At 40.7% G+C, this 72,089-nt stretch overlaps 1 protein-coding gene and 9 non-coding genes across 10 annotated transcripts; 6 read left to right on the top strand and 4 right to left on the bottom strand.

Annotated features, from left to right (window-relative positions):
• Window positions 1-17,486: 17,486 nt before the first annotated feature.
• On the bottom strand, window positions 17,487-17,558 carry TRNAW-CCA (transfer RNA tryptophan (anticodon CCA)). The gene has a single exon. It is a non-coding gene; the product is annotated as a tRNA-Trp (tRNA).
• A 101-nt stretch (window positions 17,559-17,659) lies between these two features.
• TRNAI-AAU (transfer RNA isoleucine (anticodon AAU)) lies at window positions 17,660-17,733 on the top strand. Its single transcript has one exon. It is a non-coding gene; the product is annotated as a tRNA-Ile (tRNA).
• A 1,284-nt stretch (window positions 17,734-19,017) lies between these two features.
• On the bottom strand, window positions 19,018-19,091 carry TRNAI-AAU (transfer RNA isoleucine (anticodon AAU)). The gene has a single exon. It is a non-coding gene; the product is annotated as a tRNA-Ile (tRNA).
• A 99-nt stretch (window positions 19,092-19,190) lies between these two features.
• Window positions 19,191-19,262, top strand: TRNAW-CCA (transfer RNA tryptophan (anticodon CCA)). Its single transcript has one exon. It is a non-coding gene; the product is annotated as a tRNA-Trp (tRNA).
• A 2,522-nt stretch (window positions 19,263-21,784) lies between these two features.
• On the top strand, window positions 21,785-22,081 carry LOC135699172 (histone H2B-like). Its single transcript, XM_065219398.1, has one exon. The coding sequence runs from the start codon at window positions 21,785-21,787 to the stop codon at window positions 22,079-22,081; it is 297 nt and encodes a 98-aa protein (XP_065075470.1).
• A 23,912-nt stretch (window positions 22,082-45,993) lies between these two features.
• TRNAI-AAU (transfer RNA isoleucine (anticodon AAU)) lies at window positions 45,994-46,067 on the bottom strand. Its single transcript has one exon. It is a non-coding gene; the product is annotated as a tRNA-Ile (tRNA).
• A 99-nt stretch (window positions 46,068-46,166) lies between these two features.
• On the top strand, window positions 46,167-46,238 carry TRNAW-CCA (transfer RNA tryptophan (anticodon CCA)). The gene has a single exon. It is a non-coding gene; the product is annotated as a tRNA-Trp (tRNA).
• A 13,840-nt stretch (window positions 46,239-60,078) lies between these two features.
• Window positions 60,079-60,152, bottom strand: TRNAI-AAU (transfer RNA isoleucine (anticodon AAU)). The gene has a single exon. It is a non-coding gene; the product is annotated as a tRNA-Ile (tRNA).
• A 220-nt stretch (window positions 60,153-60,372) lies between these two features.
• On the top strand, window positions 60,373-60,444 carry TRNAW-CCA (transfer RNA tryptophan (anticodon CCA)). Its single transcript has one exon. It is a non-coding gene; the product is annotated as a tRNA-Trp (tRNA).
• An 8,238-nt stretch (window positions 60,445-68,682) lies between these two features.
• TRNAY-GUA (transfer RNA tyrosine (anticodon GUA)) lies at window positions 68,683-68,778 on the top strand. Its single transcript has 2 exons — window positions 68,683-68,719; window positions 68,743-68,778. It is a non-coding gene; the product is annotated as a tRNA-Tyr (tRNA).
• Window positions 68,779-72,089: the final 3,311 nt, after the last annotated feature.

The raw sequence follows: 72,089 nt of genomic DNA, 5'->3' as shown, positions 1-72,089 counted from the left end.
GATTGGTGATAAAATTATTGAAATTAGACCAGGGGCAGCTGAGTTATTGACGTTCAAAATCTTTCTTAATTTGTTACATGTTCCATTTTCGGTTTTCACAAAGTGTACCCCCATATAGAAATCAAAGACGTAGTCCTACGTCAAAAAAAAAACTCAGCTAAACCCTTCAAATGATTCGAATTATGGTTATCACGCCAATTGATATTAAAATCACCAGCCAATATATTTAATCTACTAGAATCAAGGAATCTCTCGAGCCAGTTCTCTAAAACTTCGTCAAAACGCTAGTCACTAGAACTGGGAGAATGATACAAAACACCATTATTACCCATTCTCCGACGTTTTGTGTTGTTGGCTGCACCTAGAGCATCTCTCACAATTTTTGCAATCCATACTCTTGTGCCTACATTCTCCAAATTTGAAGCATCTCAACACATTAATCGCGGGAACTATCGAGCACCGATCAAACCCTACATTTACTTGTTTCGCACATAAAAAAAAAACATTTATACGTATCGACATCGACTTCAACAATAAACTTGTTATAAGTGAAGTGTGGATTTTCAAACATGTTAACTACTTTTACATCATTTATAGCGATGGTTTCATTTTGACTTTTTAAGTAGTCAATGAAGACATCGGAGTAATACTGATCACTCATGCCCACTAATTTCAATCTTGGCACCGAAGTGGGAACAACAGCACTATATTTTGACGTAGGACTACGTCTGTGATTTCTATAAGGGGGTACACTTTGTGAAAACCTAAAATGGAACATGTAACACAATTATGAAAGATTTTGAGCGTTAATAACTCAGCTTCCCCTGGACCAATTTCAATAATTTTATCACCAATCGATCAGAAATATTCCTACAGATGCGTTAAAGTAAAGATTTCAGCAAATGTCACTATTAAAAATTGCACGAATGAACAGCTGTTCTTATGATAATTAAAATTATCAACGATTGACTGCGAAAAGCAATTTCCCTAACACAGATTTCAAACATCCGGCCTCATCAAACGATGTTTATTCAATCGCCGTGTAATGAGTGGTGGTGTTCTCCAGCGCACAAATACAACAAATACCATATCCGAATGATAACCCAAATTATTTAACCATTCCACAAATGGTGTGGATGATCCCAAACACGTCGGTAAGCAAAGTAACCATACAAATTTTATTAGGGATGGTTCCCCAAGCAGCTAGCTATCAAGGCTGGCCTCAACCGTTGATCGGATTCAGTTCCAATCACCGTGTGTGGTGGTCAAGGTCATGATCAGGTAGAATAAGGCTTCCCCTAACCGGCGGTAATGTTGGTTTGCGTGGGCGTGCCTTGAATTCCTAAAAAATATCGAGAGAAGTCATTGTTTACAAAAGCTTTTACGCTTAATTCCAGCTCTATCTAGATATGTTTAAATCTAACATACCATGTATGTACTTTAAGGCAACATTGGGGGTGCAATTTAAAAAAAAAACCAAAGTCGGTCGCAGCATGAAAGTGGTCCGATTTTGGTCCAGAGATGATGGATTTTAATTCTTAATACGCAAATCGATATGTTTGCTACGAATCTGTTAAAATTGAGAATTTATCATTTTTCAAAATGTCACTATTGGACGAATGTGCAACTGTTGCTATGATAATTGCAATATTCACCGATTGCCTACGAAAAGCGATTTCCCTAACACAGATTTCAAAGTTGAATTCCTTCCGGTCTCACCAAACGATGTTTATTAAATCATCGCGTAGTGAGTGGTGGTGTTCTCCAATACACAACTTGGCTGCTTACAAGCAGCGAGCTGCAGCTCACATGACCATCCATAGAAGGAGGAAGAAGCCGCACAGCAGCAATGAGCAGGAATGTGGTCTCGCATGCCAGTGATCAAGTCCGAGAGTTGAAATACATTCTTCATCTCTTCCTCTCTCCTTCTGAAGCGCGAGATCAGATCATTCTGCTCGTCGCAACTCTGATCTGATAGACAATTATCACACTTGAACAGAACATTTGCATTGTCCGTGATAAGCTTTGCTTGAGTCTGCGTAAGTGTAGTGCATTTGCAGTGAATTACACGAGCACACTTACCCACACAGATAACCGGCAAATCACTTACCAAAATCCCCAAATTACATATTGCACAGTCTGCCATATCTATCTTCCTATACACATAAATTTACATGCAACACTACAGAGACACAAGTAAAAACGAACGAAAGCAGAAATTTACAATGCCGCAGCTTACCAAAGGGTGTCAATAGCATGCTGGGCGAAGGAAAAACTACAAGATTGTACGCAATGATGACGTTGGACTACGTCTTATTGGTTAACTGCAGCAAGAGCTTGTTTTTTGTGTAGGAATAGGAATTTGAGCGGGGTTCTCTCTGTTTATACTCTTTAGTATGACGCGCTTGACATAGATGGCCCAGAGCGACTCACGAAGAGCTACTGATTCCGATCAATAGCGGTGCGGATTTTCCCTCCTTCTATGGATGCTCATATTGGCTGCAGCTCGCTGCTTGCAGGCAGCCTTTCGTTGTGTACTGGAGAACACCACAATTCACCACACGGTGATTGAATAAACACCGTTTGGTGAGACCGGTTGCAATTCAACTTTGAAATCTGTGTTAGGGAAATCGCTTTTTGCAGGCAATCGGTGATAATTTTAACTATTATAGCAACAGTTGCACATTCGTGCAATTTTCAATAGCGACATTTTGAAAAACGATAAATTATTAAATATATCAGATGCGTAGAGATATTTCTGATCGAATGGTGATAAAATTATTGAAATTGGTTCAGGGGCAGCTTAGTTATTAACGTTCAAAATCTTTCATAATTTTGTTACATGTTCCATTTTCGGTTTTCACAAAGTGTACCCCCATATAGAAATCACAGACGTAGTCCTACGTCAAAAAACACAAATTGAACAAGAACCAGCTGCAGCAGCAACCGTTCTCCCACTTATCCACAAAATGAACACTACGGGGCACGCGTAGGATCAATTCTACCACGGCACAAGCACAATTTCACACTTAATCAATCGAATATTTATCACAGCACTGCGAAATAAACTATAACGTTCGCCATTATGAATACCTATTATGAAAGCTTTTCTAATATTTATACAGATAGGTAGTTAGGTAGTATCTAAGGACGATTGTCGGAGCACAGTTCAACAGATGAAGGTGGACAGTTGCTAGTGAACGGAACGTGGACTGCGATGAATCGGCCAGACGTCAAAGGTATATGATGCCAAGCTAAGGATGTCGGTGGAAGCGTCGACTCAGCTAGACATTGGAAGCTTCGGATACCATGCAGACAGAGAGTTGATGATGAATCAAACCGAATGGCAGATGATGACCGCTGGGAGCTAGCATTATTGACGTAGGACTACGAATTTTTTGTTCGATTTTCTAGTTTGTTGTTTTGGATATTGTTTTGGAACAAAGTAAATTTCATAACTCAACTCTTTACAGGAGTGTTCGTTGCTTTGTACACTGAAAATGAATCTTACTCAGAGAGTGAGTCACTTATACTCATTCGTTTGAAGCAAATTTTAAGAGCGTAGGTTACTCATGCGCTGAGTAACCTACGCTTTAAGAAAATGTTCAATACGAATGAGTAAAAGCTAATTACTGAGTTAGTTTCGTTTCCAGTGTACAATGCAACGAACATCCCAGGTTATCACTCGGCAGTCAAACGATGACTGCAGTGATACTTAGTAGTAGTAGTAGTAGTAAAATTACGTTTATTTTCCATTGTTTATGATTTTACATTGTTCATACATTCCAATTGGCCTGCCGGGCTCTTCATCTTTGTTTAATTTATTATTCAAATTTACGTGTTTACGTTTTTCAACTAGTTTACAATATATCCTTTTGGGGTACCTATCTGATAACCTACCTAGCTACTAATAACTCAACCTAATTAGCAAGATTGCGTATGATCTCGTGATTTGATATCAGACAGGCGTCTCTGAACCTTTCGAGGATGAGCGTACTCCGCTCCTCCAGTGTCTGAATCCAATCATCCTACGGATCTTGTTCTGGATCTTTTGGAGTTTGAGGTGATGGCACTTAGCACAGCTCTCCCATATTGGCGTTCCGTACTCAATGGCGGGGCGGATGATTTGCTTGTGGACGGCAAACTTGTTTTTAATGGAAAGCGTTGACTTTCTGTTGATAAGTGGATAGAGCGACCTAATCAAGATGTTGCACTTGGTGGATGATTTGTCCATATGGGAACGGAACAGCAACTTGCTTTCAAGGGTGAGACCAAGGTAGGTGACTTCATTTGACCACTCTATGGGAGTATTATCAAGGTGGGCTTTGAAGTTACCAGGCGGGACAAGCGGAGGTGAATTGGAGTGCGGAAATAGTATGGTCTGTGTTTTAGCTGCGTTGATACAAATCTTCCAGCTTTTGAAATAGTCGGACAGAACATCCAGGCCTGATTGGAGTTTTCTCGTCAGAGCACGGATCACTCGACCCTTATAGCAGTGTCACCCGCAAACATTGACAAAATACCAACACCCGGGGAAGGGGAGGAACATCTGACGTGAAGGAGGATAGAACCAAGGAGGCTACCCTGGGGAACTCCAGCATCAACGTTGAACGTATCAGAAGGTGAATTGTTTAAGAAAACCAGGAATGATCTACCCGACAAGTAGTTTTTAATGATCTTGACAAGAAGGACCGGGAAGTTGTATCGATGCAACTTGTATACTAAGCCATCATGCCAGACATTATCGAATGCCTTCTCGACGTCCAACAATGCCATGGTAGATGTATTGGAAACGGACTTGTTCCGCTTGATGATGCTAGTAACCCGTGCGATAGCTTTTGGCACTGGTAGGGTCTTTGGCAGGCTTGCGGATTGGAATGACTCTGGCTAACTTCCAGCATGTAGGGAAGTAGCCAAGCATCAAACACTTATTGAAGACCGCTGCAAGGTGCTCGAAGAAGTCAACACTCAAGTTTTTCAACTCGAGGTTGACCACTCCATCGACACCAGCGGCCTTCATGTTCATGGTTGATTTAATCGCTGCTATCACCTCATCAACCGATATTCTACTTTCGTCAGGGACAACTACAGGCTCATCTACAAAGTGCTGACCAAGAGTATTGGCCTTTTCAACTGGGGTTATGAGTAATGATGGATCCGAATTCTGATGAGGAGAGGGAAGGATGGGCCTGGGCTTATTTTTTAAAATCTTTGCATTTTTTCAGAATGGCTTAGCACAATTTGGGAGAGAGCGAATCTTGTTTGCAAAATCGGTATTTCTGATATCCACCATTCCACAGTGGGCAGAAATTGACAAAACCGCGACTAAATTTAATATCTCGGCTGCCAAACGGTTTCAGTCAACATGTTATACATATTCTCAAAGGAAAAATTCTGCTGAATCGATCGTCTACCGCGCAAGTTGGGAAAAATTCTTTATTAAATTCGATGCGATTTTTTCTATGTTGTTAAGAATCATGAGATCATGATTCTTAACAACATAGAAAAAATCGCATGGTTCTAGGACAATTTTTATAAAGTGGCCAATTTATCGGTCGTTCCGGATCCTCCTTTAGGCCAGTAGAGTTTCTCTAAGGGCGTATATGGTGTCTTTACACCATATATACTTAGTACTATCAATTTCCAGTAATATACGTTAAGTAAAGTGTAAAATTATGTCAATAGATAGTGGAATTTCCTACTTTACCGGGAACTCGAGTTGATCCCGGCCCTCTATCTCGGTACGCAAAAGTCTCCGGCCAATGAGACAACCACCAATCGATTCAGCGAATATGTATAAGTAAAACCGTTTGACAGCCGAGATATTTAATTTAGTCGCGGTTTTGTTAATTTTTGCCCACTGTGCATTCTCTGGCTTGGATGATTTTGTTCAAACGGTTGCAATTGGTATTCAGGTTAGGCAGCCCAGTACGCTGGTACTGCCTACGAATCGTATTGCGGAGTCTAATGAGGTCTTTAGTGGGTCTGTCAAGGTTCAGAGTATTACTCACCTGCCTGGATACTGGAACATGTTGCTCCCTGGCCCGGGAAATCGCTTTATCGATGGAGCGCATAGTCGATACTGGTGTGAACGCAGTGTTGAAACTGCGACCAATCTACCCGATGGTAGTTTCGTCGCGATGCTTGGAACTTGTTGACTGAGGAACTCACTTCAGCCACCATCGGATAGTGGTCCGAGCTGAGTTCCTCATACACGACACGTTGCGAGATGTTGCCCATGTTGCTGATGTAGATATCGATGGAAGCGTGAGCACCGGACCTCCTCAACCGGGTGGGAGTGTCCAGGCTCAATATGGTGTACTGCGCTTCCTGTAGATCGTTGTTCAGGATGGTGCCGTTTTGATTGCGCCGACTGTTGCCCCAGGCTTGATGTTTGGCGTTCAGGTTGCCAGCAATGATATATTTTTTTCGCTTGATGATATCTCGTCGAAGGTATGCTGCCGACCCATCCCTGTTGTTGACTTGTCTGGGGCAGTAAGCCGTAATGATGGTGATGGGACCCAGCGATGTGCCGACTTCAACTCCGATGCCTTCGATAATTTTGAGTTCGAAGCTCGGCAGCAGGTGGCAGTTGATGTTACACCTCACAGCAACGGCTACTCCCCCTTGTCTTGCACTGGTTCTGTCGAGTTTCAAGAGCCGAAAGTCCGATAGGTAGATGTTGGCTTCCGGCTTTAGATGGGTTTCGGTGATGGCGTTAAGGAAGTCAAACAAAGTTGTTCCTCAGCAATCAAGCGTTCCAATTTGCAATGTTTAGAACTTCACGGTTCATACTTAGTAACAAGGGACAAGGCAGCATGAAGCTGTTCAGATCGGGTCTTGCAGGTGCGCAGGATGATGATGACTTCTGCCACGAGTGTCACAAGTTCCTCCGAGGTAAATGGGGAATCGTCGATGGACTCACCTGACACAGCACTGGCATACTGGATAAACCAGAGGCAGTGGAGGGACCTTGGTTCGGCTGGGCGACCTTGGCGATGCTGGGCTGATTCGCGGCTGGGGGGGGGGGGGGTGCTAATGGGTGCTAAGGGTTCGTTGATTGTTGAGGGGAAGCGGTGCTAGGTTCGGGACCAGCCGACGGGGCTGCATTGCAGGGTACTGAGCATCAGTGTTGGCCGGGGGGCGCACGATTATTGCGGTGGCGACCGATCTGGTTGCCTGTGGCCGCCTTTTGGCGAATATTAATGAATTAAGTTGGCACACTTTGGCTAATTGTCATCAGCTTGACCACACTTGTCACAGTGTGGCTTCATATGGCAATTTTTTGTGCCATGGCCGTAAGAAAGGCAGTTCATGCACTGCGTTACATCCCGGTGTTGAGGTCTATACGACTGCCAAGAGACAGATCCCGGATGTTGTCCTTCAGCCCGGCAAGTGTGGTGGAGCCCTTCATAAAGTGGACCAGGAATAACTGGTCCCGGTAGCTGGTGTTCGGTAAGCGTCGACGATTCATCGGATTCACTGCCTCAGGTTGTAGACCAAGCCGCTCCAGTTTTCACAATGACTGCCTTGAATGACGGCAAACCTCGCAAAACTACTTTCAGTGGCTGCAGTGATGGCAAATCATGGGTGTAAAAATCCACAGTCCTAAGCTGGTCGACATTCTTCATTGAAGTGAAGAGTGGGGGAATCCTCTCCTTTTTTGTGATGGCAACAGCGTCACCACCACCTCCATTGTCTTCCTCGAGCACTGAGAACTGGTAGTTTTGTAGCACACGGTTTTCAGCGTCGTTCTTTGACGCCCCAGTCTGCGTTCGGGCCTTCTTCGTAGGCCCCCTACTGTTGATGCGCTAGTACGTTGACGTACCATCTCACGGTTTTTGGACAGTTGGACCAAACTTGCCAGAGCGTGTGACATAGTAATTTTTTTTCGAACCTCCCTAGCTCGAAACCTGACTACGTCCTTGAAACAGTTCACAAAAAAAAAAAATATCCCAAATATCCCCAAAAACATTCCCCCGAAGAACCGTTGGGTGTGATGACATGGTAACTTGCAGCGATGTGAGCTGTAAAACTGAGCATTCACACAAGACCGGACGTGCGCTTACACGAATACAAATTTAATTCCGGCCGGAGCACGTTCTGGTAGGTGTAAATTCTGTCGTGTATCGGTATCTTCCGTGCACGAAGCTTATTCCTTGCTTGCCGAACACATCAAAACGATACAAGCTAGTCGCGCACTATTAAATTTTTATTATTTACAATAAACTAGATCTCTTATGTGAAGATTTATTGCTGACCTTGTAAAAGGCCGTTTGTTTTCACTACATTTGTATGGGTGACTGATAAATTGAACAATTCCTACTGATTACAATGTTCACATTCTTTTGATTTCAAGGGATCACAGTTACTCCGACGGAATTTCAGGTACGTAGTTGGCAAAGATAACCCACGGACCATGTGCACCGTTGAATGATTGTGCGGCTTCGGCTTGTGTCGTTAGGGATCAACTTTCTGATGGCTGTGTTAGGGGTCAGCACCTTGCGGTCGAATAAAAAGTATAAGAAATTTGAATGTTTCCATATTTCTTAATTGTTGACCCTTTAAATATTTAATATTTATAATGTGTGACATACCGCACAAATCTTATAAAACTGCCGAATCGATCGACACAAAAATCATCAAAATCCATTGATTATTGGCCAAATTATTAGCATTTAAAGTCTGACCAATTTTCGTTGCATTTCCCTGGATTGGCAACCCTTCCCGAAAGACGTAGTCCTACGTCAAAAAACATTTCCTTTTTCCTACTTTTTCCTACGCTTTCACCAGTCTGGTTGCCGGAGTAGGTCGACGTCGGATTGTCGTACGCTGCGTTTATCCGCTAGGGTACCGACTTTGATGACCATGCGGTTTGCACGGAAGGCGAATGAGGTGCTCGCTAGCGAAAAACGATACTTACGCACTCATTTAATCAATCCATCATACTGAAGGCACTGTTCTATCGAGACCTGAGTGGTGGTCTACTGTGTAACACTAGTCCGTAGGTCACTCTTAGTCAATGGCTTTCTTTCTTCAAGAAGCGGTGGTTAGCCGACTAACGTCGGGACTCGCGTTGAAGTCAATGGTCTAGCCGAAAAATGTTTTGGGAAAATGCTCAATAAAACGCTGAGAAAAATTCCAAGAGTATTCGAAGGGGAATTCAAAGAGCTGCAAGACAATTCCTAGAGTGTATGCAGAAAATAATAAGAAAAAAAAAATACGAAAAAGTACCAAGATGGACTTTGAGGAAATACTAAGACAATTCTATGAAAATGGTTCAAACAAATGCCTTCCCATTTTTCATTTCGCTGTCCTCGGTAGGGCCTTTTGAGAACAGCGATGGCGGTTGCTTTTCTGCTGGTTCACTGTGCCAAGCGATTTCTCCTACTTCATTGCCTATTTAGCAGCGGTCTTTAGCTTTTAGCGGGGGTATAAGCCGAGCTCATCTATCAGAACCCCGCAGACATGTCTTCAAATCTGGCATCCCTGCTCTGTATATACATTTTGCAGGGGGACCACATAAAGATCCACCGTAGCTCACGTGATTTTGACATTTTTGGACAATCTGACAGAACAAAACAGCTCACTCTTTCACACTTGCATCGAAGTGCTGAATGCTAGAAAGAGTCAGTCAGACTTTTGCAGTCAACCTAACTCCTATACTCCTCACATTGATGTGAGATACGACGAAATTCTCGTGGCATTTTGGAATTGACACTAAGGTAGATCGCGAAATATTCGCACTTTTCTAAGATTGAACCAAAAGGAGCTTGAAAAATCATTGCAGTGAGACCCTAATTGTATGGAAACTGGGAACATGGCAGCCACGTGGTGCTTTCCCCATCAAGGACATCGTTTTTAAGTACCAATGTTGACAATCATATATTCGGTTTTTATCGGGGTTAGAAGCAGTTGCAACCCAGTGCGAAACTAAACTTTTGTCAGTGAGGTAGGTTTTATAAACATTCGATCAAACTGACGTTTGTCAGAAAACAAGCTGACCCAGTCTTGGTACCTGATCCAGGATGGAACTGAATAATAAACTAACTCGCTTTAGGCACGTCACTTATGAATGCAGAGGTCAGTCGTGAGAACAAATTTCACAAACACAGACATTGAAAGTCAATGTTAGATGTACAATCACACAAGTTGTTCGGCAAGGGTGAATTCTCGCGTAACATTTGAAAAGGGCCTATGTCCAAAATGTAAACAAACCAGAAAATGAGTTTTAAATTATTCCGGCACAATTCAATTCATATATAAGGAAATTGAAGTATTTTAGGCATTTATATTGTTCTCAATAACGATAGTAGCTGTATCTCAGTATACAACATCCAAAATATGCGAAAAGTTTTCAAAAATATGTAAAAATCGATAACAATTTAATTTCATAAATTAATAAGCTTTTTTGTGAATCTTTCAATGGATAGGCCCTTTTTGTTAAACCGTAGTGCTTGTCATCAGAAATGGTACGCCCTTTGCTAAGCCTTTTCGCAACGTCAAACAAATTCCTACTTCAAGCATTACGGCCTAGCTTTGATTTGAAAATTTTCAATCATCGGCCCTTCTACGTCACTGAAATGAAATGAAAAAAAATATGATTGGTTGGCCGTTGTAGCGTGCAGACCTATTAATGAATCGAAAAATTTCTTGGATCGGTTGTTTCGAAAATCGAGTTATTTTTAATAATTTTTATCAATTATGCGAACTTTCCTACACGATTAGTAGCGGTGCTCTAGTATGGTAACAAAACCCGATTTATTTACGTTTTGGACATAGGTCCATTTCAAATGTTACTATAGAATTTAATCTTTTTCGCTGCGATATCACACAATATTTTTACTGTGTATTTATTACGTCCCGAATAAAGTGGACCCTACACGATTACTTTTATTGACAATATTCGTACTGTCAATACATTCTATATTGACATCAATACATCGATATTGACAATATTTCTGTAATACACCATCAATATCATAGCTAATAATTCGCCTTCGCGTCAATATATTGATACGTGTGGGGTTCGCTTAAGAGCACACTTTCAATCAATTAAATTTCACCACCCGCTGGTAACCCTACACCATATCACAGCCTCTGCCGAAGTGAAAGCTTTGTGCAAACAAAAACAACCATCACACCATGGCTCGGCTACACAAAAAGCAAAGCAAAAGGAGCAAAAACCAGCTTCCACTTGTCCTCTCCACTCGACGGTTCCGCACTTGGCTGGCTCGCTCATGCGAAAGGGATGAAAAGTGAATCTTCAAAGGTGGAAAATCATTCACCAACACAAACGACACGTGTAGAGCTGGCTCACACACAACCGCAACCGATCCTGGTCCGTCTGACATTGTAGCAGGTAGATTCTGCTTGTGTGTCAGCTTTATTCGATAATCTGACTGCTCCCCACACTGCGATCAATTATTGACGAGGTTGTCCCAATAAATCATATTAGAAAAAGGGGACAAACTTTCGTTAATAATGCACAGCGAATGCTCAAACAAAGCTAATCGCATTTCCTTTAACCACATTATAGATAGGAAAAAAGCCAAAAAATAACTGGGACTCACCAATACACGCACACCACTCCGTCAGCAGTGAGGTTCCTTCCGAGAATTGCACTGGAAAGAGGCTTTTCGCGAAACTGCTGGCAGTATTCCGCTGATTGATTCCCGTTTCTCCAAGAAACCTCCAAGACCCGAACGCACACGCACACACCACACGAGGAACGGATAAAAGGACTGGCTGTTGCGCGTCTTTTCTTCTTGTTGCTTTCGTTCCAACTCACACTTGTCCACCCCGGGGGAAACAAAAGCGAAAACGCGTGAAGATTCTCGATTGATGGCGAAAGAATTTTTCCTCCACCGAACAACCGCACTTTGATTGATGATTTGTCACTCGTTAACTGTCAAGCTGACAGACGACAGCTTAAACACTTCGCACAAAGGCTTCTTTGATTCACGGATTGGAAACGAGAACAGGACACTTCGATTGGTGCTTCTTCTGCGATTATTCGACTATGTATGAGCGGAAAGGAGGGGTGGGAGGGGGTGGAAAATGTCGTCGCCGCTTGTTGCTTGTGTCAAAATCCGCTTTTCCACGGCTTATGCTCCAACTGCGGGCTCTCACCAACACATTTGCACAGTTCGCGCAGGAAGTTTTCCCTGTTAGTTGCTGTTGCTGCTGTTGTTGGTCCTTGCAGAAATACAGGCGAACACACTTCGGGGGACAGGTGAGTGATAGAATGTCAATGTTTTTCGATTGGAAAACCCTTCACAGTGTGTGGAATGAGGGAATGGCGAAGAACAGCCGTATGCTACGGCACAAGAGGAAACACAACAAGTGGCCGATTGCAATACTTCGTTTGCGATTGTTTTCAACGCTGCTTACACTACACTGACGTGATTTCACTTGGTTTACTGTTTGTTTTTGTTTACAACCAGCTGTCAACACACAATATGGCGTTTGTGGGAACACGCAAAAGCTTGCTAGGGTCGAGAAAAACCTCCTGTCCTCTGGCACGGTTTTCTCCTGTTGATTGACAGCGCGCTACGGTTCACACCAATACACCGACACGGACACGCTTTTGTTCCGCGAGCAACCCCCGACTGCGCTCACCAATACCAACGTAAACGACTAGGGGGTGGTTGATTTTCCACCCTCTCTCTCTCACTCACTTGCTCGCTCGTGCAATCCGTTTCCGTGCTGTACGCTAATAAACCAAAACCTTTGCTTTTACACTTTTGATAATATCATGTGATTTGAGCGACTTTATCTCGCTGTTCTATTTTTAAAACAGCTGTCGCTAGCTGGAACACGCCGCAATGGGCTTTCCGGAGTCCAACAAGTAGGCCTTTGGAGCAAATATCACCCTCAAAACGGCTCGCCAACTGTTTCACTAATTAACCTCCGTCCTACCTACAACAACACCGATCAAAGCCTACTGTCAGCGACAACCTGTCACAGCTGTCAAGCGTAATCCGATGGCACTAAACAACCTCGTTACTAGCGACAAAAACGCGCTCAATTAACACGGGCAAACTTTAGAACTTTAGGCCTATCTAGTAGCAAGGGCTGCAGCTGCTGATGGGATCCTACACAAGGGTTTCTTTTTGACAGTTACCCTCCTGCGTCTCTGTCGTCGTCGTCGTTGTTGTCAGCTTCCTTGCAACTTCCTCCCCCACGTTTTCCCGTAACTTACTGTTGGCGAAAGTTTAGTGCGAAAAATTCACCCACTCACACAGCCACACAACGCTCGAAGAGCATGTCGTCCAAAGACGCCTACTACGACGATGAGGGAAACCCAGTCCAGTGTAGGTACTTGTGCAGAGTGTTGTTGTTTTGATCACGTTCTGCTGGAATTATGCGTCTCGCTGTGTGAGTGTTTTCGGTGCGACAGAGTTTCCCTGCGTCGTTTGTCAAGTCAAAATTCACCCGGTGAAATGCGGTAAGTGATTATTTACATCGATTTTGTTTGGGAAATGCTGCACACTTATAAGGAATTCGTTTATTATTCAGTTCGAACCTGGATCGGGTGTCAAGATTGGGTCTGCTTTTTTTTTACTGATAAACGTCAGTTTGATCGTTTGTTTTTAAAACCTACCTCAGGTTGAGGTTTGCACTGATAAAAAGTTCGCTTTCGGACATCATGTGCTCTGAGACTGACATATACGAGCGTCAATTTTGACATAACATTGAGTCACAACAGACGCGAAATTCAGCTCAATCAAACGTACTTCAAGTCGAGTAACAAAATTTTTCAGTCTCGGAGCATTGAATTTTACATGACATGTTTGTTTGTGTCTCATCCTTTATGTCAACAAGGATTCTGTCACGTGTAAAATTGATAATTTCTAAGTGTGTGGTCATAGGCTCTGTAAAGGTATTTCAACAGTGACATAAGTTTAAACAACCGCCTGCCGTGTAATACAATTTTGATCAGTTACTTTGTTTCCCCCCTCATTGCTTTCTACTTTCATGGAATGGAAATTATTACATCGGAAAATCCGCACGTTCGAGTCGAGCAGCTGCTTCTGGCGAACCAGTCGCCTCCTGCAACAGCAGCACCTGGTCGTGCATTCCGGATGGAGAATCATGCAGTTTGGGAGCGGGAGAGTGAGAGAGTCAAGTGAGAGCCGGGCGCACTCTCTTCTTTGGTGCTTTTGCATTTCCCTTTGTAGACCAACAGCAGCGCGCCTAGTGGTGGATAGATGAGCTGTTCGTACGCTCGATGCTGGTATGAGCACGAGGGTGAGAACGTTTCGATGAAGGCATGCATGGAGGCGCGTGGTTCACAATTGTTCAACGGTTCATGTGACGAAACAAATTTCGTGTTTTTATGCAACTGATTGTCTAATTTAACTTGTTTTTAGTAGGGTTAGTGCTCCAGCAATGGAATGTCACAATCAGGCCTGTCATGGAGAAACCTTGAGTTATTATTATTCACAATATTTGCCTAGTAAACGTTAAATGAGCGCAGGAATATCGATCTACATTCACTACTTTTATGAAAGATGAATACCAAAATGCATAATGGGCTTTTTGGACGCGTATTTAGCTTAATATGCGCTCATATATTCAAAATTGCTCTGCAAGCATGAGACATGATCATTATTCGGCCAGGTTCCACCTACACTTTTAAATGCCCTTGATGGCGACAAAATATTGCATCGGGATTAAAAATCGTTTGAATACAAATTCGTCTAAAAATGAAGGATAAAATGCTCATGCGATCCTATAAAGACAAGTACCTACTAGACCTATGCGCCGGTCCATTCATCAGCGGCGTCGGCGGCGTGGAAACCTTTTTTGTCTTGGCGGTGGCAGCGTAGTGGCGTGACGCCGTTGACTTTGATCGGCGGTGGCGTGCATCGCATAAATGGACTAGGTTGGCTTGCTTTGGAACGTTTCGATTTTGTTTGCAAACCTGGTTATTTATTTATTTGTTGTTTCATCTTCGATAAAAAAAATAAAAATCGTACAGACTACTTTACCTAATATTCTTAATCCTATTTTTAAAATTACTTTTGCTAATCACAAAATCGAAATCATCCACGTCACGTCTCGTGTCGTTAAAAGCTCGCAGACAAGCGTCGAATGGATTGTTGAAGCCGTAACCAGTCCGGTGAGCCGGCACAGCGACAAGTTGTGAGCTCCTCAACTGTCGGGGTGGAACGTATAGAGGGACATCCTGTAGTAGTTGAGGACAATCAATGTTGCCACGCAGTAAGTCGAAAATAACTAGTTGCTGAATGTTTGTGCGCCTAGCACGTAAGGTTTCCAAAGCAATCAGCATACAGCGGGCAATGTAGTCAGACAGATTTAGCGGGTCGTTCCATGGAAGGTTGCGCAGAGCGAATCGAATGAAAACCTTCTGAATTCTTTCGACTCTGATGATCAGCGATGCTACGTACCAAAGTACATAACAATGTTTTTTTGTGCAAAAATGTTTGTAAACTGCCTCGTATAGCGTCGAATGAATCCAAGAACCGTAGAAGCTTTAGCCGTGACAAGTGCAACATGTTCGTTGAATCTTAATTTCGAGTCAATAGTAACACCAAGATCACAAATTAAGGTAACACGCTCTAGTGATTCGGATCCAATTGTGTATTGGTGGTTGACAGTGGTGCTCCGACGGGAAAACGATATCACCTTGAATTTTCCTATGTTGACACTCATACCATTTTCTTGGCACCTTAAGAGTAGCCCATTTATGTCATTTTGCAGGGCGAGGCAGTCGAGTACGGTCGCGGAACATTTGCTTAAATGAAGAAATCTGAAGGCACAGATCGTTGACGAAAAGGACATACAGCATTGGACCGAGCACGCTTCCTTGCGGTACTCCCGAAGTAATTGCAAAGGCCTTCGAGCGTGCAGAATTGATCGAAACGAAGGAATGGCGGTCGGTCAAGTAAGAGAGAATCCACTCAACTAACCAAGTAGGGAATCCAATAGCTCTTAATTTTTCGGTAGCGTACACGTGTGGCACTGTGTCAAATGCTTTTGAAAAGTCGATGTAAATGGAGTCCACCTGTCGCCGATCTTCAACCTCTCGAAACAGAGTATTAGTATAGCACAGCAAATTTGTAGTAGTAGAGCGGTGCTGGACAAACCCATGCTGGAACTCCGATATTATAGGATGAACCACATTGTACAGAGCATTGTGCACTAAGGTTTCAAAGACCTTGCGAATGCAACAGAGAATTGATTTTCCACGGTAGTTTTCAGCTCGGTTTCGATTACCCGCTTTATGGATTGGCTGTCTTCCAAACATTGGGAAATGATCTTTCGCTCAGCGAACGGTTGAATATGCAGGAGATCGGAGAAGCGAGTGAGCGTGCGCAATATTTGAGCAGAGATGGGGGAATACCATCTACACCAGGGCCTTTAGAAACATCGAGGTCATTCAAGGCTCTCATAACGTCGTCCGGTGAGAAGCGCAACGTTGGGATATTGAGGTTGTACTCGGTCTAAAACCCTTTTGACGGTCCACCGGGACACTCCCACGGTGATTGAAATGTCTGTTTGCGACATTTGCGCGTGGGACAAATCACGAATACGCTGCCACTTCGTCATGGTGCAACTGTCAAACTAAGTAAATCATTTTCTTTTATACACAGTCTACTACGGTATGAACTATCCAGCATTTTACGAGCGCTTATGGCCGCCACAATCTGACTGGGTTTTTGGTAGGGAACATATGATTTGACGTTTCGGTTGTGTCGTTTGACGTGTAAACGTTAAAATTTAAACGTTTACACGTCTAACGACACAAGCCAAACTTCAAATCTTATGTTCCCTACCAGAAACTCAACCAGATTGTGGCGGCCATAAGCGATCGTAAAATACTGGATAGGTTACGTGCATGCAAAGAAAACCAAGGCATTGTATGCACAGGTGAAACGGGAACCTTATTTGTACGATGGTGCAAACATTATCTCGCATACGGTACTGTGGAATCAGAGGAAACGAGCAAGTGGACAGACTGGCAGCTTTAGGCAGAGAGTATATCCTCACAATAAGAGAAATCCCTGCAGCTGATAAGTTTCATGCAAATAGAAAGAGGTCGTATCTGATCGATTAGTCATATGGAACGACCTAAATTTGAGATTAGTTTACCTATGAATCGCAAAAAGTGCAGGAACTCGCGATGAGTAAATTTTCCTCAGACTGTCATACCCGATATCGCTCTGTAAATATGTTTGTAATTGTTTATCCGACACCGGAGGTCGCCATCTTCTGCATTCTTCTTTTGCTTTATTAAAGAGACTTTCAGCCCTCAGCTGGTCACCATCTTGAATTCGAATATGGCATGAAATATCGATTTTCGACCTCTACCCCTCGTTTCCAGTCTAATAGTATCCATATTCCAGGGTATCTGACACTTGTTCCGAAACCGAAAGTCACTACCTTGGATTCCCGAGGGCCTCTACATATTCTTGCCATACTGAGATTAGGAGTTTACTAAAAAAATGCCACTTCTTTGACCCCGACGTGATTTGAACACGCAACCTTCTGATCTGGAGTCAGACGCGCTACCGTTGCGCCACGGAGTCCTCTGTGTGAATCTACCGAGTAAACTGTTACTTTTCCCATATCCGAATGCTGCCATTTTACATGTGTCGAAATTTTTCACTCTGCTTCTAAATTTTCGTGTGGCCCCATAGCTCAGTTGGTTAGAGCGTCGTGCTAATAACGCGAAGGTCGTGAGTTCGATCCTCTCTGGAGCCAAGATGACTTTTTTACATTCCTCCAATGCACAACTAACAAACAATTTTAGCTGCAGTCTAGCTTATGCAGGCAGAAATTAGCTATGTTGCCTACATAAGCTTATCTGCAGCTAAAATTGTTAGGTATCTACACACTAAGTGATGACCGATCTAATAAAAAAAACATCCAGCGTAAATCCAATATCAACTCAATTCGGATGGTAATTATTGTTTCGTTGAAATTCAAAGTATCCAATAATTACATGCATAGTGAAATGCGAAGCCTCCAGTCCCGCACATTGCACCGACCCAACAAGCGAAGCCGATTAAATATTGGAAATGAAACAAAATTAAAAACATTGTTACAGGAAAGCGCTTCTCATTTTTCCGAGCTTCGATCAAACCAACAAAAAATCATGGGAAAAAAAGAGTGGGTCGCTTGTGCCAAATATTTGCCAGCCTTTCCCGTGTTGTTATGCTACCGTACGAGTCGGTAATAATAACTTTGTCATTTAAATAATTAAACGCTTAACATTTTTTTTTGCTTTACACTTTCGTCACCCCAGCAGTGGCTTCCATTCTGGGTGGGGGTCACTCTTTTTCCGAGTTCTACCTGTCAATGAAGCGCACGTCATCATCATCATCAACATCATCCCCATCGACAGACAGAAAGACCAATAGCGTTTCCATTTGACCATTCCGGGGCCAATGGTAAGCTGATTAAAAATAATTACCGGGTAATTTTTTTTTTCGCTTCGCCGTCTCCCGTTTTATTTTTAAATTCCACTTCCCAGTCCCCTCCTTACCGTTTTATTTGCGGTGTCGAGTACCATCGCCGACCACCGTCCGCAAATTTGTATATATTTTCATAATGGTTACTATAATAATGACAACAATGAATGGCGACAATATCCGGAAATCGGTACACAAACAATGAAATCGGGGATCCTCCTTCCCCTCTTCTCACCATCACACGCCATTGGGCTGGTGCCGCCTGCCCTTTTGATCATCCTTTCACATCAGGTCACATGAGACCCTGATGACAATTTCCTCCCGATAGAGACAGAGAAGGTGACGATTGGAAACCGATTGTGACGTGTTGAATAATTTAAAAGTCAGGTGGAAAAACCTCAAAAGCTCACACACGTTGCATAATTTCACACCACCAATCATCACAGAACAACAACAACAACAACGACAAAGCGATTCCGATCATGACACTATCATGTGTATGAGAGGAGAATCACAATAAGTTTTCAGTCAAATGACATGAGTCAAGAATGCAACAAGGTATAATTTAAAAATTTGGCTCCAGAGAGGATCGAACTCACGACCTTCGCGTTATTAGCACGACGCTCTAACCAACTGAGCTATGGGGCCACTTGTAAGACCCAGATAGATTTTAAAACATTAAACTTGCAAAACTGCTCTACATTCACAATCGGCAAAAGTGGCACTTTACCGACCATCGGCATAGAGGACTCCGTGGCGCAACGGTAGCGCGTCTGACTCCAGATCAGAAGGTTGCGTGTTCAAATCACGTCGGGGTCATGAAAATGTTTCCTTTTTATATTTATTATTCGAATTAGGATGTTGTTCCTTTGATCTTCTGATATGATATATGATATCAGGATTCAACGTATTCTCGTCAATCTAAAGCTACGATTAGTCGAACAGTGGTTCCCAAACTTTTGTCGATTTTGAGACATGCCAAGACCCACCAATACTGAACACAAATGTTGTATAGCCAAAATGTAAACTCAAAACTGCCTTGAAAGTGCCAAAGCAACTGCATGATTGCCGGAAATCCAAAATCAGAGTGGCATTGAAACGGCTTGAATGCCCAATTAGTCCAAAAAAAAGTTATAATAAGCAGTTCCAACCCTAATAAACAAATACCATAAACGAACTAAATCCCGGATGGTTAAACTATCCCAAAAATGGTTTGGACGATCCCCCGAACACGTCGATAAGCTCTCTTTTATAATTATCTTTATTAGGGAAGCAAATTAGCGAAAAAAAATGAAATTTTGACTGGACCTTCTCCGATTTCCATGAAACTTTGCATAATTTTTTGTTATGATTATTTTTTAAATGAAAGCTCATAAAAAATGTAATCTTAAGAAAAGTTTAAACAGGGTAACGACACAATGATGAAATCCAAATTCCTTGATATTACCTGATTTTCCAGCAATGTATGAACAAATTAAAGATACAGTGCCCAGGCATCAAAATTATCCCTTTCCATTATCCCTTTCCAATCTATCATTGGATATTATCCCCCCCCCCCCTATCCATATCCCTGTCCGGATAATTTTAAAGTGGATAAAATCCGAGTTAAAATAATCCGGATAGAAAAAAAAAGTGGATTGGGACGATATCCATTATTTTTCTATCCGGTTAGTATCCGGAGTACTCCAAACAGTTTGTGTTTAGAATAGGGATGTTCAATATCAAGTATGTACCCATCAATATAGGTATTTTTTTTCAATCTGGGGTGTCGTCTAGAGTGCGGAATTATATTCGACGCCATTCTGAAATCCAAGATGGGGGCTTCCGATTTCATAAAAGTCAGAAATACTATCAAATACCCATGAATATGGGTATTTTTGGAATCGGAGTGATGTCTAAAGGCTGTAAATTAGAATCCAATAAGGCATTTTTTGACGTAGGACTACGTCTGTGATTTCTATATGGGGTACACTTTATGAAAACCGAAAATGGAACATGTAACAAAATTATGAAATATTTTGAACGTTAATAACTCAGTTGCCCCTGGACCAATTTCAATAATTTTATCACCATTCAATCAGAAATATTTCTACGCCTTTATGACTTTATCATTTTTCAAAATGTCTCTAATGAAAATTGCACGAATGTGCAAATGTTGCGAAAAACGATTTCAAAGTTGAATTTTATCCGGTCTCACCAAACGGCTTTTATTCAATCACCACGTGGTGAGTGGTGGTGTTCTCCAGTACACAACGAAAGACTGCCTGCAAGCAGCGAGCTGTAGCCCACATGAGCATCCATAGAAGGAGGGAGAAGCCGCAACGCTATTGATCGGAATCAGTAGCTCTTCGTGAGTCGCTGTGGGCCATCTATGTCAAGCGCGTCATACCAAAGAGTATAAACAGAGAGAACCCCGCTTAAATTCCTATTCCTATTTACACAAAAAACAAGCTCCTGCTGCAGTTAACAAATAAGATTTATTATATAAGACCACGTATTTAGTCCTACGTCACCATTGCGTACAACCCCATAGGGCTGTCCGTTGTAGTTTTTCAACTCTCAATTTGTTCCAAATTCAAAATAAGTTACATTTCATTTTAACCTAGGTGCTCCAATTACTACAGTAACTTACCAGTCGTAATTGTTAAGTGTTGTAACAGTGTTCCTGACTTGGCAATTCATTATTTTAAACAGGTTTTCTAAGCCTGCATGTCAGTATAACAATTTACATCTTAAAACTAAAAACTAACATTACATCTTATCTATGTAAGTTTAAAGGGAATTAATCATGGCAATTGAGGATTGCAACGAATTTACCTGAAATTATTAATTATTTTGTTCAACATTCGAAATTCTATTTACCTTGGTTTACTGTACCAGGGAGGCAACTTCAAAATCATTTTCAGAACTTTGTTCTGAATCCTTTGAAGTGATTTTTCTTGGTATTGACGTAGGACTACGTCTTTGCTTTCTATATGGAGGTACACTTTGTGAAAACTGAAAATGGAACATGTAACAAATTATGAAAGATTTTGAACGTTAATAACTCAGCTGCCCCTGAGCCAATTTCAACACTTTTATCACCAATCGATCAGGGCTACAGTTACGCATCGATATCAACTACGCATCGATATTGACTATTTATGTTCAACAAGAAACTATTGAAAAAGTAGTAAATGTCAAGCATTGTCCAAAAGCGTCGAAATAATTAACAAATCCACCAATTACGTACATGCATATGCTGCTTCCCCAGCACAGTCGTCAGAGAGTAGTAAGTAGATGTTTCGTCGATATAGCATTACGGCGAGGTTTCTGCTTACTGAGCAGTGAACAATTTCATCATGGCACCGAAAACCAGTGGAAAGGCCGCTAAGAAGTCTGGAAAGGCGCAGAAAGTCATCGTCAAGGGCGAGAAGAAGAAGAGGAGACAGCGCAGGAAGGAAAGCTATGCCATCTACATCTACAAGGTGTTGAAGCAGGTTCACCCGGACACCGGAGTCTCGTCGAAGGCCATGAGCATCATGAACAACTTCGTCAATGACATCTTCGAACGTATTGCTGCTGGCTCAATACAACAAACACTCGACGATCACCTCCCGCGAAATCCAAACTGCTGTCCGTCTGCTGCTGCCGGGTGAGTTGGCCAAGCACGCTGTCTCTGAAGGAACCAAGGCCGTCACCAAGTACACCAGCTCAAAGAAGATTTGTACCATCCAAACAATCAATCGGCCCTTTTCAGGGCCACAAATCGATTTCCAACGTGAAAGAGGTTTTGATGATTTATTGAACTTTCAAATGTTCGAAAGTTCGCGATAAGAAATCAGTTGATTTGCCTTATGAAAATAATGTTGACAAAAAGAATAAGAAGTTGTATCCATGACACGATCGTACGGTTTTGACGTCTGTGATTTCTATATGGGATTACACTTTGTGAAAACCGAAAATGGAACATGAAATAATTGTGACACGCTTGGCGTGGATGGCGAACAGACCGACCAGATACGCCTCACTGGTGGATTCCTGTAGCACCATTAACGGCCGAGCTCTGGAAGCGCAGATCGGTCTTGAAGTCCTGGGCGATTTCACGGACCAGACACTTGAAAGGCAACTTGCAGTCAGCAGCTCGGTCGATTCCTGGTAACGACGGATCTCACGCAGAGCGACAGTTCCTGGCCGGTAGCGATGAGACTTCTTCACTCCTCCGGTGGCCATCTGTTTGAGAGGAGCCTTTCCTCCGGTGAACTTACGAGCGATCTGCTTGATGCGGCCATTATATGATGTGGATACGTTGCTCGCAATCTGTTGTATCAATATTTTAATTACCCAGCACAATCATGGGCATTGGCTCCAAGCAATATTTCATCAGATTCCAGACGAATCTGTACGATAGTAAATAGAACAGAAAATGAAAATATAAAAATGAGGTAAGGAAAATAATTAAAATATGGTTCAGATTAATACCTGGCTGAATAAAGATACACATTATCATTTATTATATAAGACCACGTAGTCCTACGTCACCATTGCGTACAACCCCATAGGGCTGTCCCTTGTAGTTTTTTAAGACGGATCAAGAGCTGAAGAACGTCTTCTATTATAATTGAATCGAATTAAACCTCGCACTTTGGTACTGAGGCAGCTCTTGATGCAACTATAGCAGTAGTCAGAGATTCAAGAGCATAATTAACATCATTTTTGGATTGCAAAGAAATGTTTGGATCGAAGCTATATTCCATAAATGGTCTCAATCAGTTATATGGGCCTGTTCATAAACTACGTAGACAGTTTTTTTTTTGATTATTGACCCCCCCTCTCCCTGCGTAGACAATTGTCCATACAAAAAAATTAAAATTAAATTCTCAACCCCCCCTAAACTGTCTACGTAGTTTATGGACTGCCCCTATGGTAATTGAAAGTAGAGCTGTTGGGATTAGAAACTATTTCTTGGTAACCAACTGGCTACATGGCTAGTTGACATGAATCAGTTAAGACCAAATCAATAGTTGAGGGATTTCTTGCTGAAGAAAAGCATGTTGGGCCGTTTGGATATTGAATAGTGTAATAACCAGCAAAACAATCATCAAACAGAATATTACCAGCCAAAATTTTCAAAATTTCCGTTAGAATTACGTTGGTTAGTATTTTGATTTCTACCCGTTGCAATAGCAGCATAGGTAGCTCCATTAACTCGCTGAACATTGTTAGCAGCGAGGGGAGTAGGTACAGATGAAACATTTGAAGCAGGGGTGATATTTGTACCTACGGGTACGAATGTAGAATTTGTTCCTCGCTGACCGTACAGCAGAGGAATTTGTACCTGGCTTAGAACGAGATTGTAGGATTGCTTTGCGAGTCTTACATTCCTAAAAATTGGATTTGTGGTTTTCACCACAATTTGAACATTTAAATTTCTTAGCATCTTCCTTCACAGGTCAGTCGTCCTTTGCGTGAGAGGAATCACCACAATTCATGCATTTAGCTGGCATGTAGCAATTTTTAGTTCCCTGGCACTTACGGCACTGGAAATTTCCTCCAGCCTTTCTGACGTGTTCCCACTTAACTCGGACATGGAGCATAAGGCTACACACTTAGAAATTATTACCGTATTCGGTAATTTTTTACCGAACTTTCAACAGCTGAACGTTCGGTGAACGAAATAACTACGGAACGATCGGTAAACAGATTTTTGGATTATTTGTCAAAAATACCGAACAATTCGGTGATTTTCTACAGAACAATTCGGTAGCTAATACCGAACTTCCGTAAAACGAGAACGAAATATTTATTTTTAAATTATACTACTTTTTTCGATTCATTTGTATTAAATTATCATTCTACAATAATAGTTATTTGATAGTTTTTATTGAGAAAATTTTGTCAGGAGTGTTTGGTGCGATATTTGAAACGGATACTGGCTGGATGAAAATAGCGAGCAGGAGATACCCAGCATATGGGGCGATCGTTTTTGCCCTCCAAGAATGGTCTTCTAACAAATAGAACGGGTGACATTGTATTTTGGATGGTAAAAATTTCTTCGGTCTATAAAATAGTAATTGTTAAATGAATTGTTTGTTGCAAAATACTTCTGTTTATAATACTGTACCTGGTTCCATTCATCAGCACTTTAAGTTGGTTTATCCTCGAAGCACGGTTCACTTATAAATAAAGTTTCTTCACGGTTTGACAGTTTGTACAAACCGAAGTTCGGTAATTTGATTTATGTTTGACGGTTTGTTCGTTTTTTTTTACCGAACTCGGCGATTATCTCATTTTACAGTTCATACTGTAATTTTTTTACAGAGTACGTCATTTAAAAATTCAGACCACCATTATTTCGGTAAAACTTTACCGAATATTGGTATTTTTTTTATGATTTACCGAAAAATCTGTAATATTTTTCGTTTACCGATTATTTTCGGTAAAAAAATACCAAACAAGCAAAACGTAGCTGAGTGTGTAGCTTTTTCTAAGGCCTTAAGGTTGTTTAGTTCACTAGACTTGGAGTGAACTAAATAAAAATCATTAGAAATCCCGTTGCGCGAATCGCCAGGACGGGATTTCATTTTCATTTTGATTGCTTGGAGTGGCACAACTCCAAGTAATTTTGCCAGTTCATCTTTGATCTGATCCAGGGATTCACCACTGGGCAGTCCTTTCATGACAACCTTGAACACACGTTCAGTTTTGGTGTCGTAAGTAAAAAAAATTGTGCAGCTTCTGAGTAAGATACTTGAGAAGACATTTAACGTCCAAGGTTTCAGCCAATACACGGCATTCACCCCGACGTCCAAATTGTAGTGAAAACTTAACTTTCACGAAGTTCAAAAGGTCCATGCGAAGAGCATGGAAATCTGAAGTGGTTATCACAATAGGGGAAATCTTTTCCTTCTTGGCATTAAGCCGGGAACGTTTACTAGAATTTTTTCCTGGATGATGGATCATTCTCATCATCCGTGAGCAAATCAAATGATTACTCAAATAAATTTCATCAGAAGAGGGATCAAGAGTTTGCCCCTTTCTTTTGCGTTTAGGCGCCATGGCGGCAGTAAATTATTATGCAAATCGACTTCCAAGCAGATTAATATAAGAATCTGAAGGATCGAAGAGGAATTTTCCAAATCGATAGGGTAGGGTCCAAGAGTTGAACAAGGTAGAAATGTTACAGGTTGAGCACTGAAAAGTGCTGTTTAAATTTGTTGTAGCTTTAGGTAGTAGTAACACTTCCTTCAGCAAAAAGCAAATAGATCCGCACGGCAAGAGAGCACGATGCGGACTGAAAATATTATTAATTTTACGGTATACATATTCATCACTTACGTTAAACGTAGAATCCAACCACTTGGTTTCGTTTTCGAAAAAAAACGCGAAGAACTGCTGAATTTCTTCCGATGATAATTAAAAACTCATGATCCATTTTCGAACATAGCTCAAAATGTCTGCTTTCTTTGCACCAATTCTATTACAAAGAATCTTCAGCAAGGAATCTTTGATGTTTCCACATTTAATGTACACCGTAGATAGATATCGATTCATTAACATCATAACTGGTTGATGATTTCACAGTATGTGTGTGTGTGTGTGTGTGTGTGTGTGTGTGTGTGTGTGTGTGTGTGTGTGTGTGTGTGTGTGTGTGTGTGTGTGTGTGTGTGTGTGTGTGTGTGTGTGTGTGTGTGTGTGTGTGTGTGTGTGTGTGTGTGTGTGTGTGTGTGTGTGTGTGTGTGTGTGTGTGTGTGTGTGTGTGTACAATCTAACCCCTACTGTCCGGCAGTGTTATTATGGAAGAAAACTGCTTTTTATTACTCTTAAATTAAAGCAGGTTTAGTCCGGGAGTTAGAAGGTGTTAGCTCTATTGCAGCTCCAGTGACCCATTTCAGAATGCCTGGTAATTCACGACCACTCCGAGGTCACTTTTACTTACAATAAGCCCGCATGTTCACTCTACCTTTATCAAATGGATAATGGTATCATAAACACACTTCCAGATTCAAAAATATTATTTCCAAATCTGACACGTATATAGTTTTGAAATTTGTTCAACTGTATTAAATCGATTTGAATGGACATTTCTTACCAATTTTGTTTCGAATACCTCTTGATTCATCTGCTGGCAGCACTTACTGGCCCTTACCGGCGACCAACCCTTACTCAAATGCTTCAACTTCCCGGATGGCGGCCCGCTTGATTCACTCCATTTTGATGACCTTCTGTTTGCCTATCAGCCTCTTCCACTTTTCGTCCTTCATATACAAATCCGGAATAAGATCTTTTTTTTTACACCATCAATTTTAGAGTTTTTTTAATCGTTCAAATTGATAAAAACCATAAAAACACAGATACTTTTTTTTTAGCAAAATCAAAACACGTCATTTCAATCGCGCGGCCTACTTCCATTTTCAACTGGTTGATGATTTCACAGTATAGTACGAAAATGATTCCTTTCCTCTGATATAACAAAACTGTAACTATGCAATTGAATATTGTTGACGTTTAATTGATACGCACTACTGCAGTGCACGTACGCACGAGAATTACGCGTGAACTATATTTCATGGCCAACTATCTAGTACATAAGGGTCTACTGATTTGTTCTCGAAAGAAAAAAAATGTTACGAAGAACAAACTAAATTGTTTAGTTTGAGTCATCACCAATCATGGGGAAATTTGGGTAAGACGGGCACGTCTACATACGGTACCTCATAGTACCTATCAAAATTCTCTAACCAATGAGATTCCGTTTACATTCGGACTATCACGCTTCACGCTCACTCGATTCTACTCATTTATTCAACACTATCTCTATCTACCCAAAACAGTGTTTGTTTCGCACGACGTGTGCACCCTTGGATTCCTGTGTGTTCTGCATGTATCTCTTTGAGCATTTTACTTCTCAGACTTTTCGGTATTATAATTTGATGTGCTCGAAAAACAAATCCCTCGTGTCTGTCATTGTTACTTAGGACCTTATGCACTGTTCGGCTTGAAATGTATAACACTTTATGTTTTCCTAGAGCTGACTGTTTCAATAACCTAGAGGGTGGTCAAAAAAGCAACAACACATTGTACGTTTAGCTCTCCAAACTAGGTACTAAGTAAAGTGAAACGAGACTACAGGTTTATCATTTTTACACAAATGAAACAAATGAAGGTAGTTTAGAGAGCAGCAAAAAAAAAGTACACCAGAGCATATCTCAACTTATAGTTGGTTGTCTTGTTGTTTGAAACAACACAAAACTCTTCCGGGAAAAAAATAGCAACCCTTCTCCTTTGGGTGAAAGGCAAAAAGTCCCAGAACCTGTAACAGAGTCGAGGACGAAACTTGAGCGAACCGGGTCCTATGCTTTGTGTGTGTGTGTTGTGGACGACGATGTACCTACTTTCTGTATACTGACGAAAAAATAAACTTCAGGTGAAACATCCCTCCCGCGTCCCCATCCCAAAAAACTTTCGGACTCCGGATGATGAAAGGTTGATAATGTAAAAAAAAAAAGAGCTAAGAACACCGAAAATAACGGAACATCAACAACAATAATGACAGCAAGGATAAAACCCTCAGTCAGAAACCGGAACATGTCGAGCGTTGTTGGTTTTCCAAGTTGGGAAAAAGTGAATCCGCTTTTTCCGTTTATTGTTCATTATTCTTATGAAGAGTGGAAGTTTAATCCATATTCCGGCGTCACCCTTTCGGCCGAGCGGTGGTTGACAAGTAGAGGTGGAGCGTAGGGAGGGAGGTCGGTTCGATTAATTGCAAATAATTACCAACATTTGGTTCGCTGATCCTTTCCTCCGACCCCAGGAAGTCCGAACTCGACGAGCGGGTTAATTTTTAACCTTCGATGCCCAAATCCGCAGGTGAGTTCTGAAAAGTAGCGGCCACGTGAATTTACGTTAATGTAAAATTAATCACAGCCGGCTCAATTATTCCGGACAGCCGCAGGGATGGTGAAATTAAAAAAAAAAACGTTGATTCGAAGGGATCTGCAACAGTAAAAAAATCGGTTCAAGTTATTGGAAGTCCACCCAGACTTATTTGAAAGAGAGGATTTGAATGACCGCTAGCATCTATGAATTTCATCTGGAGAATGTCTCTCGCTCTGGTATTCCTTTCATTTGCTTCATAATACTGTACTGCCTATAATTTCATATCAGTCTCATATGGAAAAAGTAGTTAATTATGATGAACTTCTCTTGAGTTCTCAGATCTTTAAACTTCCCTGATAGTCTGGACTTTCCTGATGTTCTTGGAGCTTCCCTGAAGCAATTGGAACAGCTTTTCAGCAAAAGTTTCACAATTTTCCTTAAGTTCGATGATGTTTTTTTGGATTTCGCTGAAGTTCTCTGCATATCCCTGAAATTCTCAGAATTTTTTGAAAGTTTCCTGTAGCTATCAGAACTTACCATTCAATATAAAGTTCTTGAAGTTCTCAGAGTCACTCTACAATTAAAGGAAATTCCTTGAAGTATTTTGAATCTCCATTAAGTTCTCAGAACCATGCTTGGCATGCACAGTTGTACCAACAATCAATACGAAACTAACGATTTTAAATTGGCTCACCACTTTAGTAGCCTATTGGTCCCAAGCAAACGATTAACGTACCCTATTCTAGTTGAAATTCTATTACTACACTATGTTTGTTTTGATTCGCTATGAAAGTTTGACAGATAACATCAGGGGTGTGTGGATTCATGCAGAACATGCAGGGGTGAGTGAAATAGCTTGGGACTGCTTGGGACTGTTGTTCTGGTACTGAGTGAGCCAAAAATAATAATGATTTTCTTCGGGACCCAGTGGTCTTAGAGTTACCTCTATGGTTGTACACACCAACTGCTCATTTTTTAATAACTTTTCACTCAGTTGTTGAAATTTAGTTTTCTTTAAAGTAACTGATAGATAAGGATCATAGTTTACTGTAGACATGCAAAGAGTAGGTAAATCTTATCATTTAAATCAACACCAATGATTTTTTATACTTAATGTCCGAGATGTGCTGCAAGCATTTCTCACTTCATTTTTGCAACGCAAAATCAAATACAGTTTATTACTTAAATTAAAATCTCTTTTTACGTATCTATAAGAAGCTTAAACTCTATTCTATCGACTGCTTCAAACAGAACTATGTTTCGTCAACTCTGTGCAAAGTTATTGGCAAATGCGCAGTTCACGAGCAAAACTGTGTATGCCAAGCATGTTCAGAACTTCTTGAAGGCTACCGGCAATTTCCTAAAATTAATGGAACTACCACAGTTCTTAAAATTTTCTTGAAGCTCTCGAAATTTTATTAAGATCTTGGTTTTTCTCTTATTAAAGCGGAACAGTGCCAAATTTCACGTAAATTCTATAATGTTTTTTTTTGTAGGATTACGTCTTTCGACAACATATTGGGGGTACAATTAAAAAAAAATAAGAACCAACATCGATCGCGTTACGAAAAGGGGTCAGGTTTTGACTACTTATAACTCTATTAATAGCGGATGGATTTTAATTAAAAACAAGCCAATCGATTGGAAATTTTTCTACAAATCTGCCAAAATGAACACTTCATAAATTTTCAATAGGTCACTATTGCGCTTTCCCTAACACTGATTTCAAAATTGAACTCCATCCGATCTTACCGAACGGTGTTTATTCAAACACCGTGTGTGGTGAGTGGTGGTGCCCGCTCGTCATCATCAGCAACAGCAGCAGCAGCAGTGCTTTCAGCGCGTGGCGTTGTACATTTTTCTCCAGTACAGAACGAAAGGCTCCCCGCAAGCAGCTAGATATCAAGGCTGCCTTCAAGAGCCCTCGATTCACCAAAGAAGGAGGACGAAGCCACACCGCTACTGATCGGATTCAGTTGCTCGTCGTGAGCCGCTGAGGGTCACCTATTCCAACCGCGTCACCCTCGTTCTAAACAACATACAGCTCGCCAGCCTCATCAGCATTACCCAACAATCACGACAAAACAGTTCTTTTCAGGACCACCATATTATCAACAATCAATTCGAAACTAACGATTTTAAATTGGCTCACTACTTGACTAGCCTATTGGTCCCAAGCAAATCGATTAACGTACCCCATTCTAGTCAAAATTCTAGTACTACACTATGTTTGTTTTGATTCGCTATGAAAGTTTGACAGACAAAATGAGGGGTTCGTAGATTTTCCTATGTTTCGAGGGGTGCATCGATAAGCTTGGGACCGAAGATAGTACCAGAGCTGAGCCAAAAAGTTGAGTTCGTTTCTTCGGGACCTACTAGTCTTAGAGTTACCTCTATGATATTCGTTCGCTCGCCTTGCTGCCAGTCACATCACCCCCAAAGCTCTTTGATAATGTACCCAGCAACCAAATTTTTGTGGTCAATTGCGTAACATAATTGAAGTGGTGCATACAAATTCTGGCAATGACCAAACCACCTGTCACTTCACTTCGAATTAAGGTAAAGACACTAGAAAAAAGCAAAAAATCTTGAATTTATATCGGAGATCGGAATTCTCAATCAGCTGCAAGATAAGCAACGCATCACTCAAGATAGGGGAAATGACGGCTTCGGCATGACAGACTATTTTCGGCAACCCAAATTGAAACACTATTTTCACTGGATTTTCTTACGAAAACACTTCGCTGAATGCATGCAAACGATTCTTTATGCTTTCAGCTTCAATTTGACTATATTTTTACCACTGAGAAAAAGCAATCTAGCAAGGTTTTCTTGAAATGCAACACACGCACTAGAAATTGTAGCTGATTTCGAGTTGCCGATAATAGAACAGCAGATTTACATGCAGTTCAAATGGAACGGTTGCCGAAGAAAAACTGGTTGCCGACAATACTCGCTCTCACTAGAGAAGATTGGAGCTTTGTAAATGCGTTTCAAAACAGTTTTTGACGATTCTTGACCGTTTGAGCCCAATGTGACGTAAGCAGGTGAGTCGATAGGAATTTGTCGGCTCTTGTTCGCCTGCTGTTTAAATGTATGACGGAGTTTAACGTCACACTCCGTCAACTATTTAAACAGCTCTATGGAGGCGTCGGTGAGTCGCTGGCCTCACATTAGGTAGATGTTACATCAACAATATCCTTTCTTTCCCCGTAACGGAGAAGATGGGCGTGGCCGGCAATGGTAATTATCATGCTTTTCCTGTTCTGCACTTTGATTGGAAAGCTATTCACTCACAAACAGCGTTGCAACCTATCACAATCACGATCGTCAAATAGCTGACATCTCCATCAAGTTGACGAAAGAAGTAAAAAGCAACTGGTGAATGACGTCTTTGGTGACGATCCATCACCGATCTGGTCATTCCCGACAATCATTACACTCATCTGTGCTCGTTTTGAAGCAATTGCCGCTTTGTTTGCTTATGTGAGAGTGTTGGTGAGTGAGCCCAATAGCTTCCGTTTAATTTTGCCAGCTCTGTTTGTAACACACACAGAGTCACGCGCAGGCATGGAAAATCATTTGCATTCATTTCGTGCATTCATTTACATTCATTTGCCCCTAACTTTTTTCATCAACAGAATTCCTCAAAATGATGTATGGAGCTTTTGTAGGTTTTGTTATTAGCTAAAAGTTTTGTAAGCATTTTAAATCCGTATCTCTTATGCATGACGAACCAGAGCGAACAGAAGCCACTACTGTTTTTCAGTGAATGTATTTTACATTCACTGAAAAACAGTAACAAGTTCTGCCCGCTCTTAATCGTGATGCATAAGAGATACAGATTTGAGTTATGATCATAAGTTGTAGCTAATAACAAAACCTACTAAAGCTCTATACATCATTTTGCGGAATACTGTTGATGAAAAAAGTTAGAGACAAATGAATGTAAATGAATGCATGAAATGAATGTAAATGATTTTCCATGCCTGGTCACGCGTGCCGAGACGAACTTGGAATGCGTAGGCATTGTTTTCATTGTCTTCTGTCGTTTCGGTATTTCTCATCATCGTACTGCAGAAGTCTTCACTTTTTGCCTCGCTGTTTTCGTTGTGCTTTACATCATCAGCAGCGAGTGTTACGTTTTGCTTGTGAGCAGCGACCATTACTGGTGATTGTTGTTTCCCATTACTCTACCTCTCACTGCGTGACAAAACGTTCTGTGAGCGATAGTCGGTTGATGCGTTGACGAGTGTCGAGTGAGTGTCATGATATTTTGCATCACTGCTCACAAATAATGTCGTGAAGAAAACGAAGGTTAGCAACTAAATTTCATGAATATATTCCCGTTCTTGTAGTGGAAGAAATTATAAAATTACTCGTAGGTATATCTGACAACAATTAAATGTTCTAATGTCCGATGCAAGCTAAGGACCTATAAGTTGTCAGTAGACAATTCGATTTAAGCACAAATTCACGGTAATCTAAACTTTTTTTGTAGTCTTGTCCCTGATTCAATTTAATTTTGATTCTCCATGGTTGTTTTGTTGACGTTCCTCGTCTTTGTACATCCTTTATTGTTTACTATCGGTGTTGCTGCCGATCCCTCTGCCAGAACCGGGTGTGGCGCGCAGTGATACAGAGTCGAGTTGGGGCACGAGTGACTTCTTTTCCGATGGGGTGCAATCAACAAATAGTTTTCCTTGAGCAATCAGAGTGAGACCTTTTAAACAGCGGGAGAACGTTGATAGATCATCACATAGTTCATTTTACGAAATGACAGAAGCCAGTTTGCTCGGCAGAATTTGATGATATCAATGTTGCTTCTAGGTTACTGTTTCCTGTCAAAGTTCATTCATAAATTGAAAAAAATCAGCTGATCAGAAAGGTCTCATCATTGGCACTGAGTACTAGTTGTCTCTCTCATACCCCCGCGATTCCAGTCCCGTACGATACAAGCTCGGTTTTGTCTGAAGGCAGCTTAAAATCGGGTTCTCGGGAAGGGTGGAAAATCACAATCACCGTAAAAAAAAAATGCCGAAAAGGAAACGAAATTATCGGCTGTCACTACCAGGGGGCTGGCAAGCCTATATCAATCCTATACGTTTGACAGTAGGCAACATCACGGGCCTTATTTAAATACGGCCCGCCTGACGTATACATGGTGGAAAGGGACGGAAAATCGTGTTATAAACAGAAAAACAAGAGCAGATGGAATTAGGGCGTAACAGCTTTTGTAAACAATGACTTCTCTCGATGATTTCTCGAAACTCAAGCCACGCCCACGCAAACCAAAATAACCTACGCGAAGGGGAAGTCTTCCCCTACCCTATGGTGACGTTGATTTGAGTGAGCGAGCCTTGGTTTTCTAGAAATCATCGAGAGAAGTCATTGTTTACAAAAGCTGTTACGCACTAATGCCAGCTCTATCTAGGAATTATCATGGCTCTCGAATTACTATGCTCGAACAAAGTTCTCTTGCTCTTTGCTGTAATTTTTCATTCTCTGAACGGGTGAAATGTGCCGTTTCTCTTCATACATCAGTGATAATTGCGATCTCTGATTTATATGATTGATCGTGATTTTAGCAAGAAATTCCTCCGATTAATTTTCGGTTTTCATTTATTATCTATTGAATAAACCAAACATTTCGTGCACGAAAATACATAATTTTACCATCAGAAAACGAGGCGTTTTCGTGATGGGAAAAAAGTGGTTTCCCTAACACAGCCGCCAAATATTGATACCGAGCCCGTAATCCTACGTCAAATCTACGGTCGTGTCTTGAATACAACCTCTTACATTTTATCATTCAAACTCTTTTCCCATTCATTCGAATTTTTGTCCCGTTGTTTTTGATTCATTCAACCTTATGTAAATTCGACCTGTTGTACCTTAGACCTTTTGTCAGTCGACGCTTTGTCCATTCAACCTTTTTAATTTGTCCTTCTTTGAATCATTCGACCTAATGTCAATTCAAACTTTCGTTCATTTGACCTTTTGTCCATTCGACCTTTTGTACTTTTGATTTTTGTTCCCCTCTCATCATTCGACTTTCTGTCCATTCGACCTTTTAAACCTTCGACCTTTTGTCATTCGACCAAGGGGTGAGACAGGTTTACCAACAATCAATACGAAACTAACGATTTTAAATTGGCTCACCATTTTAGTAGCCTATTGGTCCCAAGCAAACGATTAACGTACCCTATTCTAGTTGAAATTCTATTACTACACTATGTTTGTTTTGATTAACTATGAAAGTTTGACAGATAACATCAGGGGTGTGTGGATTCATGCAGAACATGCAGGGGTGAGTGAAATAGCTTGGGACTGCTTGGGACCGTTGTTCTGGTACTGAGTGAGCCAAAAATAATAATGATTTTCTTCGGGACCCAGTGGTCTTAGAGTTACCTCTATGGGTTTACTCTGAGTTGCTATTTTGCAGCGAGTAACTCGCGAGTAACTGAATGTACATCAATATTTCCAGAACAACATGTGAAAAGGGCATACAAGCTTTTTGTAAACAAACCTTCTTATGCCTTTTTCTCGCCACCCATATGACACCAACGCAAACCTTTAACATCACCGGGTAGGGGACACTTTCCCCTTCCCGGTGATATTGCTGGTTTGCGTGGGCGACCCTCGGTTGGTGAGAAAAGGGCCTACAAAGCTTTGTTTACAAAAAGCTTGTATGCCCTTTTCACATGTTGTTCTGGATTTAATCGACGTTCACCGATTTTTTACTCTGCTTACTCCGTTTACCCAGAGTTGATAATAGAAGAGTTACGTAGAGTGAAGCTTGCAACACTGATGTCGATCAATGGGCATTTTTATTATTTTTGCAACCTTTGTTTTTGTTTACACCTCGGATGACTTCACCTGAGTTGTGAAAGTTTCCTCTAGTTTCGATAACAATACTTCCCACGCATCAGAGTCAGTTTGTCTACTATGCTCGATAGGTAGACGGTTTGACAGTTCGATAGGTAGATTTTGGTTTCAGTCTGCGCAACTCGTCTATTATCAACTCTGCGTTTACCCTCTTTAAGAATATGCTTCTCATATTAGGCGTCAATTTCTAGGCACTCATCTTATTTCCTTTCAAAGGTAATACCCCGTACAGACTATGGCTTATATCATGTAATATGGGCTGTCTTGCAATGAGCACTCATACATCTACTTTTCACTGGAAATCCTATGTATGAGTGCTTATTGCAAGACAGCCTATATTACATGATATAAGCCATAGTCTGTCCGGGGTATAAGGGAGAAGATGAGTGTACTGGTCGAAAGATCATATCAAGAGCAAATTTTCATTATGTCGTAAGTAACATTCGCACCAATCCGAGAAAAATAAAGTTTTGTTTTGATGACCGAAAAGTTATTCCTATTTCCAAGTAAACACATATAATCTCATAGTGATAGCAATGTTTAACATATTTAGCAGGGTTTTAATCATACAAATGCAAATCGCTAGCTTTCATGCTAAAAATACTGGTTTTTGAGTCAAAAGTTATTATACGTCGTTTGGTGGCCCCTATTGTTACTTAAGTCAAAGTGTATTTACCAGGATATTCGGGAGAATTATCAATTACGTCTCCTTACGTGCAGCCCATTCATCATTTTAGGACTACCGAAATCATCTTAGCAACAAACAGTTCGATTTATTCACTTTAATAATGAGAAAGCGAAACGACGAACGTACACTTTTCACGGGTTTCTCAGCGCTGTTACTTAAGTCAAACGGCATCTTCATAGAAATTGGGTGACTTAAGTAACATCGAAAACTATTTTGATCGGAAGGTGATTACGTCAAAAAGCAATTTGACTGGCTAATAAATTTAAAAATGGGATTTGATCCTATATTCGAACAGTATATAGTGTAATAGCAGGAGAATCGATTGACACTGATAGCTCGACTTTGTTTACCTTTGTTACATTCGACGTAATGAAAATTTGCTCTTGATATATGATTACCTTTGTATGGGTCCCCTCACATTGCTCAATCCCAGGCAATGAGAAGGCGGACTCTCTCGCAAAGGTGGGCGCGCAGGAAGGCGAATTTTATGACAGGCAAATTTCACACGATGAATTTTACCATTTAGTGCGTCAGAGTACCCTTTCGAGTTGGCAAACCGATTGAGACAATGGAAATCTTGGACGGTGGTTGCATTCAATTATTCCTAATGTTTTTTCGAGAGCGTGGTTTAAAGGCTTGGGCTTAAGTCGTGACTTCATTCGGGTGATGAGTAGACTTATGTCCAACCACTACTCGCTAGATGCTCATCTCAATAGAATAAACCTCGTGGACAGCAACATCTGTCGGTGTGGAAACGGTTACGATGACATCGAACACGCAGTTTGGCAATGTACGGATAATGACGCCGCCAGAGAGCGACTTTTGAATACCCTCGAGGCCCAAGAAAGACAACCCTATGTTCCTATCAGAGACTTGTTGGCAACCCGTGATCTCTGCTATATGCAGTCCGTTTATGTGTTTCTTCAAATGTCTAGTATAAGAATTTAATTCCTTTGTCTTTTGTCTCTCTTTATTAGTTTTTGTTTGTCCTGTCCCCCCGTCTCGATGATTCTCATCGTCGCCCACTGGTCACCATAGCCGGTCGAACTCCAGACGAAGCTAGTACAGCACTACCATTCATACTGGCGACAACGCTCTGATGAGACAACGAAACCCAACCCCAAGCTCCTCCCCTGATCCTATCCTTCAACAATGTACCCCTCTAACCTCGAGTAAGCCGCGAGTAATCGGCCCAACTCCTACACTGAAACAAATCGACATGTACCGTTTATTGGATCCATCTTATAACATAGCAATGTCCGCAGGATTTATTCATTCTATGTGATGATTGATAGATTCCATTTGATTATCACTTAAAAACTATGACTGCGATATGGAATGATTTCTATCGTAATTTCACATACTTAGTACTTGATAATACTTTGCTTCGAACGTGGTTAGCGAAGGTAAGAAGTATATGAATATTGTCTGATATATTTCATGGTAGTGGAATTAAATGGAAATTAATATTTTGCGCTTTCTATTAAATCGGAAGCTGCCATCTTAGATTTCAAAATGGCGTCGAATATAGATTTTCATTCTCTATACGTCTTACCGATTCAAAAAATACATCGGCATCAGTATTTCCCACTTTTATTTACAAAAAATCAACGATTTCCGGCCTCCAGACGTCAATCTGCTTCCAAAACTAACTATAATGATGGGCATTTGACAATATTTCCCCCTTTTATTTAAAAATTAAACGATTTTCGGCTTCTAGACGTCAATCTGCTTCCAAAAATACCTATATTAATGGGCATTTGGCAGTATTTCCCACATATTTCTGAAATTGGAAATGGCGGTTTGGATTTCAAAATGTCGCTGGATATCAATTTTCGGCCTGTAGAGGGCACTCCGATTAAAAAAAAATACCCATATTGATGGGTATTTTACAGTATTTCCAGCTTTTTAGAAATCGGAAGCCGCCATTTTGTACGGCGTCTGATTTTGATTATATTCTCTAGACGTCATTCCGTTTCCAAAAATACCCATATTGATGGGAATTGGATAGTGCTGCACCGAATATTTGGCCGGCATAGTATTCGGCCGAATATGAAGCGTTGAACTAACAAAATTTCACTCAATCCTTTTGTCGTCCACTCATTTGTAAGAAAATGCAATAATCGTTTGTTGATATGTCGCGTGTAAATAGACATGTAGAAACTATTGGACTGTCATTTAACTTTGCAGTATAGGAAAACATGTATATCTCATTGGAATAGCTTCCTTTGATTTTTGAGGTTTAAAGATTGTAAACAGATCCATCCCAATCATTAAATAGTCATATAGAAATGCCTTTTAAGAAATCCAACAGCAAGCATTTGTTTTTGCATGTTTTTCTGGGATGAATATCGCTCCCAATAAAATACATCTTACATGATTGTTCTTTATAAATTATTGAAACAATTTTCAACGATGTTAACGTACACTCATTCATATGATTATTGGTTCCAGAAAAGAATGTATTGAGATTGAAAAAAAAAATGATTCTACTGTAATATTTACTTTGCTATGATTCTAATTGTAAGCCTTCTACACGACTAATTCAGATTCCAGCCCTAAGTAGTACTCGAACTTCATGAGCCAGTTCTATCAAATCATATAATTTAGTCGTTGATTTAATGCACACAGGTGCATTAAGAAAGATTTGAACAAACCACACCACCGAAACGGACAATAAATTTGTCAGTGCTATTTGTCTTCACTCTAGCAAAACGAGCATAACGTTGCACTACATTCCATGTCGGGAGAGCTGTTCTTACTTCATGCTATTTGAACGAGCTCAATCTTGAAGTCAGCCGTGGCCCAGTGGAATCGAGGACAGACACCGAAAGCATCACACCTCAACAGATCTTGATCAAATCCCAAATCAGCTACAATAAAAAAAGGCACAACTGTGAAAGCTCCCACTGCCTGATGTTTATTTTTTCGAATTTATTTTTAGAAATCGATTAAATATATGTGTCAAAAGAAGAAGTAAATTTCATGTTATTTTCACATAAACTTTACTTTGATTGATTTAAGACACATATATTATATTGTGATGAAAAGTATAGCTTATGCTTATGGGTTTCAAATCCATTTCAGTTAATTATTATAATTTGATCGATTTTCATTTATCATATAACGATCATATAAAAGTTACCAAATTATCAGCATTGTAAATGTATCAGATATTCATATAGAATTTACCTGACACATTTTCAATCATATCATTTTCAATGGATTATCTTATAGCGCAAATTTATTAGACTTCCGCATAACAGGAATATGTCAAATTCGTTCAGTGTACTAGACATAGAATTAAGTGAATTTTGTTACAAACAAAGAACAATGAATTATCGGCTCCATAAAGCTAACGCGATTGAGCCTTCCAAATAAACGAAATGGATAATAGGCGTCAGTTTCGTTTGTAAACAAAGTAAGCCCAAGTGGCTTAGACTTTCAAACAACCGATTAACACCCAATTCCAGCTCCGACGGCGATAGCAAAATCACAGTGGTGTATATCGCAGAAACGGGACCGTATCACGATCACCCGGAAGGCACAGGAGAAGCACCAAAAGAGGAAGGATGGATGTCCACCGTCAGTAGAACGTAGAACGGCGCAGTGGTAATTCAGAGCTCGGTTCGCAGTTTCAGCCAGCGGTAGTTTGCCAAGCCATGAGAACGGGTTTGCTTCGACGAGTATTGTAGCACGTGCGGGGTACGTTATTTGGCGGATGTTGAGTATTTGGTCAGGCAGATCGAGTTTTTCCACCATATCAAGCCGGACAAGCATTCGCTCTTGGTAAGGGGAAGGCAGCTAGGCAGCAATAGCATAGAGGTAACTCTAAGACCACTGGGTCCCGAAGAAAATCATTATTATTTTTGGCTCACTCAGTACCAGAACAACGGTCCCAAGCAGTCCCAAGCTATTTCACTCACCCCTGCATGTTCTGCATGAATCCACACACCCCTGATGTTATCTGTCAAACTTTCATAGCGAATCAAAACAAACATAGTGTAGTAATAGAATTTCAACTAGAATAGGGTACGTTAATCGATTTGCTTGGGACCAAAAGGCTAGTCAAGTAGTGAGCCAATTTAAAATCGTTAGTTTCGTATTGATTGTTGGCAATAGGTTCCGTTCACATTCACAGTTGGTAAGGGTTGAACCAACAATCAATACGAAACTATCGATTTTAAATTGGCTCACTACTTGACTAGCCTTTTGGTCCCAAGCAAATCGATTAACGTATCCCATTCTAGTCGAATTCTAGTACTACACTATGTTTGTTTTGATTAGCTATGAAAGTATGACAGATAAAATGAGGGGTTCGTGGATTTTCCTATGTTTCGAGGGGTGAATCGATTAGCTTGGGACCGAAGATAGTACCAGAGCTGAACCAAAAAGTTGAGCACGTTTCTTCGGGACCTTCTGGTCTTAGAGTTACCTCTATGGTTGAACGAAGGTTAGTAATCAGAAATGATGCAGGATTATCAAATCAATCAATTTAAGTGTCTCAGAGTTCTGTAAACATATTTTTTAAATTGTTGTTTGGATTATTCTTCTTCTTCTTTCTGTTTGAGCTGTCGTTTGACAGTATCTAGACTATAGGCAGGGAATCAAAAAATCGTCATCTTTTGATGTTTTATGACCATAAATATACCCTTGAACGAAATCTTGATCAGTGCACAAAAGATATAACCCGCCTATATGACATTTCACTTCAACCAAAGTAAATTTTAAAGATTTTTGCCCGCCTCTTTGACGTACAGATACTGAGCACATTTTACTAATGTGTATCCATATCGGCATTATTCAAGATGAGTCTTGACAGTGTATCAGAGAGATGAAAGATTGATCTTGTATGTAACACATCAAGATCCCAGCGTTATCAGATCAAGTAACAGTAATGATAATCGTTAGATCACAGAAGGATCGTAGACAAATATTTATCACTATTTTGTTTGGCGATTTGTGTGCTCTGATGGACACTTGTTAATGTTCTGATGATGTGGATAACATTGTGAAAGGTTGGTGAAAACACAGTTGAATGGGAAGAATCATGAATTATTATCGCTGTTCCGCTTTACTCTATTAATAATCAATTCACTCAGCATCACTCAATTCCTTCCAAAAATTGAATATATTGTACAGCTCCGGATGCTTTTCCCGGATGCAGTTGCATATAATCAGTTTGGAGGGCTGATAAGGACAGTTGGGTTCCGCTGTACAAATGAATTTCCCATCTGCCTCTTTGAACAATCCTTTGATTTTTTCAGCGTGCGACATCTCCTTCTCTATATCTACTGCTACGCACTTCATAGCTGGAAAACTTGAAAATAGTAAATGTGTAAAATCAACAGTTTTCTTAAGATTTACTTAATTGCTTATATTGTAGATCTGGGATCAGAGAATAATCTACGTAACGTTTGTAATAACAAGAAGTTATTGTAAATGTAACTCAAAGAATTTCAAACGATAACCAAGCTTTTTAGTAGCCAGTAAAAATCGAAATCAAAACAAACGTCAAAATTTACGTACACTGAGTGAAATCATGCTAAGTTTTTAAACATTTTTACATGTAAATAAAATCAAATATTTTACTTTTGTTATACTTATAACACACCATCGACTGGAAATGCTCTCACAACGTGGGGCTTTAGGTAGTGATGAAAACGTCGCTAGAACTATTCCACAGCCGCAGTCAGTTTATGAGCAACAGGAGCGACGCACATTTTTGCCTGTGGACTTGGAGACATACTTCAAGTCCCCGCGTACATCGTACGGGCTAGGCAAAAATGTGCGTCTATCTTGTAAACTGTCGCTTTAATGGCCCTTCGCTCATTTTCAACTTCTATTCAATTTTCATACTGCCGTACTCTAACGGAACTATCCACCTACCCTCTTCTAAAGATCATTCTCTAGCTAATAAATCATCACACTAAAGCTTCATGTTAGCATTTCCAACCAACTCTGAAAATCGTTAACTTCGCGTATGAAGTAACATAAAAAACACTTTGAATTTTCTACAAATTATTTACATTCTATGTGTTGGTATATCACATAACTATAACACATTATGTAAAACACGAATATTATGAGATTTAATGGTATTTTTCGTTAATATGATCCAAATGAATATTTCTCTCTTCTACATAATGAAAATATAAGTATTTTTTCTGAGTGCGAATGCGTGTTTATTAAAGGATTTTTGCACGAGTGTTTGTTTTTGTGGTGGTAGTAGGCACATGAGAGTAAGAGAATCACAGCTCATTAAGCTCGCCTGAGGCGGGGAATCTTTGTGACTGTTGATTATTTGTATATACGGTATATATCACAGGCTGATTACTGTTGGATACGTCAAAGGAGTTATCCCTACTGGTATTGATCGTGAAGTGTAACAGAAATGATAATGCGATTATCATTATCAGGATCGGCAGTTTTGACTCCCTGATATATGCCCAGTTGTTTAGATTGAGAGCAGCTTTTCGGCTTCGCATGCGAAAAGTGAGAAAGCAAATGACAGTGACCTTCCTCACTGACCAATGTGAGTTACTCGAGGTGCATCAAAAGCAACTCAGAAATTGCTCATGATTAGGAGCTGTTGCCCCTAGCATTCCACTATTTGTCATTCGAAGTTTTTTTTCATTCGACCTTTTCTCATACAATCATAATTATGACTTCGTAAAATTCATTTTTAATATTTTTCTTATTGGTTGATGGTTTTAAACAGAGGGTATTTGTTGGTATTAGTAGAAAAAAAAGAGGTAAACCAATCGGTGATCACGGAAAATTCCTAAAATATTGATCTAAAAAAAGTTGAGTTTGACGTCACGGAAGGCATGCTTCACAATCCTATGATATATTTTGCATTACACGACCACCATTTTACGATCATTTCCTCACCTGTTTATACCTGTATATCAATGTCAAGCAAGGCAGGTGTTCGGCAGCTTCTTGCATTAAAATTTTCAATCGTATTTTCACTGTCTACGCAGTCAATCGAAATATTAAATTCCTTGCAGTTTTGTTAGATTGAAAATATAGTGAAATTTTCAAGAGAATTCAACATAAAGCCGCTTTTCCGCCCGAGGCAAACGAACCGCATAGTGAAAATAATGATAAGTAGAGGGTGACTAAAAGTAAATTAGTACGTCCCTCGCACTAGCACGAATCGAAAATCTTTGACAGTGATTTGTTTACATTTCTATAGAGAACAACTCTGGTGCAAGTTTCATCAAAGTAGTCGATCGCGTTCAGAAATAATGTCAACTGGAACTCGAAAAAAGAAAAAAATATTGTGCGCAAACACCTGGAACATTCGAAGTGGTTCGGTTCCAAGCTGGTTAAAGTGCGGAAGATGCCGAAAACAACAGTTTTTTGAGTGCTCAAAACCTATAAGGAAAGCTTGAGTGTGGAAAGGAATCAACGAAAAAACTGGAACCAGGGATCGTCAGCTGCGCAGCAAGGTGTTCAGGTGCGTTAAGTGTGGGACATCCTTGCCAGGGAAGGATATAAGTCGCACAAAGCCAGTACACATCCGAACCGGCACATGAAGCAGAATTGCGTGGCCAAAACGCGTGCAAGGCTCTTGTACGACCGTGTTTTGACGAAACACAAGGGCTGCTCTTTGATCGATGACGAAACATACGTCAAACTCGATTTTAAGCAGCTTTCCGGTCAAAAGTTTTACATCGCGACTGGACGTGGGGATGTGCCGGGACAAGTTCGCGAAGAAGGCCATGATTTGGCAAGCGATTTGCAGTTGTGGCCTGAAAACGGAACCATTCGTCACATCCTCGACGATGACATCTCAAGTTTACATCGAAAAATGCCTGAAAAAGCGTGTATTGCCTGCAAGCAGAGGCAAAGTCATTTTTTTCCCGATTTGGCCAGCTGCCACTACTCCAAGGTGGTTCTAGACTGGCCTGCTGCTAACAAGTTTGATTTTGTCCCCAACCTAATGAACCTCCAAATTGCCCGGAATTTTGATCAATCGAAAAATACTGGACAATTTCAAAGCAGCGACTTCGACGAAGTGACGTGGCAGTCAAGGGCATCTAGCAAATGCGGGCTAAATGGAAGAAATACACTGATTCCGTGTCCGTTTCCACTGTGAGGGCGCTGATGGGCTGCATCAAGAGGAAGGTTCGAGATTTCGTTCGAAGTGGAGAAATGTAACCATCTAATGCTGTAATTTTGAAGTGTTGAAAAAAGTACTGTAAACCATCCATTGATGGACTTTTTAAACTTATTGAATCACGAACTACAGGTCTTTTTGAGCGTACCAATTTACTTTTAGTCTGCCTTTAGTAAACATATTTGGTTTTCAATTTGTTGATTCCCGACTTTCCGTAACGCATGATGAATTTTCTCGTTAATTTAGAAAGATTATACTTCATCATTCTCACATTTGATTCCACTACTTCGTAATAGCCTTGTCATTTCGCATGGTCCTAGAATGGTCTTACGAAATGGCTGCCGGAGGCCAATCAAGAAGAGCCTGCTGGTCGTCGTTGTCGTTAATTAAACATCGTAAATTCTCTCCCCGTGCACACGGATCTGCAACATGATAAGAGAGTGGACGATAAAAGAACAACAGAGCGCGCTTTACAGCTATTAGCTACACAGAGAAACCGATTGAAAACGCGGGGGGTGCAAGGAGCAGCACATCTGTCATTGGTCGCACATCATAAGCGTGTTCCTTTTTTGCATACCTGTAGGCGGTGCGTTGCGGAAAAAGAAGACTCTATCATCATCGTCGTGCCACAGGTGGACTAAAAGCATTTCCCATTCCATTCTCCCTCGGACATTGGCGCTTGAAAAGCATGATGCATATGAGGTCTGTCAGAGCGCCTCCAGGGCAGTGATCACCTGACTCTACAACGGTTAACAAAAGTGTGTAATTTCGAAATTGATTGCACACTCCATATCCTGGATGGTTCGAACCGAATGAAGTTTCCCCACCTTCCAAGAAGAAAAAGAAGGATTATTACGCCTAAATGGCTACAATTTCATCTGGCTCTTCTACCCCCGACAATAGATGGCGTGATGAAGGATTAGCAGTTTGAGCTTCGCATTTTTCTTCATCTACCTTCCAACCTAAGGTAGGAACATGTGCGATGTGGCGCAGGGGGAAGACTAAATCCGTACCAGTGAGCAAGAGCAAGCAGAGTACATTATCCATCCTCCCAGAAACGGGTGAAGCGGAAATTATGATTTTGAATTATTAATTGGGCTACTCTTTGCCAGTGACTTGGTCCAGTGTGTGTGTGTGTGTATGCACGCTGTATTTTGTTCTGGCATTTGTCGATACAGCGAAGCTGACTCTCGTATATGTAAGCGATTAGCGTGCAAACAGGCGCACGTAATGTCTGCGCTTCCGAAGTGGAAATTTTCCACAAGCTTCCGTCGTCATTCAGGCGAAGTGATATCATCATCATCATCGTTACAGAGAGCACCTAAACACACCCGGTGCTGAATAATTCATCGACTACCGATCAGTAATTCAACATCCCGGTAACGGCAACGAAAGATTTCCTTCGTCAAGAAATCAAAAGCAGCTCCGGATTTTCGTCAATTTTTAATTAGTTCGATATTACGACCTACACCAAGGTTCAAAGATAACAACAACAAAGCACGAGCTTTGGATAGAGAGATAGAGTGAAAGACGGAGAAAAATGTGAATTTTCAATGAAGAAAATTCAATTAAAAGTTTCCTCCCCTCCCGCTCTCCTCGCACTTTGTCCAATATATGTATATTGACCGACCACCGGGGTTTGTCCTGTTACCCCCTCGCTTTTGTTGTTACACTATTTTCTCTTCCCCTATTGAAACAACTGCACAACGACGGCGGCATCAGCAGTTTAGCAACACACAGCCGGTGCCGGTAGTGCTATTTAATGAAATTTAGTTGTAGTTTTAATTAAAATTCACTTAAGCCCACCCGGCCGGCCGGGCCGCTAACCCCTTTTTCTCAAACGCTCACAATGAGGAAGAGATTAAAAAGTTTACCTTATATTTTTTTTGTTTCGTTTATCCGGCATCGACCAGTGAGAAAATGAGGTAGAAAAGCTTTTGATTTGTGTTTGATTACAACGGTGAGCGAACACTAAAAACAAATGCAATTGGCTCCAGAGAGGATCGAACTCACGACCTTCGCGTTATTAGCACGACGCTCTAACCAGCTGAGCTATGGGGCCACATGAAAATTACGAGGGAATTTTAAAAACTACACGTCTGCTAAATGGCAGTATTCTCAAATTGGGAAAATGACAGTTTACCCACCAATTGACGCAGAAGACTCCGTGGCGTAACGGTAGCGCGTCTGACTCCAGATCAGAAGGTTGCGTGTTCAAATCACGTCGGGGTCAATGAAATTTTTTGTGTTATGCTTAAGAAAATTTCTAATGAAGCTGTATGTAAACTACGTAAACAGCTTTTATCTTAGCGAGTTTCTTCTGTGATTTCTATATGGGGGTATACTTTGTGAAAACCGAAAATGGAACATGTAACAAAATTATGAAAAATTTTGAACGTTAATAACTCAGCTGCCCCTGGACCGATTTCAATAATTTTAACCCCAATCGATCATAAATATTCCTACGCATCTGTTGAATTTAGGATTTCATTGTCACCATCGAAAATTGCACGAATGTGTAATTGTTGCTATGATAATTAAAATTATCACCGATTGCCTGCAAAAAGCGATTTCCCTAACACAGATTTCAAAGTTGAATTCCATCCGGTTTCACCAAACGGTGTTTATTCAATCACCGTGTGGTAGTTGTGTTCTCCAGTAAAAAACAAAACGCTCCCCCCAAGCAGCTAGCTATCAAGGCTAGCCACAACCGTTTATCGGATTCAGTTCCAATCACCGTGTGTGGTGGCGCCCTGTCGTTGGCATCAGCAGCAGCAGTTCTTTCGGCACGTGGCGTTGAGCATTGTTCTTCAGTACACAACGAAAGGCTCCTACAGGCAGCGAGCTGCAGAGCCCACATGAGCATCCATAGAAGTAGGAATAACCCGCACCGCTATTGATCGGAATCAGTAGCTCTTCGTGAGTCGCTGTGGGCCATCAGGCCATCAAGCGCATCATACTATAGAGTATAAACGTAAACCAATGCGTACAACCCCATAGCGTTGTTCCTTGCAGTTTTGTTATGGTTGATCAACTATACGGTGTGACCAAAAAATTCGTTTTGGGCGTTCATTCTCCACCATGTGTTGGGAATAATTCGATATAATCCATCCACAAGATCCGTTTTTGTTTATACGGGTACTTAAGGTGGCAAACTTTGGACAAAAGCAGTATTTCACTTTACTTTACCGAGGCCCGCAAATAGTCACCTCTGGACATTTCAACTTTATTTTCTTGGAATCCGCCCAACGCATATTTTTTTCAACAATCGCTGCGGCCTGGGCTGCGGGTTCAGAATCCTTCTCAGTATACTCGGAAAGGATAATGAACGGAAAGGCTGGGAGCACGACTGCGAGTTGTCAGCGATGTTGGAGCGACTGGATCCAACGAAATCAGTCGGTTTTACCGAGGGTGTGCTCTCGGGTTTAATAAATCGAGTACTGTTTTTACGACAGATATGAAGATTTATTTCGTTGATATTTTAATCAACTAGCCTGCATTTGTTTTATAATTAACCTTTAGGAAAACCTTGCTATCGTCTGGAAATTTTCCTGCCGCTTCCTTCAGTAGCTCGATATGCCCTGGGGCAATTTTGAACTTCTTGGGATTCTCAAAATAAAGGTGGAAGTTTTCGGAGGTAGTTTCAAAAATAGTGGTAACTGTTCCCTGGCAAAACGCTCTAACGACGTTATCAATCGGTCATCAACCGATTTTAATGCCGAATATATCGCGTAACCCGCCGCGGTGATATATTTTTTAAATAATTTTCTATAATGTCGCCGGTGGCATCTTGAAAGCCTTCGTGCAGATGCTCCCTCTGAAACTTCCACTGTCAACATCGGAAACCTCCACCAAAATCTCGCAAAACCTGCTCCACCGAGAACGCAAGAAAACTCCATGTCCAGTTTTCCACACTGTGGAAAACCCTCCGGCATCCGACAGAAATCGCCCAGCAGGACGAGCACTCTCCAATATTGTACTCACCCACTTGACTGCTTGAATACGACTGGAGCCGACTCTCACAGCGGTGCCGATTGTCGATGTCGAATCATTGCAATTGACGCGGTTTGGTTGGTAGTATTCCTAAGGGTGTGTAAAACCCTTTCACACTATGGGTAGGGTTGTCCGCATATACTCACCAGTGCTGATAAAAATCATTCCTTCTACACTCAACTTAGCTGACAATGAAGACAACCTTAACACATAGACCAACTACCTGTATGAATCTGAATTTTGGCCTCGATTTTGACATAACAACATTCTCTTGATCAAGGCAACCTCTGAGTATTTTAGTCAACATTAAATGTTTTTTTTTCTTCATTCGTGGCTGGTTGTTCATTATCGCCTCCGTTGTTGTCAATATTGATATTCGTTTTCATCTTCGTGGGGATGATTTCTAGATAGAGCTGGAATTAGGGCCCAACAGCTTTTGTAAACAATGACTTCTATCGATGATTTCTAGAAATTCAAGGCTCGCCCACGCAAACCAACATCCTCATCGAGTAGAAGAAGACTTCCCCTACCCGATGGTTATGTTGGTTTGCGTGGGCGTGCCTTGAATTCCTAGAAAACATCGAGAAAAAGTCATTGTTTACAAAAGCTGTTACGCCCTAATTCCAGCTGTATCTAGATTTTGAGAATCAAATGCAAAATGAGTATTTTCATTTTACTCAAATATACCCTGGAGGACGTGTCGTGTTAGTTTTTACACACAAACCGATGGAAAATTATTGCCTCAAGCTGCACTGATGATAAAATCCTGGTTTTAGGCTCTGGAGTCGACAATATTCAAAATAATCATTTTGCCCAAATCGAATTCATTAATTTGCTTTTGAGGATCGCTTCTGATTTTGACAATTTTGGGTTGAATAATGAAGCAGTGGTGCATATCAACAAACGCGTATTCGTTGATGTATAATGAACTCATTTGTTCGTTTCGCTTGTACTCAGCCCAGTGGCAGGCGCTTAGGCAACATGTTATACCGTGACAGTGTTAAAATAATTAACTAATTTGGATATCTCCAACCGAGTTTGTTAATTATCTAATTAGATTCTATTCGGAAATCTCCAACTAATGAATCTAATATTAATCCAAACCTGAAATCTCAGTCTTTATAATACGCAGGACTTCGGCACTTCCTTTTAGTAATAGATGCTTTTAATGAATGTTATCGAAGACTCGACCATATATTTATACTATATCACAGTACACAGAATAAACAATATGACATCAACTTTCTCTAATGATGTCTACTCTACCAGGTTCAATTGCGATACACACGCGACAAACTGTTTGTCTGTTTATGTTCTACATTCACTCTCGTCTCTCTTTCTCTTAAGCTCCTGTCAAATCTAGCACACCCAGTGCAAAAACAATGTGTCTTATATTTTATACACTCGCAGAAATTGTCACAATTTCCACGGACTCCTATTCGTTAAATATGCCGAAACATAGAGTGCTTCCCCCCACATTTCATAAGGCATTTCACTCCCGTGTAAAATTGCTCTTACCTTCTCCATTAAGGTACGATTCATACGCTCGCTAACCCCATTTTGTTGCGGCGTATATGGAGCAGTAGGAATCATTTGGATTCCTTTCCCAACACAGAAATCTCTGAACTCTCTTCCAAAATATTCTCCACCGTTGTCCGTACGCAATCGGCTAATTCGAGAAGAGAACTTGGCAGTCGCCATCGCTTCAAACTCCATGAATTTTTGAAGCACTTCACTCTTTGCTCGTATCAGGTAAACCACTACAAAGTGTGTGAAGTCATCAATAAACGATACAAAATACTTTTAATCGTCATAAGTATCATCTGACATTTTGCCACAAACATCCGAATGGATCAATTCCAGTGGCCTGCTGGACCTAACCCTAAAGCTATTATCAAACACACTACCAAAAAGTCATGTAAATTTCCGTGCCCTGAGACCGACACATGCAAGCGGCCCAAATGACATAAGAATCAGTTGAAAGAAACGAGAAAATAAATTCAATCAATCGTACTTTTCGTCGAGTTGCGTATGTTTCGGTTTGAGAACACTTAATTTTACATGACATGTTTGTTTACGTTCCATAATTTACGTCAAAGATGGATTACGTCTCGTGTAAAATTAGTTATTTTTAAGTGTGAAGGGTTTCCTTGTCTGCTTATCATCTACACATCCTTGGAAAACGGATGTTTCAGTCGAAACGGATGATGGTTGAATGTCCAACCCCTCAACCATATTGTTTTTAAATAGCTTTAGCAAGGAAGTATCCCCTAAGTGACCAAATCTTTCATGCCATAATCTCGTGCCATTTTCTACCTTACCTACCTTTGCAAAATCTGAAAAATCCTCTGGAACAAAATCTATGATATACAGACCATCGGATTTTCTTCCTGTGTGAAAGACTTCTCCATTATTGTTGAAAACCTCAACCTTACCATTCTTAAAAGTGATACACATGCCCTCGTCTTCGAGTTTTGATACGGAAATTAGATTGCAATGTAACTCTGGAATCAGGGTTACTTCCACTCACTTGCTATAAAAAAAATGTTTTTCGGAATTATGAAATCATGAAATAGTATAATGTTAATTAGTACTTGTAAGTTACAAGAAAAGGTCATGAAGTATATATTTGACACATAAAATCTGTCAATATTGCTTTCAGTGCGTCACAATCAGCGATTTTACGACTCGTGAGCGCTCATTCTGAGTGAACGCTCACGAATCACAAGATCGCTGATTGTGACGCTCTGAAAGCGAAATTGGCAGGTTTTATAAATCAAACACATACTTTACACCCTCTTCTTGTTACTTACAAGTACAACATATCATTATAACATCTAATGATTGCATAATTCCGAAAAATATTTTTTCATAGCAAGTGAGTGGAAGCAACCCTGTCTGGAATAAAGTACGCATTATACAATTAAATAAATTTGTTGTTGTCAATTCTCAACTGAACATTTCCCATGCGAGAGCATCTCAACCTTGTACCATCCTGGGCTGTAGCCACGTTTATCTGTTTGTTGAAAATTTGCATTTCGCGCAACATGTGGTTCGAAGCTCCACTGTCCAAGATCAATGAATGCTTGGGAATCCCCACTGGCAAGTTATTGATCCAGGATCCTAGGAAAGATCGGACTGGAGCGTAGTACTGCCTCTCCAGTTCATGCCTGGCGAATATGGCATCCCTTAAATTTGCGCTAAATGGCAAGCCTGCCTCATGGCGCGAATGTCCGAGCCTTGGTAGATCCAGTCGGGTCAACGGTAGAGACACATTAAACTGACCGTTCTGCCGTTCCACATTCACGGTATTGGTGGTTGGCACATTCGTTTTGGTAACCGTTACCATCTTCGTTAGTTCCAACGGTAAGGACACCTTGAACTGACCATTTTACCGTACCACCTCCACGGTATTGGTGGTCTCGGTTGATATTTTCGCTTCAGCCAACGCTGCCAACAAAGCTACATTAGCCTTATCTTCCAGTTTCTTGTACTTGTCAACCAAGCAGTTCCTCTTCAAGTGGCCCATCTTGCCGCAGCTATAGCACTTACAGTTCGAAAAATCCCGTTTGGTGTTGGGTTGTTTGCGATTTGTATTCTTTCGTCCAACGAAAGCAACCTGTTTGTTCTCCATGTTTTCCACACTTCGATCCTTGCAAGATAACGATTTATCTGCGTCAAGAAAAATTCGTTTTACTTGATCTAATGACATTTGGTTTAGTTCATCCTTTCGGATGACAGAGAGGGCACCAATTAGGTGATTGAACTGTACAGGAATAGCAACTAATAATGTATTTAGCTGATCCGCTTGTGAAATGACCACACCCATACAGTTCAATTGCCTAATCATTTCTGCATGTTCGGTAAATAGTTGCGGTAAAGATGTAAATCCTCTGTTACGAAGCAAATACAATTTGGATCGTAACCCTAGCATAGCCGTAGCACCATGCTTTTGATAAGTTACACTTAATTTATCCATAATTGATTTTGCATATTGGCATTCCAAAACATGCGCCATCGGATCATCATCAATTGCCATTAGCAATTCATTTACCGCTTTTTCATCATCTTTAATCCTTTTAGCAAATTTCTCCTCTCGTTCATGCCCTTGTTCGGCCGTCTCCCCCTCAACTGGCAAAGCGTACTCCTCTTCTAAAGGAGTTCACATTAGAGTGTGATCAAGTTCTTCCTGTTTCAACAGATGTTCAATCCTCTTCTTCCAAAACGGAAAGGATTTTTCATCCCCTTTAAAAACGGGGATAACAACACGTCGAAATCCATTGTCCATAATGCTGGAACTTAACAAATGTCTACAGAAAAATTACTTTATTTGTTGATCCTTTCAACTTTATTTGTTCTACAGAAATCTCTGCCTTGAACAACCCTAACAACTTTATTTGTTCTACAAATATCCCTGCTGTGAACAACCCTAACAACTTTGTTGACAAACAAGTCTATCTGAAAAAGTAGCTAGTGGCACAGATAGCCTGGGCCCATAACCTGTTAAAATAATTAACTAATTTGGAAATCTCCAACCGAGTTTGTTAATTATCTAATTATCTAATTAAATTCTATTCGGAAATCCCCAACTAATGAATCTAATATTAATCCAAACCTGAAATCTCAGTCTTTATAATACGCAGGACTTCGGCACCTCCTTTCAGTAATAGATGCGTTTAATGAATGTTATCCAAGACTCGACCATATCTTCATACTATATCACAGTACACAGAATAAACAATATGACATCAACTTTCTCTAATGATTTCTACTCTACCAGGTTCAATTGCGATACACACGCGACAAACTGTTTGTCTGTTTATGTTCTACATTCACTCTCGTCTCTCTTTCTCTTAAGCTCCTGTCAAATCTAGCACACCCAGTGCAAAAACAATGTGTCTTATATTTTATACACTCGCATAAAATGTCACTTTCAATAGACAGCGAGCCCAGCACAGCAAAATAAACGATTTGAGCCTGGAACATGCTGCCTACTGTCAAACGCTGCTGTTGGTATAGATATTAGTGACGTTTAACGCACGCACACTGGCGGGTGTATCACCGTGTAAAGTTGTTTATTATTTTCCTCTGGCTAAGCTAAAAAATGAACTTGACAGGGATTTGTTATGTATTTTCCTCGGATTTTCACTAACACGCCCTCACATACAACAAGACGTGAAAATCTCTATAGGCCTTCCCTAATAAAAATAACCATAAAAGAGAGCTTAACGACGTGTTCAGGGTATCATCCAAACCATTTGCGGGATAGTTTACTCATCCGGGATACAGTCCGTTTATCGTATTTGTTTATTAGGGTTGTCACTGGCCTGCTTGTACTTCACAGCGAATATATTCAAAACGAACGCAATTCATCTACACTAGGTTGAAGCTAAGAGGAAGAGGTGACAATTGGCTTCTTCCTCTTTTATTTCTATTTCTATCTCTATCTCTATCTTCATCTATCTCTACCTCTATATTACGCACATGAAATCGGCCAATGAGGTGCTGGTTCACGTTTTGCAGAAAAGTGGTTCATTTTCGCCCCGTATTGCTCCCTCTTCTCTTATGGTTGAAACGCTACTCCTTGCGTGTGATGGTAAATGATAAAAACACTGATACTCACACGTGGAACCCGAGGGGCACGCAATACAAAGAATCGTGACTTAAATCTCAAGGCCCAAACGCAATGTGGACGGAAGCAGAACGGAAACGGAAAGTTTGACAGTTGTCACAAATGACATCAATAAGCCTAACCGATGTCGATTTGGTTCTAACTAGTTTTCAAGTACACAGCAAAAAAATAATTTTGATATCACGTCAAAGTGGATGCACTACAATCATGTCGAAAATATGGTGTAATATTTACTTGCTAAAAAGGACCAAATTATCATTAATACAATGCATGAACTGACATAACGCTGCTTTCACTGCATTTGTTTATTTATGTGGTCATAAAAATTACATGAAATTTTCGACATGATTGTAGTGCATCCACTTTGATGTGATATCAAAATTATTTTTTTGCTGTGTAGGCTTACTCAGATCGGGCTTTTCCGCTGCCACTGCCGTTTCGCTTTCGCTGTCATTGCGCTTGGGCCTTCACTGTTAGTAGTATGGAATGTTATGGTAGAGTGACGTCGTCACTTGAGTGCTCAGCAATATTTACAATATTTTTGCTTCTAACACCAGCAAGCTAAGCTACCTGTTGGCCCGGGCCTTATATAAACATTATTAAAACCCTACAGTAAAAGTGTGGACGTCTGTCAAAATCGAACCGACAAAATGCACTGCTTTGCTCGATTGGAACAACTTTTTTCAGTTTTGTGGTGACAGTCGTCCATACTTTTACCCAGGGTGCCTTCCATTCATTTTGACTAAAAAAATGTTTTAGGAAATTATGGAATAATACGATATTATGATGGTATTTTGTATGTGTAAGGAACAAGACAATTTTTTAAAGTTTGTGTTTGACACATAAAACCTGCAAATTTAGCTTTGACAGAGCCACAATGAGCGATTTTATGATCGCCTCTTCGCGAAGAGTGAAGAGTGAAGAGTGGGTGAGATAAATGACAAAATCGTTTATTGCGACTCTCATGCAGCAACATTGGCTGGTATTATGTGTCAAACACAAACTCCACAATCTTTTCTTGTTGCTTACACAAACAAAATATTATTATTATATCTTATTATTCCATAATTTTATAAAACATTTTTTTAGCCAAAATGAATGGAAGGAACCCTGCTTTTACCACCGACAAACCGACATGAATGATCATACAAATTACAAAGAAATTTCTGCTCAAAGCACAAAACTGACATCTGCCAGCGTGTTCGCGGAAAATATTTATCTTTATCGCGTACAAAATTTATGAGTTGGTTCGTGTCTAATCTATTTCGGACAAATAGTTTTTATCTAGATAAAACACTTCTAAGGTTTTGACAGATGGGATCGCTGAACATTTGAATCGGCCGTTATGGATTCTTGATCAAGAGTTAAGTTTAAGTTTCATGTCGGTTTGTCGGTCTTTTACTAGAGTGCTTTAGTATACTCCACTCGAAATCGTGCGGAACTAATCTTCTTTTCCTGATATGTTTGTTTAATTCCGTCTTAATGCCTGTATGTATGTATAGGTGCCAACGTAAATGCACATGCTTTGTTATGACGTGCACATTCCACTGAATGGTTGATGCAAACGATGGAAATTAAATGCATTTTTTTTTAAATTAAGGCTGTGTCCCAATTGGCGAGTTAATTTTAACTCGTTGTTAAAAGTGGCTGATGGAAAGTTATTGAATAACCTTACTATCCGAAGGTGGTTATTTCTGACGGACTAGAAGCTAAATTTTGACAACCATGGCTGAGTTCTGTTTGAAAACCGATCGATCGATAACACGGCAATTTTCGAACATTGAAAATAACTTTCGAAATGTCACTTTTATACCCCGGACAGACTATGACTTATATCATGTAATATAGGCTGTCTTGCAATGAACACTCATACATCTAGTTTTCACTGGAAATCCAATGTATGAGTGCTCATTGCAAGACAGCCTATATTACATGATATAAGCCATAGTCTGTCCAGGGTATTAACCACGAGTTATACCCCATAAGACTTATATCATGTAATATAGGCTGTCTTGCAATGAGCACTCATATATAAGATTTCTAGTGAAAAGTAGATGTATGAGTGCTCATTGCAAGACAGCCTATATTACATGATATAAGCCATAGTCTGCATGGGGTATTTCGCGGCAATTGGGATACAGCCTAAATGCGTATTAAATGGGTATTCTTGAATGTGGAACGCCCCTAGACCCTACTACACTGGAACCTCCATTTACGAACCAAAACGGGGATTCGTAAATCGAATTACTTCGTAAAAAGAAAACTCGTTATTTGGGATTTATTTCGTAAAAAGAGGTTTTTGAAAATATTGTCAAATACCCCACAATATGGGTATTTTTGGAATCGGAGTGACGTGTAGGGACCGAAAATCAATGTCTGACGCCATTTTAAATCCAAGATGGCGGCTTCCGGTTACAGAAAAATTTGGAAATTATGCCCAATACCCCATAATATGGATATTTATGGAATCGGAGTGACGTGTAGGGACCGGATATCGATGTCTGACCCCATTTGAAATCCAAGATGGTGACTTCCGGTTACAGAAAAACTTGGAAATTCTGCCAAATACCCCACAATATGAGTATTTTTGGAATCGGAGTTACGTGTAGGGACCGGAAATTGATGTCTGACACCATTTTGAAATCCAAGATGGCGGCTTCCGGTTATAGAAAAACTTGGAAATTCTGCCAAATACCCCACAATATGGGTATTTTTGGAATCAGGGTGATGTGCAGGGACCAGAAATCGATATCTGACGTCATTTTGAAATCCAATATGGCGACTTCCGGTTACAGAAAAACTTGGAAATTCTGTCAAATAGCCCACAAATATGGGTATTTTTGGAATCGAAGTGACGTATAGGGACCGGAAATCGATATCTGATGTCATTTTGAAATCCAAGATGGAGACTTCCGGTTACAGAAAAACTTGGAAATTCTGTCAAATAGCCCACAATATGGGTATTTTTGGAATCGAAGTGACGTATAGGGACCAGAAATCGATGTGTGTCACAATTTTTCAATCCAAGATAGCGGCTTCCGGTCACAGGAAAACAGAAAAATATCGTTAAATACACAACAATATGGATATTTTTGGAATCGGAGTAACCTGTGAGAACCGAGAATCCATATCTGACGCCATTTCGAAATCCAAGATGGTGACATCCAGTTACAGAAACACTGGGAAATACTGTCAAATACCTCACAATATGGGTTTTTTGGAATCGGGGTGACTTACTAGGACTGAAAACCCATGTATGACGCCATTTTGAAATTCAATATGGTGACATCCGGTTACACAAAAATCATGTTAAATAACCTACAATTCGGGTATCTTAAGAATCGGGGTGACGTGGTGGTATTTGCCAATTTTTCTATAATTGGAAGCGGCCATCTTGGATTTCGAAATGACGTCAGACATAAATTTCCGGTTCTTACACGGCACTCCAATTCCAAAAATACACATGTTGTGGGGTATATGACAGAATTTCCAAGTTTTTCTGTAACTGGAAGCCACCATCTTGGATTTCAAAATGGCGTCAGACATCAATTTGCGGTCTCTAAACGTCATTCCGATTTCAAAAATACCCATATTGTGGGCTATTTGACAGAATTTCGAAGTTTTTCTGTAACCGGAAGTCGCCATCTTGGATTTCAAAATGGCATCAGATATCGATTTCCGTTCCCTATACATCACTCCGATTCCAAAAATACCCATATTGTGGGCTATTTTACAGAATTTCGAAGTTTTTCTTTAACCGGAAGTCGCCATCTTGGATTTCAAAATGGGGTCAGACATCGATTTTCGGTCCCTTCACGTCACTCCGATTCCAAAAATACCCATTTTGTGTTGTATATGGCAGAATGTTCAAGTTTTTCTGTAACCGGAAGCCACCATCTTGGATTTCAAGATGACGTCAAACATAGTTCCTACACGTCATCCTGATTCCAAATATACCCATATTGTGGGGTATTGAAAGTATCTTCCAGTTTTTCATGAACCGGATGCCGCCATCTTGGATTTCAAAATGGCGTCAGACATGGGTTTCCGGTTCCTACATCTCACTCCGATTCCAAAGATACCCATATTGTGGGATATTTCATAGTTTTTCCCAGATTCCCATAATAGCAAAGAAAAACTAGTTATTTGGAATTTACTTCGTAAAAAGAAATCTCGTTAAAGGGCGAACACGAAATTATTGCGACACAGAAAATATCATGCCAATTTTCTTATAATGTTTAGAATCAAACCAAAATTTTAGGGTAGTTTTATACATATATTTACTTCAAAAATCAAAAAAAAAGTTAATCGATGGAGCCTTGAGTTTAAAATTGAACGCATTTTCGCTTGATGCCCGCCATCAAAGTCTTTACAGTGTCATCCGGTACCAGTTTCTCAGTTTTTTTTCCATTTTCTTAACATGTCCTTCTCGTCTTTGACTGTCTTCTTGCTCTTCCGAAGTTCCCGCTTCATTATTCCCCAGTACTGCTCCACCGGGCGCAGCTCCGGACAGTTTGGCGGATTCATGTCCTTTGGAACAAAATGGACAGAATTGGCCTCATACCACTCCAGGACACTTTTAGAATAGTGGCATGATGCCAAATCTGGCCAAAATAGCGGAGCTTCGTCGTGCTGCTGCAAGAACGGCAAAAGGCGCTTCTCGAGGCACTCAGATTTGTAGATCTCGCCATTTACTGTGCCCTTTGTCACGAAAGGCTCACTCTTCAGTCCGCAAGAGCAGATGGCCTGCCAAATGAGATATTTGGAGGCGAACTTCGACATTTTCTTCTTCTTAAATTTGTCGTCCACATCGAACTTGCTCTTGCCGGTGAAAAACTCCAACCCCGGAATTTGCTTAAAATCGGCTTTTATATACGTTTCGTCGTCCATCACACAGCAGTCATATTTTGTCAGCATCTTCTCGTAGAGCTTCCGTGCCCGAGTTTTAGCCGTCGGTTGTTGCCGCTCATCGCGGTTTGGGAAGTTCTGTACCTTGTATGTATGTAGTCCAGCTCTCTTCTTTGAATTCTGGACGTAGCTCTGCGACATGCCGATCTTTTTAGCCAAATCACGGCTTGAGACGTTGGGATTTGCTTTAATCATCCGCTTCACCTTTCCCTCCGTCTTTTTGTTCTCCGGTTCCGGTTTTCTTCCAGCTCCTTTGCCGTGGTCCAACGTCAACCGCTCCTGGAACCGCTTCAACACTCTGGAGACGGTTGAATGGTGAATGTTCAACATTTTTCCCAACTGCCGGTGCGACAGGTCAGGAAATTCCAGGTGTTTGGAAAGAATTTGTTCTCTCAACTCGCGTTGGTTCACCTCCATTTTCGTTGAATCGAAAAACACGACTTCGAGTTTGACAGTATGTACACAATGCACATCAATGAGAAAGTGTGCAAAATTTGGTTGATTTTTACCCAATGGTAAAAAAGTTATGCCCTGTTGAATGTCGCAATAATTTCGTGTTCGCTCTTTAGCCATCGACTGTTTTAGACAACCACAATTTAAACGTTATTTTCGCTGTATTTTCTCACTAAAACACTTCGCTGAATGTATTTAAACGATTCCTTAGTCTTTCAGCTTCAATCCTAATACATTCTTACGGCTGAGAAAATCTGTTATGTCAGGTGTTTCTTCAAATGAAACATAAGCAGCACATGAAAATACGGCTGATTTCGAGTTGCCGGTAATAGAACAGCTGGTTAACACACAGTTTAAACGGAAAGGTTGCCGAAATAAAGGAGGCTACCGACAATAGTCACACTCACCTGAGAAGTTTGGAGCGCCTTAAAAACGTGTTTTACCCGTTTTGGACAGTTCTGTCGATTGGAATGGATAGAATAGCTAGCAGCAGATAAATGTAAACAAACAAACACGTCATATGTGTGCGTGACACTGAGAAAATGCTAATAGAAGTGCGGAAGCTGCTTATTAGATTGCCGAGAATACGTAAATTCCCCTACAGGGTTTTTGATCTAATTTCCGTCCTACTAAGCACACCCCGCGCTTCACCTCTCTCTTCTGAACGAGTTTAAACAAAAAATGGAATATTTCTGTCAAAATTGACTTCTAAATTTATTCACCAATTGTCGAGATATTGATTAAAATCTAACACTGCTTCTTGATTCTAAATTCGTACTACGAGTTTCAATTCCGTCCTAACGCATTGAAACGCCATTAGATTTTCTTCGTCGCTTCTTTTGTTTTGAGAACAATGAGCGTAAATATTCATACAATGCGCTCTAACAGGATTTATGTTGTAGCTAATGAACTAACGCATCGGAACAAACCTATTATTGATTTGTGCACGGTGAAATAATTGATATTATTGATCTTTTCTGATCGATAGAACGGAAATGGGCGATTACGACGAAGTAGCGCTCTACCCTATGATGTGAATATTCAATGGGAGGCTATTTTTTTATTCAAAACAACGTTAATAAAAATTTGGCTCCAGAGAGGATCGAACTCACGACCTTCGCGTTATTAGCACGACGCTCTAACCAACTGAGCTATGGGGCCTCTTGAATAATTACAACGAGATTTGAAAACAATTCTTTATTGTAATAGGGGATGTTCATAAACCACGTAGACACCTTAGGGGGAGCGGGGGACGGGAGAGTTAGCGAGGGGAGGGGGGGTCTAAACCTCTCACAAACTGTCTGCGTAGTTTGTGAAAAGTTCCATACTGTAACATGCAGCCCTTACTGAAATCAACACTAAATCGCCCATCGGTATAGAAGACTCCGTGGCGCAACGGTAGCGCGTCTGACTCCAGATCAGAAGGTTGCGTGTTCAAATCACGTCGGGGTCAAGGGAAGATATTTTTTTGACGTAGGACTACGTCTCTGTGGAATATACTGAGGTGTAAATCGAAAAATTGTGTGACCAAATAGGTTTAAAACGGTTATATAACATGGCCACTTATGGATGGATTTATAATCTTATTCCATCGTTTGATTCAAATTTGATGTAAGATTCGTTTCGTATAAAGATTATAGAAATTTATCATTTGTAAGCTATTAAAAATAAATCAAAATTTTTGGCCATCATCAACCAAGCACGTGCTTGCTTGCTATGATCACAAACAAAGCGACAGACGGAGTAGCTCGAAACATTTTAGTGACGAACCTGCTTTTGCAATTTTTCAGTGTACCACATGGCAATATTACCAACCGATGGAAACTAATGAATTTAAATTGGCTCACTACTTCACTAGCCTTAGCCTGTTTCTTAGAGTTAGCTCTATGATATATTTTTTTTTATATCTTTATTAAGGAGACTTTCAGCCGTTGGCTGGCTCGTCTCCGAATAGCTCTATGATATTACTACTCGATTGTCCTAGCATTTCCTTCAAATGAACAAGAATGTTTTGGTTCTGTCTCAATCACTCTAGACAAAACTGGAATGCATAATAAAAACAACAAGCACACACAACCAACTTTGATCCAATAAGAACAAAAGTGTCGTGACCGGACCGAGGTTTCCAGCCTCGGTCACGGCTATACGAATCCGCGATGCTGCTATTCCTGCAGCTGCTGCCGCTTCTGCTGCTGCTTCTGCTGCTGCTCCTCCGTGGTCTTCAAAATTCGTCACAAGAATGTCTTCAACGAGAAGTAGTTGTAAAATTATAATTATTTCCGTTGGTTATGATAGTACATTGATTTAATATTTTAATTGATTAGCCTACCTGGCTCTTCATCTTTGTTTAATTTAATATTCTAATTTAATGTTTGCGTTTTTCAACTAGTTTACAGAATACCCCTTTGGATGTGTGTTTTGTTTGAATTGAAAAAAGTGATAACCTACCTACCTACGAGTATAATTTAACCTAACGTTCTAGATCACGTATGATCTGATGATTTGATCTCAGACAGGTGTCTCTGAACCTTTCCAGGATGAATACTCTCCGTTCTTCTAATGTCGGAATTCCAGCCAGGAGGTGGATCTCAGAATTTCTAGTCCGCGGGGGACTATTTAGGCCTATCATAAGAATCTTGTTCTGGATCCTTTGGAGTTTACGGTGATGGCATTTGGCGCAACTCTCCCAGATTGGCATACCGTACTCGATTACAGGAAGGATGATTTGTTTGAAGACAGCAGGCTTATTTTTTTCAGGGATAGAGTAGACCTCCTGTTGATGAGTGGATACAGTGATCTTATCAAGATGTTACACTTGGTTTTGGTTTTGTCAACGTGCTCCCTGAAAAGAAGCTTGCTGTCTAGTGTTAGACCGAGGTACACGACCTCTTTCCCAAGCAACACACTTCCATCGAAATGAGTTGCTGCAACTTGATTGTGACTGGAATAAGTTGCACAAAAGTAACCACAATTGTTCAGTGATAAGTGTGCTGCTAGGGTTGGACCATTCCATCACTGAGCCGTTTAAGCAGATCTTATTATTTTCAGACGGGACAAGTCTGGGAGAATTAGTGTGTGGAAAGATGATGACCTGGGTCTTTGCCGCGTTGATATGGATCTTCCAGCTGTTGAAATATTCAGACAGGACGTCCAGGCCTCTCTGAAGTTTGGCAATCAGATCTCCGATGACCCTACCCTTGTAGACGATGGATGTGTCATCTGCGAACAGAGACAACGATCCACCATCAGGGAGTGCCTGCATATCGGAGGTGAACAGGTTGAATAAAATGGGGCCAAGGATGAGAGAATCGGAACGTCCTGTCTGATAGATAGTTGTTTATGATCTTCACTAGGAAGATTGGAAGACCATACTGCTGCAATTCGAACACCAGGCCATCATGCCAGACATTTTCGAACGCATTTTCAACGTCCAACAACGCCATGGCAGATGTTTTCGAAACAAACTTGTTCCGTCTGAGAATGTTTGTTACTCGAGTCAGCTGGTGGACGGTCGAACGACCTTTCCGAAAACCAAACTGTTCCTCGAGTAACAAGTTGTTTTCATCGGCAGATGTTAGGAATCGGTGGTACACTGCTCTTTCGAACAGTTTGAGAGAAGGCTGATTGGTCGATAACTTGAAGGAGAGGACGGATCCTTCCCAGGTTTCCGGAAGGACTTCCAGCACGAGGGGAAGTAGCCAAGTCGGAGGCACAGATTAAAAATCAGTGCCAGATGGTTGTAGAATCTGGAACTCAAGTGTTTGAGTTCCAGATTCAGGATGCTGTCGAAACCTGGGGCCTTCATGTTTTTAGATGATTTGATATAGGCCAACAGTTCGTCAACCGTAATCTCGGATTCCTCGGAGAAAATATTGGGAACCTGATGGAGGTTGGTTGCGTTTTCAGCAACCTCAGCTTCGTGAGGGCTGACGAGATTATGAGAGCTGATGAAGTGTTGCCTATCGCGGTAGCCTTCTATTCAAGAGTTATCAGATGAACCACTGGATCGCCGGGACTATCCAGTGGGGTCAGTGGGGTGGAATGGGTCTTGGCTTATTTTTAAGAATTTTGGTTAGTTTCCAAAAGGGCTTTGCACAATCTGGGAGAGAGCGGATCCTGTTAGCAAAGTCCTGATTTCTGAGGTCAACCATCCTGGCTTGGATGGTTTTTGTTAGGCGATTACAGTGGGTCTTAAGGACAGGCAGACCAGAGCGTTGGTACTGCCTTCGGATGGTGTTACGGAGTCTTATAAGGTCTATAGTAGATCTGTCAAGGTTCAGAGTATTGCTCACCTGTCTGGATACTGACACGTGTTGTTCCCTGGCCCGTGATATCGCCTCCTCGATGGAATGCAGACACCGGTCAACGTCTTCGGGTGTCTCTGGAAGGACACCGTAGTCGACAGTGGAGTCAACACAGTGTTGGAACTATTCCTTCAACGAGCTTAGGTACCTCATATTTATACCTGCTAACCTATCAAAATTCTCTAACCAATGAGATTCCGTTTACATACGCACTATCACGCTTCACGCTCATTTGTTTCTACTCATTATTTATTCATCACTAACTACAAAAAGTGCTAGCGTATATGGTAAGAAAATTCTATTACAGTAAACCACATTATTTTAACTGATTTCTTCGTTAGTTAGTCGTCTGTCACTTCGTTTGTGCTATCACTATCGATAGAACAGAGAGTCAGAGAGGGACGAGCCGATTTCGGAGCCGATAGCGAGGTTACGAAAGAGAGTAATCACAACTACTTAAAAGGGTAGCGCGCGGTCTCACACACACCGTGTGACGCACTCGAACAAAATTTCTCTAGAAAATAGAGTAAAGATTCGTATTCGACTTAAGCGCCACTAACGGCGACTTCCGCACTTAAAAACCCTCTTTGAAAAGCTGATGGCGCTGGAATTGCACAATTAAGGTGAAAGTTAATGCTTTTCCGCTGATACTGAATCCACACCCGTTCAAACCACACCCAAATTCGAAATGCACCAATACCAACAAGCATTGCAAACTAGAAAAATGGGAAGTATTGAAATTTTGAACATATTCGTAAACACAATATTATTGTATAGTTATAATAATTCTACTACTGCAATGACAACTTCAATGCAAAGATTCCAAGTTCAGGGTAGTCCTACTAATGCTCAGGGAAGTCTTGCCGTATTCCAGGGAAGGCCTGCGGAACTTCAGCCAAGTCCTAATGAAATTCAGGGAAGCCCTACCGAAAGTCCTTCCGAAGTTCAGGGAAGCCTTGCCGAAGTTCAGGGAAGTTCTGCGGAAATTCAGAGAAGTTCTGTTGAAGTTCAGGGAAGTTTTTCCGAACTATAGGGAAGTGCTACCAATGTTCAGGGAAGGCCTGCCGAACTTCGGGAAAGTCCTGCCAAAGTTCAGAGAAATCCTGCCGAAGTTCAGGGAACTCCTGCCGAAGTGATTTATTAAAACTTTCGACTGGTACGTATGGAGATTTATTTTATCCAAACAGGGAAATGCAAAACTGTCTGTTTGGATTACCCTATAGATTGAGAAAGCCATATAATAAACTAAAAGGTACAGCCCTATGGGGTTGTACGCAGTGGTGACGTAGAACTACGTCGTCTCATATAATAAATCTCATTTTTGTTAACTGCTTCCCTGTGTTTATACTCTTTAGTATGACGCGCTTGACATAGATGGCCCACAGCAACACACGAAGAGCTACTGATTCCGATCAATAGCGGTGCGGCTCCTTCCTCTTTCTATGGATGCTCATTAGACTGATGCAAAATTTGACTTTTTCGCTCCACAGTGCTTAAATGGTTTCAAATCGCGTCCTGATTAGCCTCCCAAAGTTACAACTCATTTGGTTAGGAACAGACTTCGCACAAGCCATTTGAAGTTTACATGTAAATTACTATGGGAAATCTCAACTTTTTGTTCATTGCCTTCTAGTCTTTTTTTATATTGAGCTGCGAAATAGTTCGATAGCCATTCTTAAAGAAAATTTTCTCAGCTACAACTTTGCTGAAGATTATTTCTATGTAAAGCGAGACAGGAAAAAGTTATTAATTATTTAAGAGATTGGTAAACTTATGACATGATCAAGCAGCTGCTCTGTAGGCAACACTGTATTTTGCAGTGTGACATATAGTAGCCATGATTTTTGTGTCCTATTCAACGCCCCAGAAACGCCAATGTTGCCTGCTGAGCAGTTGATTGAGCATGATCATAAGACATCCGCGCATTGAACCATTGATAACTTTGGATCCTTGCATTTAATCAAAAAGTGGCATTCAGCAAAGTTGTAGCTGGGAAAATTTCCTATAAGTACAATTGAAAGATTTTGAAGCAGACCGATATGGTGAATTATTAGATAGACATGAACAAAAATCTTGATTTTACCATAGTAATTCCCATACAAACTTCAAATGGTTTGTGCCATCTCAGTTTCTCACCAAATGGGTTCAAATTTTGAGAGGTTAGTCAGGATCCGATTTGGAATCGTTTAAGTATTGTGGAGCGAAAATTTCAAATTTTGCATCACTCTAATGCTCATGTGGGCTGGAGCTCGCTGCTTGCAGGCAACCTTTCGTTGTGTACTGGTGAACACCACCACCCACCACGCGGTGATTGAATAAACACCGTTTGGTGAGACCGGATGCAATTCAACTTTGAAATCTGTGTTAGGGAAATCACTTTTCGCAGGCAAATTTAATTTTAATTATCAAAGCAACAGTTGCACATTCGTGAAATTTTCAATAGTGACATTTTGAAAAATGGTAAAGTCTTAAATTTGTAGAAACATATCTGATCGATTGGTGATGAAATTATTGAAATTGGTCCAGGGGCAGCTGAGTTATTAACGGTCAAAATCTTTCATAATGTTGTTACATGTTCCATTTTCGGTTTTCAGAAAGTGTACCCCCATATAGAAATCACAGACGTAGTCCTACGTCAAAAAAAAATCTCCTGTCGAAGTTCAGAGAACTCTTGCCGAAATTCTGAGAAGTTCTACCGCAGTTCAGGAAAGACCTGCCAAAGTTCAGGGAAGTCCTGCCGAAGTTCAGGGAACTCCTTGCAAAGTTCAGAGAAGTTCTGCTCAAGTTTAGGGAAGTCCATTCATTTCAATTCTCGTAAATCAGGGAAGTCCTGCTGAAGTTCAGGGAACTCATGCCGAAGTTCAGGGAAGTCCTGCCGTAGTTCAGGGAAGGCTTGTCAAAGTTCAGGGAACTCCTGCTGTAGTTCAGCGATGTCCTGCCGAAGTTTAGAGAAGTTCTGCTGAAGTTCAGAGAAGTTCTGCTGAAGTTCATGGAATTATCTAATTATCTTTAAAAATACCAAGATATATCAGAATACCTGGTTGAAATTTTTACAAAATAAACTCAAATACTTGTGAAAGAACTTGTTAAATTAGAAGATCAGATTGGTTTAAAAAATATTTTATTGATCAATGGCACGATTTTTGAGGATGATCGAGGAAAATTCAAATCACTAACTGAGTAACCCCAATTTTTGCAATTCGGAGTTAAATTCGACTCACTTTTAAGTTAGTTAGGTTGAAAATTTCCTTATTAGTGGCGGAATTTAGCGTCTACATGATTCTGTAACTTGGTATTCCGACTAGACCGAATGTTGCGGTCTTCATCAAAGTTGTTTTATATCAAGCAATTATGCAAGGTGTCATACTTTTCGCGGATTTGGGATTGTACAGTTTAATTTGCAATCAACAATATACGGGGCTGTTTATAAAGTTCGTTAACAGATCTAGTTTTAAACAAATTCCGCTGCGTTTTATTGAAATCAACTTGATTTGTAAACTCAGGGCAAATTTAGCGAGTAATCCGATAGAAATTTTATCACCAAAATCCACTGAAAATGAAAATAAATTTCACCAGAAATGATCTTCACTCCAGTCCAGACAGACCGAATAAAATTTACCATAAATTTGACGTTTTATTTCGATGAAAATCCACCATTCACTAGATTGCCCTGTTGCGAGCTTTTATTCGGGAAGTTCTCTACCTGAAGCTAGCAGATAGAAACGTGCCAATTTTTACAATCCTTTCCAAAAGCTGTATGTTGCATTCGCCTGTAATCGCACAATGGTTTTTGCATATATCCCGCTCCCGAGCAAAATCAAATAAATAAATAAACACATTCAAACAAACGAATGAAGTTTCTACGGCCACGTTGCATATTTTCCATTTCCCAAACGCGCAAACACCACACTTGAAGCTGTGGGTACAAATCCTCTTATAACAGGTGGTCGTTCATTCCTACAGTAACAGTCCACCGCCGTGGCTTTGATCGCATAAATTAGACAGAAATGGAGGAAAATAACTGCATTCATCGGTGGTTCCACCGAAAACGTTGTCCTCCATCACCCACCCCCACAATTCGAATTAATTCCAATGTTCACATACATAACAATTTGTTCTGCCGTTGTTTGCTTGTTCACAACACACCCATAGAGAATGCAAAGACCAAAAGTTACAAATCTCCGATGTCACAGCGTTGTCGGCACCGACAACGTCACTGGTTTGTTCGTAATAAACTAGAGTGAATAATTTGCCTAAGCTGTTGCATTTTGATTGGACTGGCTGAATTTTGCACCGCTTGCTTGCTTGACATCTGTTTGTCAAACCTGCTGCAAACAATGGCGGCCAATCCGCCATTAATGGGAAAAGTTTCCCTCAGCGCGAATGAGCGGTGCTGGTGGTGAAGTTTAAGCTGAACCAGGAGAAAAACTATTATTTTCCAATATTTACCAATTAAAATAATCCGAAGTTGCACCGTGGTCACAACTTTGTAAAAATGACGATTTTGCCAGAAAGCGGAAGAAAGTTGTGCCTTCCTTTATAGCCTATACCCATACTTTAAGGATTGCTCGACCGAGGCAAACAATGGCGGAAAAGGAGTTAATTAAAACCAGGCAAGTTGTCCGTTAATTAACACGCCACACGGCATCCCGGTTTGCTATATATATAAGACAAAAGCTATTACGGAACTCCTTGACCAGGAGTTCGGATCAACCGAAGATGTTCCTGTATTTAAACGAAATCTTTTAACTTTCGCAATATCGCTCAGGCTCGGCTCGGCTTGATTACCCCTATTTTGAACACCGACTGAAGAAGCTGAATTTAAACAAAGCAAACCGGGGTGACAACGCGGCAAGTGCAAAATCAACACAACCAAGCAACCATCAAGTCGCGGGGCTTCTCGTCGCTTTGCCTTCCGAACCGAAGAAGGGCGACGGTAAACAGAGAGCGCCCTCTGCCGTCACTAATTTCGATCCGATTGGGACATTTGTTTTTCTTGTTCTTCAACGGAGATCTGCCAGAAAGCTGATAAAATTGAGTTTGATTAGCAGATTAATACCACTTTTGTTTACTTTGAATCGCTTTGCCTGCCAAGATTGAACTACTCTGATAAGGGGGGCTGCTGGTGTCGGACAATCGTAAATCGAGACGAACGAAACAAACAACCCATAAAATTTGCGCCGCGATAGCTGCTGTCTATGAAAGCGAAACCAGTGAAGGATAGTGCGAGTCGGGTAATAATAGCTTCGTGATAATTAATGACCGTTTTCGTTGTTGCTTTTCTGTGATTGTTCATCGTTTTTTGATAACTACGGGCATGAAGTAGGCGGGAATGTAAACTGTCACACTGTCAGTGTGTTTGATTGTTAGCGACTCTTTTCATCGTACCTTCGATAGCTCAGTTGGTAGAGCGGTGGACTGTAGACGAGCAAATGCTAGTGATAGTAATCCATAGGTCGCTGGTTCAAATCCGGCTCGAAGGATACAAATATTTTTTTCCAATTTCCTTTTTTATTTTTACAGTCAAGTCAAATCCGTTTCAATCCAATTGAAAGCCCAGCAAATCGAATGAAGCATATTTCCCATCATACTAACCATCGGAAAATCAGAACTAATCCCCCTTCTCGGCAAAACGACCGTACGAAACTCATTAAAATTCTGTACAATGCGGCTTCCACTCTGACAGAACTCCATAGGCCACCGGGGTCCAAGCTTCAACCACCTGGCTGCACTGCAGAATCGACCAGGTAGCCACTCACAATTGCCACTACCTTAATAGAGAGCTAAAATACAGTTAAAATTTCATTAAGCATCCTTTCTCCAAATGTTCCAGGGGCTTAGCCACAGCAAACTAGTAGTAGCTAGGCAACCAAGCCATTTCCACTCTCTGACAAAACTGTCATGATTCAATTCATTAAAAATAATTGAACAATTCCAGTCCGGGGCCGCATGGCATTGTGTGGTGCTTTGCTTTGTGCTTTCCCTATCTCGCTCTCCGAGTCTATTAGTTAGTCCGATTCCGACGAGATCCGATCTTCATTTTCACCAACAAACCAACCAACTAACCCCAATGCAATGCCTAACCGGTACACGGTCGGTTGGTTGGTTGGTGGTGGAGACGATTATCCTTCCTACAATCGGCTACCGGGGAAGAACGCAGGCACCGGCAGCAGCCAGAAGTGATGATAAAATAATATTGTTAAGTTTAAATGAATTTATCTTCATCGTCGTCATCATCACTAGAACTTCTGCTAGCCTCTCTAAACATGACGAGCAGGAGAAGTGTGAGAATCGCAATTGCACGCGTCGCTATCCTATCCTGGTGTATATTCCGGTTGTGCTTAGTAGAGGCCCTGAAATTAGCATATTCAGCTCACGTGTCTGGACATATGGCTTCTTTGGTCGTAACCGGCTCCTTCTGCTTCTACGGGTTAAGATATGCGGGCGAGGTGCGAAACTGATAGATTAACCGATTAAGGCCCAAGGTGCTTCACAATTATTGAGAAATATCACTGAATTTGATATGGGCATGTTAAGTTACCTGACCTATTTAGCTTTTTACACTCGCCAAAATTTCACCGAGTGGTGATTCATCTTTGACATAAGACGCTTACCGGTTTTATGGCACAGTTGTAGAAGGCTATGAAGTATTGGATTGTTTGCAATCCGTTGAATTCTTTTCCACGTCGCTGCACGTTCCCCGGACAGAGCAATGAGAATGTCCCTCAGGATCAGGACCAGGCTAAGCTGATCAAGGAGCATCAGTACTATCAGAAAATGCTCAAACTGCAAAGGAAAGAATACCAGAACTACTCTCAATTCAAACTGATAGCACCGACAAACCGACATTAAACTTAAACTTAACTCTTGATCGAGAATCCATAACGGCGGATTCAAATGTGCAGCGATCCCATCTGTCAAAACCATAGAAATTTGTTTTGTAGATAAAAATAATTTTCCCGGAATAGATTAGACACGAACCAACTCATACATTTTTTTTATGCGTGTTCGTGGCTAGGATACACATTTTTCGCGAACACGGCGGCAGATGTCAGCTTTGTGCTTTGATCAGAAATTTGATGGTAGTTTGTATGGTCATTCTTGTCGGTTTGTCGGTGCTGATAGTCTGTATACACATGATTATCCTTCAATAATAATTGCTGAATTATTCATTAGTTGAAAAACCTTGTCCTTCCTGAGACATTATGACACTTCTTAACAAAGATTAAAATGAAATAATGTAATCAAAAGGGAAACCAGATTTGTTTTGCTTGCGTTGTCGAAGTGCAGAAAATCTTCTTCAACCTTAGCCATCTTAGAGTAAAGCACTTAATTTTAAAATTCATGTATCTCTTTTACCGTAACGTCAAATTTTAGTTTATAACCGTGAGTCGATTTCTTAACTATGTGGCCACAATTCCTAATGGATAGCTATTTGGAAAATCATGACATTTTTCTTAAATGGTTGATTTAGTACAATGGTTCCTACTGCGTACTTTTGCCCCACTGCACACTGAGCCAGAAATGCAACCTAGCGGAGCAAAATTAATAACTCCGATACGAAGCATTTCCGTAGGCAGTAGGCGGTGGAGTTTTTACATCTTTAGAAGAGTTGTTTATTTCATCAAGATAAACAACTTTACCCAAAACATTTAATCTGCCATTTCATTCCTTTAAACAAAGTTATAGAAAAAACATGTTCCACTAAAATGAAGAAATCTCAAAAATACCAAAATATACCGTTCCGATTCAAATTTCGGACGATTCAAATTTCGGACACTTTCATTTTTAATTAAATATTACATCCAGTTAGAAACAAAGTAATAATGTTAGATGATCGTCAAAAAAATTTAAAATTTACAAGACATGTGGATCATATTCGACCGAGATAATCAACTTTTAAAAGTGTCCGAAATTCGAGTTTAAGTGTCCGAAATTTGAATCAGCACGGTACTTCTCTCAAATTTTGATATTTTGTTTATCGAGTATTTCTTAATTTTTGCTGAAAATGTCAAGCTGCGATTTTCGGTTTTTACAAGGGGTTGGTTACTCTACACAGTGTGCCAAAATCAAACTTGGGCACCCCCGGGCGTCGTCATTGACGCTGTTTGGCACCCATGGTTACAATTTTTATGATCTTTAAAGTTACTGGCAACACTGAACTTTTTCTGCGCTTCAGTGTGCATGTGTCAAAATTTGTTATTGATGTTGCCACAATAAATATAATCAAATTATTTTCAAAACAACCGTGAATCTTCACCAAGTCTCGCCATGGATTCTCAAAATCGTTACACCCGTGGCAGTCGCATCCACATATCCTCCCAGACGAAGAACAGATGACAGCGGTATCTTGACCTGACCGAGGTTTTTGGCCATGGCTACACGAACTAGCGATGCAGCTCTCACGGCTGCGGCTGCTTCCAATTCTGCTGCTGGTCTGTCTTTTTTTTAATGAATTTTAGAGGAGACGGACCAGCAGAAGGAACAGCAGCAGCATCAACTAAAGCAGAAGCAGTATAGGAAGCAGACGCAGCCGTGGGAGCTGAATCACTAATTCGTGTAGCTGTGGCCGACGCTGGAAATCTCGGGCCGGTCACGACAAGCGGTGCTTGAGTTTTAATCGGAAAGTCAACCAAACAAAAACTATACCATCCGACCATTCGAACTACTCGAATACATTCATCGCCACCGCTACTACACCACCAGCACTTCATGATGGCGTTCACCGCCAGGGCTACGCTAGGGAACTCGACCAATCCGGAGGAGGAAATTTCCGATATCAGCGGGAACATTC

The sequence above is a fragment of the Ochlerotatus camptorhynchus genome, unplaced genomic scaffold, assembly GCF_037179485.1.
Source record: "Ochlerotatus camptorhynchus isolate MF236.1 unplaced genomic scaffold, CSIRO-AGI_Acam_v1.1 ptg000103l, whole genome shotgun sequence".
Lineage (NCBI taxonomy): Eukaryota > Metazoa > Arthropoda > Insecta > Diptera > Culicidae > Ochlerotatus > Ochlerotatus camptorhynchus.
Note: the sequence above shows the minus strand (reverse complement) of the source record. Positions and strands in the feature narration are given on the sequence as shown.

Coding starts and splice junctions, on each gene's coding strand:
- LOC135699172 (XM_065219398.1), top strand. CDS start 21,785: ATGGCACCGAAAACCAGTGGAAAGGCCGCTAAGAAGTCTGGAAAGGCG.